Source organism: Carassius carassius, chromosome 16, assembly GCF_963082965.1.
Source record: "Carassius carassius chromosome 16, fCarCar2.1, whole genome shotgun sequence".
In the NCBI taxonomy this organism is placed as follows: Eukaryota; Metazoa; Chordata; class Actinopteri; order Cypriniformes; family Cyprinidae; genus Carassius; species Carassius carassius.
Genome location: NC_081770.1, coordinates 33,674,205 through 33,746,293, shown reverse-complemented (window position 1 = coordinate 33,746,293; position 72,089 = coordinate 33,674,205). Strand labels below are relative to the sequence as shown.

At 37.3% G+C, this 72,089-nt stretch overlaps 2 protein-coding genes across 3 annotated transcripts in view; one reads left to right on the top strand and one right to left on the bottom strand.

Annotated features, from left to right (window-relative positions):
- Positions 1-37,746, bottom strand: part of anos1b (anosmin 1b) — a 65,962-nt gene extending 28,216 nt beyond the window's left edge. For both annotated transcript variants that reach the window (XM_059569922.1, XM_059569923.1), the window contains exons 1-2: positions 37,434-37,746; positions 28,004-28,051 (exon numbers count right to left, since the gene is read on the bottom strand). In XM_059569922.1, the coding sequence (XP_059425905.1) occupies positions 28,004-28,051; positions 37,434-37,607 (222 nt within the window). In that variant the 5' untranslated portion in view covers positions 37,608-37,746. The remainder of the gene's footprint in view (positions 1-28,003; positions 28,052-37,433) is intronic.
- A 1,803-nt stretch (positions 37,747-39,549) lies between these two features.
- si:ch211-262h13.5 (uncharacterized protein LOC571127 homolog) lies at positions 39,550-66,697 on the top strand. The gene is made up of 7 exons (XM_059569921.1): positions 39,550-39,801; positions 39,937-40,047; positions 40,561-40,648; positions 41,367-41,533; positions 48,475-48,576; positions 48,772-48,852; positions 66,074-66,697. Exons 1-7 carry the CDS (start codon positions 39,607-39,609, stop codon positions 66,497-66,499), a joined length of 1,170 nt encoding a protein of 389 aa, XP_059425904.1. The 5' UTR covers positions 39,550-39,606; the 3' UTR covers positions 66,500-66,697.
- The last annotated feature ends 5,392 nt before the right edge of the window (positions 66,698-72,089 follow it).

Genomic DNA, 72,089 nt, shown 5'->3' with positions numbered 1-72,089 from the left:
TCCTCTTAAAGTGAACTATGCTGCATTAAGGCCCTGGCAAAGTGAAATCACATAACAAATGTGTCACATAATTTCAAAATCCAGAAAAAAGGTGAATTTGAGTTCACTTTGGTGGATTGAAAATGCTTGCTTTACCTTCTAAATTACATTAGCCCTTGATAGGTGGGTGTAACTTGGGCCTCTACTGGCTTTGATGAAAATATATTTTCTGTTTCACTTCTTCAGTCAGGCCCTCACACCAGCTTAGCACAGATGTATGCAGTGAATTAGTGAGGTGTTTTCATTTCTGCTATTACGGGTGCTGAAGTGAAAACTTGCTGCCAACTACCCATGCAACTGGTAGTGCAATCCAACGTACATGGTAAATGTAAAAAGGCCGCAGGGTTCAAAATCAGATGCTTGTTGAATGGTTGAGGTCAGGGGAGTGAGTTTTACCTGTACAGCTCTTAATATATGCCCTCCATTTTACTTACCCCCTTTATCCTCACTCTAACCCGGGTCACGGCACCAATACCACTGGTCCAACTCACACCACTCTGAATGGGATGCAAACCGGCATCTTATATGAGAGGTTAGTGCACCTCTTGATGTCAGGCGAGTGAGGTTTAACTGTACAGCTGTTAGTATCTGGCCTCTGTTTACTCATGCCTCTAAGTCTCACTACTATCCGGGTCATGGCACCAAAGTAACTGGTAAAACTTGTGCCACTCTGAGAGAGATTTGAATTAGCATCAAGTGGCATGTTAGTCAGATGTACTAACAAGAAAAGACCACATCCTTTGGCATCAGCAACTTGAGGTCAGGGAAGTGAGGTATACCTGTACAACACTTATATCTCCTCCATTACACTTTCCCCCTAAACCTCACCACTTTCTGGGTCACAGCGAAAATGTAAGAGGTCTAACTTGCACCAATCTGATTCAAACCAACTTCCAATATGACACTTAAGACCATAGCCTCCAGTATTAGCTGCTAGTGCATTTCTTTAGGTCAGGGGAGTGAGGTTTACCTGTACAGCTCTTAGTATGTGGCCTCTGTGTAGTCTAGAGATCGACCGATATGGGTTTTTCTATAGCCGATGCCGATGCCGATGTTTAGAGGTATGGGTCAGCCGATGGCCGATATGTGCTGCCGATTTTTAGGGCCGATATCTTGAAGTTTTCCCCTTCATTTGCATGCAAAAATGTCACACTAATAACATTTCTAAACTTATCATCATTTATTGAGCACTGACTTGAACCATCTCTCAAATCTTAATTTTGTGCACTGCATGGTATTAAAATAAAAAATATATCCAAATTTAACCAAACAAAATCAATAAACTGACCAAGTATTAAATATATAAAACAGGTAATATATATATATATATTATATATATTTACATAAAAGTTTTAGAGCATTTATCAAGTAGAATTTTTCAAGTTTGTTGGAACATAAATGTAAACTTAAATATACATTTAAATAAATACAATTTTAAAAATAAAAATCTGAAAAATATTAAAAAAATAAATATATAAAAAATAAATAACAGTAGTGCTGCAAACACACTAGCAACCAGCAACATTTGTGTTTGGTATAAATAACACAGAACATCTAAAGTGCATTCTAATTTCAAACTTACATCGCAGTCTGTTCATTATTAAAATAAAGTACAGTCAACCAAACATTTAAAAGGTTACACTGGTCAGTTTAAATAGACCGTAGTATACCGGTCCACTCTGTTGTTATGCCAAGGTTTTTGCTCATGTGAAGAGGATCTTTATCGTCTAGTTTACATTAAATAAATAAAAAATATTATAGTTTAACATTCAAATACATTGCGAATATGGGAACATTTGGATATGTGCAGAATGAGACGTGAGCAATAATCTCCAAATACATCTAGTCAAACCCGCGCTCGCTCGTCCTCGTAGGCTATGGATCGGATCATTTTTCGGATCAGCAAAAAAAAAAAAAAGGCCAAGACAAATAAACATACGTTTTGTCTTTTTTTATTAACATTAAATTATTAAATTAAAATATATGAAATCAACTTAAAGTGCACATAATATCTTCTTTTTAACATAATAGCCTGACTTCTCATCTCCCAGTGTGCTGTGATGAAGTGAGCAGTTATCATCACAGAGCTCTCCGTCCCCCTGGACGTCCACCCTTCTGTCGTGAGTGCAACAGAGGATGCTCGGGATAGTTCATCCACAACTGTTTTCTTCTCCTGTTCATAAAGATCTGGCACAATATTTTCACTCTAACCTCTTTCCTCATCATTATATCTGACAGGGAATCCAAAATGAACCGGCCGTTCAAGCTCCTCCGTTCCTCCGCTCGCCATTACCACTGAGTGTGGACTAAACATGCGCAACTTTTTTTTTTTCATAAATCAATCCGCGGGTCACGTGTGTGCCGAACCGAAGATATTGATCCGAACGGATCACGGATCAATGATGATCCGTTGCACCACTACTATAGTGTGTTATGTAGTAACACGCATTGCAGATGCGTTTTAAAATACAACAACGAGCACCACGAAAGAATTAAAAGAGGCGCATGCAGCGGTCTCCTTGACGGGAAACAGTCAACAAAGTAAAATGATCTCCAACGTATGTAGCGCTCTCTTCATTTTATCAAATGATCATAATCACATCTATTCATTTTACAGTCCTGCTACTAGCATTTTATTCAGACTAAAACCCCTTTAATCCGGATGAGAAAGCTTTTTTTCCAAGTGGCTTTTGCACATAATAATAATACCGCTGCAGACGCATTTTGCAGCATTAAGGTAATTAATTGATCATTAATTTAAACGACGATCGATCATGGAAATTATCGAATATTGACATCCCTAAATACAAATGAGTTGGATGGAAAACTGGTTATTGTCTGCATCAAACCATGCTTCCGAACAAATGTGATTCACCGTTCTGGGCAGCTCCAGGACAGCTGTCTCTCCGAGCGCGGTGCTGTCTGTGAGCGGGGCGGAGTAACGTCAGAGACAGTTTACTTTGGTAACGTCATGCTGCAGTGTTTGTTAGAGCTGTCAACTTCTCCACCCCATTTACAGAGTGAAATTCTCTGACTACCTTTATCTCCCAGGACTGCTGTTGAATCTTCCAAAAGTTTTGGCTTGGGGTGCTTCACATGCTGCTGCAGCAGCACTTTCCACCGCACCAATAACACGGGGCTGCCCGCCAACGTGCCTGACTTTAAATCAGCGCTACTAAACACGGATATCGGCCGATATATAAAAAAAATAACAAATATCGGCCCGATATATCGGTCGACCTCTAGTGTAGTCATGCCCCTAAGCCTCACTACTATCCAGGTCACAGCACCATTGTAATTGGTCTGACTTGCACCACTCTGTGAGGGATTTGAACCAGCATCAACCAGCATGGTAGGCAGGTGCATTAACAAATATACTAAAGACCACAACCTTTGGCATTGGTAACGTGTATGCCTCTTGAGGTCAGGGGAGTGAGGTATACCTGCAAACTCTTATATGGCCTCTATCTCACTCTCCCCCCTAAACGTTACCACTTTTCGGGTCACGACACCAATGTACTATCTGTACACTATCTGTTGCACCTGCTCACACAGTATTCATGAATCCAGCATTGTGGGATTTAAATATAACAAACAGCATACTATAAATTTCTGTAAGTAAAGAATGATGTAGAACTTTGTTGTCAGTACACCAAAGTCTATAACCACAAAGTGAATGATTAATGAATGAACGAATCAGTTTCCTTATTGGAGAGTAAAATACAGAAAAACCTTTGTTGCTTATGCTCATGCAGCTCATAATTTAAGCCATGGTGAAGATATAATTTCCAGTTTTCCGCCCTTTCTTTCCAATGACAACTGCTTTAAGTTGTTGTAAAAGTAAATCACTTGGCTTTGTGATGATGCTTTAATGATAACAATGGAAAACGATTTAGGTATACTGGGTATTGTATGCACTGTCTGCATGAACAGATTTGGTTTCATTGTTTACAAAATGTGGTCAATCCTAATGATCAGATTTATGTGAATAAAGCCCTAGATGTACAAGCATTCAAACATCTGATACAAAGGATGAACACATTTGTTCCATTCAGAATCGAGTGTGTTTTTTCCCCTCTAATCTAAGTGATCCGTTCCCTGTGAGACGTGCTCCTGGTTGAACCCCTGCTGGCCGGGCCTACAGTCGATCATGTGCTGGAACACTTGAACACATCTGTTGTGTGTTATGTGATGGATTATTCTGACATCTGCCCCCATCTATCCCCCACCTGAACAGACAGCTTTCATTTGGCTGGACTCAAAGTCAAGACCACGTTCAAAAAAGAAGAAAATGGATGGAAAATAAGAAAGCAGAGAGACATGGAGTGAAACTGGTTTCATCTTACTGCAAAGATAATCTTATTATCAAGAAAATCAAAGTCTAAATCTGTCATTCAGAGCGACGTTGATTAAAAAGGGTACAGGGATTCTTTAAAAAATATGTTCTTCTTAAATAAGATTTGTTTTTCTTCTGGTGATACCAGTGTCTAGCCAATGCCCATATCACTACAGACTGACAGTCTGCAGAAAGGAAAGCAACCACACTTATCCAATACTAATACTGTCAAAAGTACAAAATATACAAAAATAAATTCTTCAACAAAAACACGGGTCTGTTTTTAAGGTGAAGTGTGTTTTTATGTTAAAATGTAGAAATGTGGAAAGATATGTAGAGTCGACTTTGAGTACTTTTTGTAGCAGGTTTATTACCCTGAAAATATGACTTATTTGTTTGAGGAGGCCAGAATACCAAGACTGGTGTAAAAACAAAAAGCACACTTTTTATTATAGAAATAACGAACTTTAAAATAATATACTTAAGTGTGAACTGGCTGTAACGTTTACTTAACTGCATGTTCACTGTAATTAAATGAAAAGGTATGATAATTTATATTTAAATTAAATTAAATTAGCTGAGAGTAAGTAGGACTTAAAATTTTTAAATGTACTATTGTCTCTGAAATATGGTTAAAGTGTACTGCTGAATGTACTGACAAACATAAATGCTCTCCATACTTTAATGTAACATGAATTTAAGTCATGTATTATAATATATTTGTAATTGTTATAAGTTGCTGTTTAGTATGTTTAAAATATATTAACTTTAAATATAATTTTGGAATAACAAACAGCAGTTTAAATTCTAATCAAATACTAAAAGACTAGTAAAGCAATGATTCAAAATGTACTTTCAAACCTTTAAATTGACAAAGTGCATTATTCTAAAGTGCATTTTTAGAAGTGTACTTAAGATACACTTAAGTGGCCTTTTATTTAATTCATATTACATTATCTGCAATAACAGCTTTTTAAAAGTAAACTTGTAAGATTTGATGTACCCTACAAATGCACACTGAATGCAATCCAAGTCCCTACATATATGGACAAGAAACATTTGTTTATATGGCAATATAAGTTCATTGACTGTCAGTTATGATGTCCCTATGGAGTGTTTTCATGTTTCTGTATATTCAGTTGAGCTCAGTATAGCTCCTGTGTGTTCGACCTCCATCTAATGACTGCTGACGGCCCTCGACACAACACACACACACACACACACACACACACACACACACACACACACACACACACACACACACACACAGCTTGGCAAACACACTGTCTGTGAGTCATCAATATGACAACACACTCCCGAGAGGAAGGGGTGATGGGGAGAGAGCCAGAGATCTGGACTGCATTAGTGCATTTGTGAGCAGCAGATCTACCACAAACACTGCAGCAGGGGGTCAGCGCACGGAGACCAGTAGCTGTGACACAGGTTATCACTGACTAATTTTCCTCAGACAAAAGGCTCTGGCAATGACAAACACGTGGGACAGTGGGATATCTTGATGGATGAACGAGTGGAGAAGCATCTGCTGCTTGTTTTTTACAAAAGATCTCAATGTAACAGTGAAGAAGTAAAACCGTGATGCAGCTTCTCCTCTCAATGAGGTGATTTGAAGTTAAGGCCGATTAAAGAGGTCAGCTAAGTGACTTTATCTTCTGAGTGGTGCTAAAATGCATATGAATGAAGTGACTCTTGCTGGATTTCAGTGTACTGACAGCATGTGGGCTTTCCTAACAGTGCCTGCTACACTGACTACATTCACATGCATGGCAGAAAACGGCTTATTGTGAGAAAGCTGTGTAAAATAAGAAAGCGTAAGAATGCTGTTTATGTGGTTACATGGTCACATAAAACCCCCGGGTGTGTTGAATCGCTTTCTCTTACCTTAAAATAGAGTTCACGTATACATTTTTATTCAGACCATGCTGTTTTCTGCATTATTTTCATTTTAACAGTAAAAGTCTGCCAAAGGTTAGAGTAAAAACCTGTTTATTGATTAACAGTAAATTGCCTTACTATATACACTATATCCACATACAGGTTTTTTTATTGGCAGCTGTGGTTCATTCAAGAACAATTAACATCCATTGAAACTTCATTTTTAAGAGTGTAGGTACAGTGAAAAAGTGCAATAGATCTATTGTGACATTTTAGTAATTTTCAATAAACTACTATTAAAATAAAAAATATTTGGAAGTAAAAAAGTACATCTTATAGTTATATCATATAGCTTATAGAACATTTTACATTCCCTTGGTATTTTTTTTGCATATTGCATATGAATACTATTTCAGTTAATGAAATACAAGTTTTTAGGTAAAGGTGTGATAATATCTGCTCTATGAAGTTGTGTGTCTAAATGAATCCCCTTTACAGCATTTCTGTGGTGGCTTAAACAATAAATGAATTACTTCTATTGTAATTAATTGTAATTATTTACAATAGAAGAAGTTTTACCACCTAACGTTATTTAGGGAAGCATCCATTTCACTGTGACTGGCTGAATAATGGAATAATATCCACATATCAACATATCAACATAATGAAATATCACCAACCAGTTTGTAAATCAACCTGAACTCAGTCAAACTGGTGGACATTACAGAGTTAACACTACTGTAGGTAACCCAACCAGAAATTGGAATTTATGTCACATTTTAATCACAATCTAGTTGAAATGATGAGTTAACGAGGTTACTAATTATGATTTTTGAAGCAATGTAAAAAATGTTTCAAAACAACTTAACTGACTTCTATGTAGTGCTGAGTAATCACAGGTGAACAGCAAACATAGTTCTGTGAGTATTCCCAATAATGCTCCATACATTCAGTCTGTGGACCAAAACCTTTCTTTAATTTAGTGTTAAAGATGAATGTTTTCTGAGAGACGCCCCACAGGGAAGAGAGCGTATTCTCTACTGCTCCTCATCATCCTCCTCCAGATCAGAAGAACCCAGACATATTTTCTTCAAGAGGAGCGCTGACTCTTTGCCCTTGTCAGGCTGCACTGACTGGTCCCTGACGGAAACGCTGCGGGAGACTTCTCTTTACACTTAATCTTCTCTGACAGTGAGAAAAAGCTGATATTTCAACACGAGATGAGGATTTATGATGAAATTTCATCAGGTGATGGGTAAAGCATCTTAATATTTTAGGCATTTCAGTTCCACTGAATCCTATTAAAACCCTGGGAATCATTTTCTTTGATACTTCTAAATGCAAAATATACATTTTTGACAAAGAACTGAATAAACAGTGATTGGTTCCTATAGACTGCGACAGTGATTGTCCACCAGCACTGGGAACTTTCCAGCCACACAATCTGATTATAATTATGTATAAAATGTGTTTACTGGAAGGACATATGCATAAACATATGCACTACTTTAAAATGTCTCTTGACTACCAAATGATTTCTTAAGGATCACGTGACGCTGAAGATCTAATGGCTGGTGGATAAATTATTTACATTATTAATACATGTTTCCATTTGCATTCATTAAAAAGGAAAACAGTTAGTTTAATGTTTTGCAATAATACTCTTTTTGGTTGTTTGAAGTTAAGAAAAGAATCTTCCTTTAAGAACGTAAAAATATTACTTATCCCACATTTTGAAAGTGTAAGCAAAGGAGCAAGCAGTTGCTGCTGAATCTCTTTTTAGGAGTAGTGTTAAAACAAAACAACTTATCTGAAAATCTTTATGAAATAAAGATCACACTGATTTGTGGCCACCACAGATGCATTTACTAAAAACAACCTTAAACCTCATACTGTTAAATCATTCATTATGCACTTAAAAGCACTAAATCCTACAAAACTACACTGTCTAAATAAATCATGTTCTGCAGTGAATGGGTGCCATCAGAATGAGAGCCCAAACAGCTGATAAAAACATCACAATGATCCTCAAGTAATCCACACCACTTCAGTCCATCAGTTAATGTCTTGAGAAGACACAAGTTGCATGTTTTCAAGAAACAAATCCATCAATTAAGGTGTTTTGACTTCATCACCATCACTTCTAGCCAAAATAACAAGTCCATAATCCTTCATAACACTTTATAATGCTTTGATAGAGGACTCATTTTGTAAGTCTAGCCAAGGCAATTTATTTTTAATGCATAATTAAACACAACATTGAGTTGACTCTACCATTGTGCAACATAAACAAAAATACAACACACAGACATCTGCTATAAAGCATTTACTTCAAACAATAATAATAAAAAAAAACTGTGAGGTTCAAATAAGAAGTCACTGAGCAACATTCTGACAAAAAAAAAAAATATATATATCAGAAGATATGAGTCTTAAATGAGTCTTAAAAGAGACTTAAATGACACCAATAGTTAGGCATTGTGCAAAGGCAAACTGTTCCAGAGCTTCAGGGCTCACAATGCAAAAGCACAGTCCCCCCACAGTTTACATCTCGAGATAGGAAAAATCAGGAGTTTCTGGTCTGAGGACCTGAGTGATCTTGATGGTGAGTAAGGTTGAAACAAATCAGAAACATAAGATGGCTCAATGCCATTTAAAGGTGGTCCTGTTTCTAAGAACCTGTCAACAATCTAGCAGCAACATTCTGGACAATCTGTAATCGTAACAGCATGAACTGATAAGCATAAACCTTACACAGAGGGAATTACAGTCGCCCAGATGTGAAGACACAAAAGCATAACCCGTTTCAAAATAAAAAAAAGGATAAAAATGGCTTGAGCTTTGCCAATGTTCTTTAAAAAATGATCTGACATCCTTAATCTGTCATCAAAAATAACACATATTATTTTTTTTCTTTTTACCATGGATTTACCATAAATAAACGCTCTAAATCAATATTAATGAACCCAGATGCATTGGAGGGTGCAAAAACAATAGGCTTAGTTTTACAATCGTTTAGGTGCAGACAATTCACAGCCAACCATGTTTTTAAGTCCTTTAAGCATGCAAGAAGAAGCACTAGGGAATTGCCTTCCTTCTTCACTGGTACATATATCTGCATGTCATTGGCTTAACAATGAAAAAATATTCTGTGTTTCCGAAAAATAGAACCAATCGGAAGCATGTACAATGAGAACAAAATGGGTCCCTAAATGGATCCTTGAGGCATCCCACATGTAAGAGAGGCCGATTATGATGTAAATTAAAACCAGTTTAAAAGGGGACAGTGCCACAAATCCCTATCAAACATTCAAGTCATGCAATAAATGTATGTCTCTGAATTTATTACAAAAACACAGCTTTTATCTTAAGATGTTAATTGATAGACTGGAGTGGTATGGATTACTTGTGGATAATTGTGATGTTTTTATTAGCTTTGGACTTATTCTCATGGTACCCATTCACTGCAGAGTATCCATATGTTATCTAAAAGTGTACTCTTAGAATATATCATATTATATATTATATGAAGGAAATATTATTATTATTATTTTTATTATTATTATTATTATTTTTATTATTATTATTTTTTTTTACAAATGTCTACTTGTATTGAGTTGTATTTTAGGGTTAAAGGAAACCTCTGTAAACTTTAATGTACTGGCTGAATTTTTTTTCCATTTTTCTCCAGATATTTTTCTTACTGTGTAGGAATAATACCAAGGGAATTAAGTAAAGGTGCAAGGAAGCCACTGGAACAAAAAATTCCAGAATATCATTTTGTCACTAATGTAACAGGAGCTGCTGTGGATGAGCTGGAAATGAAACGGGAAGCACTGAACGGCGAATCCCAAGGGTCAGATCATCACTACGCTTGTCTGCCTGCGATTTAGCCACAGCATGGCTTTGATCGCATGTTGACTTCTGGCCGCAGTGGGTGACGCTCTTTACAGGCGCTGGAATCTAAGTTATGTGCCAATCTATAAATTATGAAAAGAGAACCTAATGCATCACGTGCAGTTCAAAACTCTAAGGTGAACCGAATGCCTTTTTCACACATGTATCCCTGAAACCAGACACATAGAGAAGGCCTTCAGCAATGCATAATTTTGGTGCAGTTATAGCAGATATAAATATAAACATTGGTTGACTAATGTTTCCTCCATCCACCTGAACAGAATAAAATCTCATGAGAATTATTTACCTGTACAGAAGAGGATTAGGACCAAGCAATTATAATAATAATAAAAAATAAAAACATTTGAAAAATAAAGTTCTTATGTTTCAGGAAAAATCTCATACAATTTTGAGAAAAAAAGTTTAAACAAAATGTTGAGAACTCATTAAATTAATAGAAACAAAGTTGTTAAACTGAGAAAAAAAAGTTGAGATAAAATGTTGAAAATAAACAATAAATTTAGATAAAAAAGTCATTATATTTAAAGAAAAAACTTCTTAAATTTTAAGAACAAAGACAAGAATTAACACTTGTGACGTTCATTTAATCTTGTTGGACAGTGTTATTTAGTGCAATTGCACACATACGAATCTCATGTAATAAGATCTCATCGTTTCACTGTTCAAACTTACCATCCGTTCCCCGTTCCTTTGCCACCACAAACCAAGCCGCTTCTCTTTTATGTGATTTTTTTTTAACATCTTTTAAAGTTGTTTTAAACAGGATGATGCGACACTCTTAAAATAAGCGATCCGTATCATATGCGTATGAATGGAAGTCAATGGAACAAAAGTCTAGTGTGACTGCGGCATTATTCTCCAACCCCCCCAACTGCAGACGCTAAAAAACTCTGTCCAATGAAATGAAATGAACATGACATGAGTCTCTTAATTCTCAACCTTTTTTCTTGTAATTTATTGAAATTATTCTCAAATTTTTATTTAGACTTTTTTCTTTAAATGTAACACTTTTTGTGCTCGAAATTTAACAACTTTTTTCTAGTAATTTAAATGTAATGATTTTAATCTCAATATTTTATCTCAAATTTTTTCTTGAAGTTTAAAAAGTTTGTTCTCTAAATTTAAGGACTTTAATCTCGAGATGGTTAGAGAGTCAGACTCGTAATCCACAGGTTGTGAGTTCGAGTCTCGGGCCGGCAGGAATTGTGGGTGGGGGGAGTGCATGTACAGTGCTCTCTCCACCTTCAATACCATGACTGAGGTGCCCTTGAGCAAGGCATCGAACCCCCAACTGCTCCCTGGGTTCCACAGCATAAAAATGGCTGCCCACTGCTCCGTGTGTGTTCACTGCTGTGTGTGTGCACTTTGGATGGGTTAAATCAAAGTCCTTTCAGGCAAGTCGTGCCACTCGGCCGCCATCTTGGCAACGCCTCTGGGCAGCTATTTAAGAATAACAAGACCAGCTCCTATCTAAATGAATGGGCAGAGAGTCAGAACTGAAAAATTTTGATGACTTTGCCCCAAAATAAGGTTTAAAACGCCTTTTTCCCCACAGGTTATACTTTTACTAAGCATGCGCAAGGGTTCCTCAACTGTGTGCATATGTCAGTGAAACCAGACGATAGACTTAAATGTTTCCTGGCTTGACTGTTTAAAGCAGATGATTGGCTTTCCAGCGGGAGGGGCGGGACATGTGCACACAACCGCCATCTTTGCCGTTACGGGTCTTCCTTAAATAATTGTATTGAGGATTGAGGAAGTGGCATGTCTCTTATAAACTGTCTCTGGTTAAATGCAGAGCACGAATTCTGAGTATGTCACCATACTTGGCTCTATATCATGTCACTTTTCAATAGCAATTGCATGGTTTAAAGAGAATATTAGGCTGATAGCTTGAGAAATGCACTGACCCAGACTGAACTAATTTAGCTACTTCAATGGTGCACAAGTGCTTGAACAAGCATCTATTCTGAACTCAGACGTCTGTATGGTGGCAACCTCAGAACCTGTAAAGAGTTTCACTCTCCAGCTGTCCTGCTGTTTTACTGTCTCTTCCCTTTAAAAAAAGCAGATGACATACAGGTCTGGCTGAAAAAAAAATATGTGTGAGAAGTTGTGGCTCAAAGGCAGCATGGAAAACCTCTTCGTGAAGATAAAAGCCCATTCCTCATCATAAAAAAGACATCAGAGTCACCAGATGAATGAAGCAGTAAGGAGGGCTTTCATCCAGTCAAATCCATTCCTGCTACCTGACCTCATTTCCCTCATAAGAGCACCTCATTGTGCTCTTCAATTTAGCATTAGTACAGGTTGAAAAAATGCACTGGAAATTTGTAAGGGCATTTTTATATTGGTGTATTGGTGTATTTAGAAAATTGTGTAATACCTGATATGAATGTTTCTATCTTTCAGAAAAGGGATGTTTAATATGAAATAAAAATGTACGGTATGAACCAAACCATAAATTATAATTTGAGAAAAACGTTTATGGATGTAACAAATTAAAGATTTTTTTCGTATGATTGGTGCAAGATATCTTTTTTTCAGTGTGTCAAGATCAAAAAGGACATAAAAGCACCATAAAAACATCAGGAAATGAGTCCATATGACTTCAGTTGTTATACAGCACCGCTTGAAACAACAAGAAAGAAACGCTCAGCATATTCACATTAAGACAAATAAAAACAGATTCACGTTTACAGAAACATCAGATTGAAGTTGACACACTTTGAGTTCAAAATCTCTTAAATGTTTTCCCATAGCTGCAAACATCTGCGAGTGAGTTTCAAACATCTGTTGTGGAGGTGATATCAATATCTTGCTTGCTTATGAAGTAGTTTCCCCTCAGTAGCCAATGCTTTAATCGCTTTCAAATGGATCTTTTGTAATGTACAATCAAATCAGTCAGGATTAGGAACTCGAACTGGCCATGAACCTCATCAGTGTGTGTATTTATCTGGCCTGCGCTTATGTTTATACAGTGACAGAAAAAAACACTTACTGTCAGACTTTTGGACTTGTTTTGCCCCCATAGTCCTTCCCGTGTTTCCTTATTTGGTCTTGTTCCTGTCCTCGTTCTGTCTTATTATTTTGATTAGTCATCTCATGCACCTGTGTTTCCCCAATCATCCCCTGTGTTTAAGTCCAAGTCTGTGCAGTCTGTCTCTGTCGTGTGTACTTGTTGTCTACGTGTGTTGCTCAAGCTCCTGTAATGCTGTGGATTATCCCCAGTGTTTCCTTGACTGTTAAATGCTTATTGTGACTCCAGCGTGTTCCCTGAACAGAGTGACATGACAGAAGACCTGGTCAGAAAAGTAACCTCCATTTGTCTATCTTCTGTTTTGTTTCCTGTTTTTTTCCCATTGTGTACCCTTATGGATCCCCTCATCCGCCCTGAGTTCCTCCTCGATCGCTTGTGGACCATACTAGACTGTTTCAGCTGCTACAAATAAAGTAAAGACAATATAATAACAAGGCAACAGAGCAAACTTATCATCCATAGTGGTTCTCACGTGGTCCTTCTCTTAAAGACTGATCACTTAACTTATAAAACACACTATGTGGTGATGACGTAGAAGGACTACGTGAGAACCACTATGGATGATAAATTCGCTCTGCCGCCTTGTTATTATTTTCATGCACTCCCCACTATAATGTGATGCATGCAAAATACATAGTTTTAGCTGTTACAAAGTCTCCGTCCACAAACAGACGTACATCGTCTGTAGATATAAGGTGTTTCATTGCACTTTAACAAGTAATCTGAACAGCCTAAATATGTGCAATATTTTATACAAGCCCTCACTAACTGAGTTTAATGCCACAGTTATGTTAGAGTGCATCTCATTCTTGTTTCTGGCGGTGCATCGGTCTCGTTATGAGGTGCACGGTCCCGAGCGCTGTATAATTGATGCATCAGTTCAATTGAACTTTACTACAAATATATTTAACATGTTCGTTTATGTCCAATATTAGTATTACACTGTTGGACTTTAAAAGAAATCTAATATTGATTTTCACCGTTGAAAAAATTCGATATGGACTCGCGATATGATAGTTTCGTCCAACTTTATATGAACTAGCTGTTTTAAATACAGTATTTTAATATGTAACGTTAGTTTATCAGTATCAGTAAAGTATATTTTTTCGATTATTGGTGACTCCATAGGCTCTCTCTCGCGCACCTGCGTGTTTTAAACACTAAACAGTTATGCCATGACCAGAACAAAGAGTCTCTCTCTTGCTCCACCCATGCACGATAATATCGTGTTTCGTCGATCTCACGGGCTGACGATTTGACGATCTGAAAAATGACCATATTGCCCAACACTACCATGTGCAGCGCGCCTGTCATTCGAATCCAAATGCCCATCCACCCTAGTGGTCGACCGACATGTTTTTTGAAAGCCGATGCCGATATAAAGCCAATAGGATTTTTTTTTATTATTATTATTAATATTTAAGAAATTTTAAATAATTTGACAGTGGATTAAAAAACAAATGTGTAAAAGAAACATGCTTATACTTTAGATGACAGTATTTTTCACAAATAAATAAATATTTAATAAAAACATAATTAAAAGGAAAGTAAACACAGTAACCAACAGGGCACTCAGTATTCTGGGAAGTTTGTGTGCACTGGGAATCATATGACATGACAGTGGGCAAATGCATAAAGCATAAATGTTCTTGAAAAAGGAAATAAGAAATGAACAGAATGTAAGCAACAACTAATGAAGGTGTTTTGGACTGTCTCCTGACTCAAATACCAAGAGAAACAAGCATGAGGTGTGATGGAAATGAATGAGACCACACGGGACTGAGAAAATGAAATGAGTCACTGGCGTCAGTGAGAAACATGATGCTGAATGCTCAATAATAACTGCAATAGACAACTGGAAACAAGCACCCAGAAGGCACTTCTAAGGTCAGAGCACAATTAAAATTGTGCTCAGATGTTGTGCATGAACACTAATTAAATCAAATAGTTTGATGATATAGTGCCAAAAAAACAAGTCAAGGAACAATTTTTTCCAAGAACTTCTTACAAGTTCTATAAATAAATAATCTGTAACACATTACAATAAGGTAAGCATTAACTTATATTAACTATGAGTAATACACTTGTTGAAGAATTTAGTAAGAATTTATCATTTTTTAACGTTAGACAAGGTTACACTTAATTTTTAAATTCTGTTAACTACATGTTAACTACCAGTCATTAGTATTAGTAGACAGTTAGGTTGGTGTTAGAAGAATAAGTTAACTTGCAACGTTATTTATAGTCAGTTGAATGTCTGTTGGTGTAGCATCAAAAAAATGTGTTGGCAGATATTAAGCAGACAGACTACTAATACTCTAATGACTGCTAGTTGACATGCAGTTACAAAATTTCTTATAGTTTCTTATCCAACCAAATGTCTAAAGGACACAATCAAAATAAAATGTTAGGGTCTTTTCGTCAGAAATTTTCTCAAAAAATAAATACAACCTCATGTTGAGTCAATCACGTAAAAAAAAAAGAAAGAAAATGGACCAGTTTTCTGCGTATTTGCATCTGTAGCAAGCATTTAGACTGGAAAGACTGACAAATATATATATATATATATATATATATATATATATATATATATATATGCAAGGACCTTTACTGTTATTAAAATACAACCGTTCATTGTTAGTGCATATCAGATCAGGTTCATTAAATAATATTAATACTTAAAGGGACAGTTCATCCAAAATGTAAACTTCTGTCATCATTCACTCACCCTCAAGGCATTGCAAACCTGTTTGAGTTTCTTTTTTCTGCTAACAAAAAGGAACACATTTTTGAAAACGTCATGATGACGTAATATTTATGAGTGAACTATCTCTTTAATAATAAATAAGTACATGTCGAAATCAACTGCATATGTAAAAAATAAAGCTCCCAAATGGGTGTTTTACAGCAATGCCATAGAAGAACCATTTTGTTTACCTCAAAGAACCTTTCAGTGAACACTTCTTAAAAGAACTACTTTTTTCTTAATGTGATGAATATTTTATTACACTAAAAAACTTTTCTTTTTCACTATAAAGAACCTTTTGTGCAATAAAAAAGTTTCCACAAATGTTTAAGGTTCTTCATTGAATGCCTGATTCAAACAAAGCTTTTTTAACAGTGTAAGATCCATAAAGTATTCGTCATTGTTAATGAATGTCAACTAATCAGTTAATTAGCATTAACCTTATTGTAAGGAGTTATCAGATTATCATCTGATAAGAAAAGCATTTTTTCTGAACGTATGTCACCATAAACCAGAGGAGCTTTAAAGAGGACTGTCACGTGGTGGAACAAATTCAGAAAATCTTTCTGTGGAGCGGCGCAGCCCCTCCGAGACCTTTTGAAAGCCATGCAGAACAAGATGGCAACAAATAGGAGAAAGCTGTGCTCGCTGCAAGAGACCAAAGGAAAATGGAACAGTTGTCCTGTGTTCCCGACCTCACCTCCGATGAACCTTCAAATGCCAGACGTGAAAAACTGAAACATTAGGAGACACAGTGTAGCCCGAGAAAGAGTGGTAGTCCATTCATCTCTCGATGTCAAGAATAACTCAAATGACTTATCCATATGGAAGCTGATGACAAACGTCCATACCCCGCCCCCTAATGAAACACAAATCATCTCAGACTTGATTTTGAAGGTTTCTTCTTGACCTCTCAGCGTTCTCATTTTGCCTGTCCATGATTCTAAAGGAAGGCTGCATGTTCTGATTTAGTGTACATTCTCATGGGCTCCAGACGCGCTATGACAAAAACCATATGTGAAGAAACATCTTTAATTCAGTGTTTCTGAATCCCGGGAGTTCTCTAGTAAAACGGGCAAACGCCTTCCCAGCGAAACATCAGCCTTTTTGATGACTGCAGGACTGGCTGGTCATTAAAGGTGTCACACGGGGCAGCAAATGAACTGGAAAGCATCCGTTGCTTGATGTAGTTTAAAAAAGCACACAATTTGCACTGGTGCATTATGGGAACAACCTGGGTGTTCCGAATGTCTGCAATCCATTGACTTGCCATTGCAGTTCAGGTGTCTGCAGGCCACACGCAACACGCTCACAGCAAACATGCTGCTAAAGGTGAAGGAGAAACTACGAAACAGGGCCACAGAGTTCACCAGCCTGCAGAAACTCTCAGCGACGGCGAGGAGGAGTTGTCTACGCCACTCATATGGTTCGAATAAATCGTTCATCGTAAACTATTTCACATGCCGTTAAAGGTAACAGAGCATATTTCAGATATGTAAATGGTAACCAACCATGGTTTACTTTAGGAACTGTAATGTTGGCTTTGAGGCTGTCTGTGGTTTTTAAGCTAAATGTATTGCTTTAGGTGGAAACCACAGTTGATTTCATGCTGTTGCGATTATTTGGTGCTTTGAATAAGAATGTGTAGAGAGCTTTAAGCGTGGAGCTGTTTGAACTGGGGTTTAACGTTACACAATTGATGTATTTAAGCTTCTGGAAAAAATCATCGGCAGTAAAGCTGTCACAATACTTCAATCACATCTTGCAAGCCATGTACTGTAACAGTACAATACTTTATCACTGTTAAAAGCCCAAATACATGTCAGACAATCGTTTCTGGATGATGAAAACATTATGAAAAATTAAGTCAACTTTTAGGCCATTTTAGTATGAACAACTTAGCATATGATGTCACACCCAGCAGGCTGTTTAACATGCTTAGTTTGATCAGTAATTATGAATTAGATGTCATATCTCTTATGTAGTGTTTTTGTTCATATTTTATATGTCACCACTGAGATTAGTGTTCCCCTTGAAGTTTCTTCCATTTCAACTAGTCTGTGCCTTGTTTTGGTGTTTAGAATTAAAACTATATAACCTTTTTTTAGTTTGTTTAGGAAACTGATACACAAGTTAGATCAACTGAGAATGATTTAGATCATAAAAATGTAATTTTAATGCTCAGTTTACCCTAAAATTCAAGCCATAAGTTTCCATATGTTTAGTATACTCAAAAAGATCCTACAGATCGTTGCCTCGTGTGCTTGAGTTTTCTCAACTTCTGATTATTTTTTATGTATTTTAATTAGGGCTGGTAAGTGATTAAACATTTTAATCTCTGTAGAAATTACCCCCCAAAGATAATTAAAGTCATTGTTGTGTAAAGCATCAAACAGAGATTATAAAAAATATGTTCAGCAAGAAATATGTTGTTTGATAAAATTTATTACATATAGCCTACTATTTTGGACACTTTTGTGAGTAAATGATGACAGAATTGTCATTTTTGATTGGGTGAACTATAACTTTAATAATTTATTTTCTTAATTTTATTATTATTACTATGAAAATATGAAATTATTTCTTTAATAAAATACTATAAATAATAAACTAAAACTGCCAGTAGGTGGTGGTAAATGTCTTAATGAGTAAGTCATCGAGTCATTTCTTCATTCATTTGATTCGTTCAAATGGCTGATTGATTCAGGAGTGAAGTAAATGGTTCTTTATGAATGATTAATTGAATCATTAGGCTTGTTGGACTTGAAGCGGGTCATCACCATCAGGCCGATCGGTGTGTGACATCAAAGTACTGCAAGAGCTTAGAAAGCAGACAACTCCATCATACACCGATCAGTCTGTGCAGCGCCACTTCAAAGCCAACACATATGCAAGTGGTTCAATGTGCCAAATGGTTCACCAAATTCATTCAAAACGTGGATTAAGAAATTAAATGCTGCTGTGGGTTGCTCAGAGATGAACAGTTCTGCTTTGTCTTTATCTTCTGGTTGGAAAAATTTAGCAAAACAGGCAACATTGTGTCTAAGATAACACAACATTAACTTCTTAATGAATTGTTTTATAAGATGAGTATCACATTTGCACAAGTGTGATATTGCACTTTGATATAGCCTACTTCTGTGATATTTCTTAACTATGTGATGTAAATATGAGACACAATCTCAAACGGGCGTTTTGCCCCATATCTTGAATTTTAGGGATATTCTCTAGGCTCCATCATGCAGTAAGTTGTTGCCCAGCCTGTTATTAGTCATCAATCGACTGTATGAAATGGCAGATGATCCACATAGGTTTGGGGCGGGGCAAGTGCATTAAATGCGTTAGTAATTTTAACACGTTATTTTTCTCCATAATTAATTAATCATTAGTTATTTTCATTAATAATATTAAATAAAGTTGGGCATAAAACTGAAAATATTTTACAAATAACAAGTATATCATTAATAAATGAGACACATCAATATATTTTTGCAAAATTCTTCACATTGTTGTCTACTTAAACACAAATTATTTTATAAGCAAGGTTTGGGAGGAGCATGATCAGATAATTAATCAATTTGGCACAGGTGGAGCTCGTTAGTCAATCACCTTAACTGGAACTACACACACATATATGTGGGCATGTTTTTGTGACATATCAGGACACAACTCTGTATAATGACATGGGTATGACACAGGTATTACAAGGAGAGGGTGACTTATGAGGTCATAACCCATGTCCCCATTTTTCAAACACTTATAAATCATACAGAATGAGTTTTTCTGAGAAAGTAAAAATGCACAAAGTTTCCTGTGAGGGTTAGGGTTAGATGTAGGGTTGGTGTAGGGCCATAGAATATACAGTTTGTACAGTATAAAAACAATTACGCCTATGGGATGAACCCACTTTTCACAAAAACAAATGTGTGTGTGGGTGTTACCCTGGACCACAAAACCAGTCTTGAGTGTCAATTGAGATCTATACATTATCTGAAAGCTAAATAATTAAGTTTTGATGTACAATCCGAATTCCAGAAAAGTTGGGACGTTTTTTAAATTTTAATAAAATGAAAACTAAAGGAATTTCAAATCACATGAGCCAATATTTTATTCACAATAGAACATAGATAACGTAGCAAATGTTTAAACTGAGAAATTTTACACTTTTATCCACTTAATTAGCTCATTTAAAATTTAATGCCTGCTACAGGTCTCAAAAAAGTTGGCACGGGGGCAACAAATGGCTAAAAAAGCAAGCAGTTTTGAAAAGATTCAGCTGGGAGAACATCTAGTGATTAATTAAGTTAATTGATATCAGGTCTGTAACATGATTAGCTATAAAAGCTTTGTCTTAGAGAAGCAGAGTCTCTCAGAAGTAAAGATGGGCAGAGGCTCTCCAATCTGTGAAAGACTGCGTAAAAAAATTGTGGAAAACTTTAAAAACAATGTTCCTCAACGTCAAATTGCAAAGGCTTTGCAAATCTCATCATCTACAGTGCATAACATCATCAAAAGATTCAGAGAAACTGGAGAAATCTCTGTGCGTAAGGGACAAGGCCGGAGACCTTTATTGGATGCCCGTGGTCTTCGGGCTCTCAGACGACACTGCATCACTCATCGGCATGATTGTGTCAATGACATTACTAAATGGGCCCAGGAATACTTTCAGAAACCACTGTCGGTAAACACAATCCGCCGTGCCATCAGCAGATGCCAACTAAAGCTCTATCATGCAAAAAGGAAGCCATATGTGAACATGGTCCAGAAGCGCCGTCGTGTCCTGTGGGCCAAGGCTCATTTAAAATGGACTATTTCAAAGTGGAATAGTGTTTTATGGTCAGACGAGTCCAAATTTGACATTCTTGTTGGAAATCCTGGACGCCGTGTCCTCCGGGCTAAAGAGGAGGGAGACCTTCAGCGTTCAGTTCAAAAGCCAGCATCTCTGATGGTATGGGGGTGCATAAGTGCATACGGTATGGGCAGCTTGCATGTTTTGGAAGGCTCTGTGAATGCTGAAAGGTATATAAAGGTTTTAGAGCAACATATGCTTCCCTCCAAACAACGTCTATTTCAGGGAAGGCCTTGTTTATTTCAGCAGGACAATGCAAAACCACATACTGCAGCTATAACAACAGCATGGCTTCGTCGTAGAAGAGTCCGGGTGCTAACCTGGCCTGCCTGCAGTCCAGATCTTTCACCTATAGAGAACATTTGGCGCATCATTAAACGAAAAATACGTCAAAGACGACCACGAACTCTTCAGCAGCTGGAAATCTATATAAGGCAAGAATGGGACCAAATTCCAACAGCAAAACTCCAGCAACTCATAGCCTCAATGCCCAGATGTCTTCAAACTGTTTTGAAAAGAAAAGGAGATGCTACACCATGGTAAACATGCCCCGTCCCAACTATTTTGAGACCTGTAGCAGAAATCAAAATTGAAATGAGCTCATTTTGTGCATAAAATTGTAAACTTTCTCAGTTTAAACATTTGCTATGTTATCTATGTTCTATTGTGAATAAAATATTGGCTCATGTGATTTGAAAGTCTTTTAGTTTTCATTTTATTAAAATTTAAAAAACGTCCCAACTTTTCCGGAATTCGGGTTGTACTTTGACCTGGCTCAAACCAAATGATTATATTGGTCTCAATGAGTCTACTCCACCAAACTACTGTTTAAAGCACGAGCCCCGTCAGACTGGTCGTGGCGGAGGTGTTGCAAAAATATATAGTGATATTCTCAATGTTACCCATAAACAGGAAACAGGTTTAACTCATTCGAAATACTTCTGCTTATTTTTACACTGTCTACTTATTTTGGCTCTGGCTATTGTGAATAGACCACCAGGGCCGTATACAGAATTCCTAAAATAATTAGCAGATTTCCACTCAGACCTATTGGTTACCATTGATAAAGCACTAATTGTCATTGACTTTAACATTCACATTGATAATACAAATGATGCATTAGGACTTGCATCACAAACTCATTAAAAATAACCAAAACAATCCAAGGTTTTTATTTAGCACAGTGGCTAGATAAACAAATAACCAGACGCCACCCAATCTAAATATTTCCTCACAGTTAAACAGTAATGAATTTATGAATTTCTTCACTGATAAATTAGATAACATCAGAAATACAATATCAAATGTAGATCCTATAGCATCTAATACTTCAGCTTCATTCATCGCACTCAAAGATAAACTGTAGTGCTTTACAGGACAGGAAGAGCTAAATAAACTTATCACTTCATCTAAATCAACAACATGTTTATTCGATCCTGTAACACCATAGTTCATGACATACTCGTAGATCGATTACAAAACTATACAGGTATTCAAGGGCAGGCTCTAAGATGGTTTAGAGCTTACCTGTATAATCGCTACCACTTTGTTTATTTAAATGGGGAGTCATTTCATTTATTTATGGAGTGCCACAAGGATCTGTCCTAGGTCCTCTGCTATTTTCAATATACATGTTGCCCCTAATATAATTAGAAAATACAGAATTAGCTTCCACTGTTATGCTGATGATACTCAGCTATATATATAGTCTTCTACCACGTTACAATCCATCACGCTCCCTAAGGTCACAAAACGCTGGACTTTTGGTAGTTCCTAGGATAGCAAAGTCCACTAATGGAGGTAGAGCTTTTTTGCATTTGGCTCCCAAACTCTGAAATAGCCTTCCTGATAATGTTTGGGGTTCAGACACACTCTCTCATCTAGATTAAAAACACATCTCTTTGGCCAATCACTCAAATAATACATCTCATAATCTTGGACTGTAGTTATATCTGATCAATTGTGCATTATTATTCTTTAGCTTGGGTTAAATACATTAATTTGACTTTGTTGGAACAGCAGCTATGCTAATGATGTCTCTATTTGTTTCTCTGTTCAGTCTGGATCCAGAACACCTGAGAAGAGATGATGCCAACTCCTCAGACGACCTGTTCACCGAAAACTGCCACCTCTGTGGCACTCATATACCACATGCAATTCATATGATAAACAAAAACTGTAACAATTGAAACAACTAAAAACTATTTGTTTCAAGATAATTTGAGGAAAAAGTGTTACTTGCCGTTTCTTTGTAATTATTTGTGAAACCAATTACTGTGTGAAAACAACACACAAAAAGTTTTGTGATATACCACAGATTTTTTTTGCCAGAAACACATATTGTGTTATGCTAAGAAAAACTTACACCTTAAAACATTTTTGTATACATTTAAGCATATACATATAAACATTTTAAGGTTTGTAAATGTTAACCTTAATAAAAGATGATTTATGATAAACTGTTTATGATAATTACTATTCAGTGAGTTGAAATTGTGTGTAATGCATAACAGTGACTATAAAATATGTATTTTAGGTATGGGAGTGGCATAGTTTTATTTGGGTTAACATTTGTGTTATTAAATGGTAATTGGACTAGTTTTTGGGTAGATTTGAATGACAACAGGCTAGTTTTGCTACACAGATCTGGCAACCCTGACAAGAGTACTGTGGAGCCACCAGTATTTTGAGGCTTGGTTACCATGATAAGAGCACTACTAGGCTGATTTATCAGCATGAGCAACAACATACAATATTACTGCTTTCAGATACCTAATGCGACTCATTTTAAAACTCCAAAATGACCAGTTGCCAAACAAAGCTGGAATAAGCTCTCCTGTGAAACTTCCAGGAACTGTTAAATGTAATGAGCTCCCAAAATCTCAAAACAATATGCCCCTTAAAGCGGGAAGCTGCTGAGTCAACAGTGCCCTCATGGCTTCAGCATGAGCTCAGATGGCCACACACAGAGTGACCCTTGTGTGCTGCCCCTCATGACCCTCCAGGCGTTCGGCTCACCCGCTGATCTGGGTCCAAAGCTTGCGCCCCAGCCCAGACCGGGTCAACCCCAGCAGGGCATAGGCCTCCATCTGCTTCTAAGCTTTACTTAAGAGAAGAGATTGGCTTCGTTGAGGGTAATCCCTTTCCAGAGGGATAGTAAAGTGTGTGTGTTGCCACAGTGAAACATCTGACAGCTTCTCCTTCACCCAGGGTCAAGCCTGATGGATAAGACTGGACAAGTGCTGGGGTGACGCCCTGATCAAGCTCCTAACACTGGCCACTGATCATTATAGATGCTGTAGCTTGTGCATTTGGGGAAAAGTATACTTCAAGTTCTTTGTTTTAAGTAAAACTGAAATACCACAGGTGAATAATTAAAAAAGTTTTCCCACTTTTTTAGTTTATGAAAAAAAGTTGTACTTAAAGTTTAGTATATGGTAAGATATATAAAATATAAATAGTATATGTGACCCTGGACCACAAAACCAGTCTTAAGTCGCTGGGGTATATTTTAATCAATGGCCAAAAAAACTTTTTAAGGGTCAAAATTATAAATTTTTCTTTTATGGCAAAAATCATTAGGATATTAAATAAAGATCATGTTCCATGAAGATATTTTCTAAATCTCCTATCGTAAACATATCAAAACTTAATTTTTGATTAGTAATATGCATAGTTAAAAATTCTTTTGGATAAATTTAAAGGTGATTTTCTCAGTACCGGTATTTAGATTTTTTTGCCCCCTCAAATTCCCGATTTTAGTTGTATCTATAAGTCGATCCTAATAAACCATACATCAATGGAAAGCTTATTTATTCAGCTTTCAGATGATGTATAAATCTCGATTTCGGTTGAGTGTTATGACCGGTTTTATGGCCCAGGGTCACATATATAGAATACTACATTATAATTTTTCTTATGAAGTACAAGTATAGGCCAAATATTCTTAGACTGTTCTGTATACATGTCAGTGTAAAACAAGTATACTTAAGTATGATTTTGTATGAAGTTTATATACAAGTAGACAAGCACTGTTAACACATAAACAGTAGACCAAATGTAGAGTATACTCTTATTTATTTTTTTTTGTTTTGTTTAAGTATAATAAGAGCACACTCGAGTAAAAAATATTTTTTTGAAAGGGATAGGAGGGGATTTGTGATAACCATGCACTCAAAATATACAGAAAAAAACATTTAGACGTAGAAAGCCCTTCACAAGCAAACAAGAAATTACAAGAAAAAGAAAAAAACAGCGTCTTCCTGGCCTGGGCTTTAAACGAATAAACAGGAGCTAATTTCAAGTGCACTTTTAGAGACGCAGCTCAGCCCAGGAGGATGTGAACACAGCTTATTTTCATAAGAAACACAACATTTACTTTACCTGTTATTGGAAGGGCTGACGGTGGATTGCTTCCATCTGAAGGCAATTAGAATGGCTTAAATGCTTGGTGTGAGAAATACAGCTTTCACGAGGAATGTTTTTGCTCTTTTTCATTCAGCGATTTTAAAGCTCTGACCCTCAGGGTGAGTGGTGGTTGGTGATTGGCAGACGGCAGCCAGAGATGTCTGGGTTTAGGCAATTACCATTAATGAGCTACCCATGTTTACTAGCTTATCGAAGGGCAATTACGGTTGCATATCACTATACTGAAAAAAAAAACAGTCCTTGGTGTTCTTCATGGTCCACTTCAGTCTCAGTGCCTCTGATTAACACTGTGTTTGGGAGATATAGTAAACCACAGCATTTCGGCAAAATATTATATAGCTTTTTGCACATTTTGCATTTCAAGGAGAAATCTCCATTGAGAGGCACTAAAGAGTGTTTAATTTTATTCAGAATAGATTAACTTAAATCTAGTAGAGCTCTATTGCATTTGATAATAACATAGCATCTACACTAAACCCAACCTTACACTTAAAGGGTTATTCATCCAAAAATGAAAATTATGTCATTAATAACTCACCCTCATGTTGTTTCAAACCCGTAAGACCTCCATTTATCTTTGGAACACAGTTTAAGATATTTTAGATTTAGTCCGAGAGCTCTCAGTCCCTCCATTGAAGCTGTGTGTACGGTCTTCTGTCCACGTCCAGAAAGGTAAGAAAAACATCATCAAAGTAGTCCATGTGACATCAGAGGACTCAGTTAGAATTTGTTGAAGCATTGAAAATATATTTTGGTCTAACAATTACAAAAAATATGACTTTATTTAGCATTGTCTTCTCTTCCGGGTGTTTTGTGAGTGCGTTTACGGCGCTGTTGACATATGATGTGTTTTCTGGTGCGCCCAATAACAAAAATAACATGTCAGCAACGTCGTACATCAACAGTCACAGCAGTCGCGCTCACAACAGACCCGGAAGAGAAGACAATGCCGAATAAAGTCGTAGTTTTTGCTATTTTTGGACCAACATGTATTTTCAATGCTTCAACAAATTCTAACTGACCCTCTGATGTCACATGGACTACTTTGATGATGTTTTTCTTACCTTTCTGGACATGGACAGTATACCGTACACACAGCTTCAATGGAGGGACTGAGAGCTCTCGGGCTAAATCTAAAATATCTTAAACTGTGTTCCCAAGATGGGTTTGGAACAACATGAGGGTGAGTTATTAATGACATAATTTTAATTTGTGGATGAAGTCGTCACTTTTATTGTCACATGTTACACAGCACATGTGCTTTGGTGAGTGAAAGTTGTTGGGAGCTTACTCCAGAAATTGCAGATACAGTTAACATATAACAAACAGACTTCAACAGGTGAAAGTGTGCAATATGCACATACATATGGAGAGTACATACAGTGTACTATTAGACAAACTTACAGTTAAAACTACACATTATACGCAATATGTACATACATACAGTTAGCACTACAGATTAAACACTATACACTATACTATACACGGAATGTACACTATATGCTACACTGTACAATGTACTATATGTACTATACAATGTACACTATACACAGAATGTACACGTTCTGCATTCTGTAAACATATACACGCATAAAAATATACTAAGGTGCAAAACTTAGCAACACTTAGCAACAGTGTACGTGAACTGGATACAGAAATGTCATGGATGGTATCCGGTGGTTACCGTTAGGTTATTGTATTAAATGCAGTGTGTATGTATAGTCCAGTGATGAGCTGTAAACGTTAAAGTGCAGTGTGTGGCATACCATATTGCCATATTACCATATTGGATGAACTAACCCTTTAACTGATAGTGTTAAAAAAAGCAAATGTGATTGAAAAAAATCTTTTGGAGAAGCATCTGTGCTTATCGTGGCCCATGTTTAACTTGACTCATACTCAAGCAAATGCAATGCTGTACCAGGTGAGCTACTGAGCAAGTTTACTGCCAGAAAAGCCATGCATATGAAGCTGTTTAAGTGATGCAAACATAGAAATGTATTAGTTAACCAATAATGCGCTGAGGCAAAATTGTTAGGAGCTCATGGCATAGTGTTATATTATTTAGTGATAATCTGGCTCATGTAAGTATAATTTGTGTAAAAAAGTCCAGGGAGCTTTTGTGATAAATGCGTCAATGCAAATGAACTCTGAGTGAAGGAGAGGTGTGCTGTAAATGGCATTACCCCTAACCTATCCTTATTTATTTTCCATGGGGAAAACCAGTGAGGAAAAACAAACTTGGTCTAAAGTCAACATGAAACATGTTCACAACCTATTACTGCTGTAATGTGACAGTAATTTTATCCACCAGGAACTTGGATAAAATCAGTGATTGCTATATGGAATAATATGCACAGGTGACATCCATTCTGATTGTCTGTCTGGAAAAAATAAGTCTAGGGAACACCAAGATATTAAAATACTATCTCTGTTTGTATAAAGTACTCCAACCTAAAATGACCATAATCTGGTGGAAGGAAAGAGCTTTAATAAGGCAAAAGAATTGCCCTGGGTACAACAGCGGCTCTAAGTGCTGTTTATGTTGGGTTTCCAGAAGCCATTAGACATGAGTGAGGTTTAGTGTAGGTACAGGGTATGTGGTTTGTATAAAGGAATTAACCTTTGGCCATTTCCTTGTAATAAAAGGAAATTACATTTGAACAGAGTTTTATTTAGCAGTGCTGAGGCAGTGTGAAAAGCTGTGAGCTCAATGAATACCGTCAAGCTCATTAATCTGAAAACACATCTTACCTGTGAACATCTCCTGTGGTCCTCACACCAGTCCAACACACGGTCATTCTGAAAGAGACCGAGAAACACATACAAATGATTACAATGACATCACAAAGTTTCAGAGTACTGAGTATGAAATAGAGGGTTCATCTTTAAAGGTTGCTCAAACACTAGAGAAAGCTTTTACCAATGGCAATGTATAAGAAGTACTGTATTTTAAGGATTGCTTTGGAAGATTGCGGTCAGTTTGACATTGAGCAGGAATACAGCAAACAGGATTTCTGAAGGTAGAATCACGTATCATACTGCAGGCATGGATCTAATTACTGTGTAAACATTTATTCAATAAAAATAAGAAGACAATCTCAGAAGTTTTTGAAGCACTGTTCTTTGAAGCTTTGAAACCATTGCAAATCACTTTGAACCAGTTATATGGAGTGATGCGGGAGTGAAGTCACATGATTCAGTAAATAAGGCTTTGCTACATCAAAGCCATTTCAAAATGTCTACGAATCCATCAACCACTGTATACGTTTTTTTTTTTTAGTTTTAAGAAAAATAGGAAAAATAAAGACAGATACAATGGAACCAACAATGGAATCTCTTTTAAATTCTAATTGATTAACTGCATTAAGTTGCGTTAAAGTTAAAATTTTGAAACGACTGTCTGTTGAGTCATTTCTTTGCCATATTTCTACAAAAGTTTCATCTGTTTAATACAAGAGCACCAGTCTCCTGTCATGTATGTCTGTTAGATGACTATGATATATATTTGCCTTGGGTCTACAGTGGCATTTAAAGCCTGAGGTCAGAATTCCTTCCAGCGTAGGGCGACATAGGCAAGAATGAATCATGTATGAGGAAGTAAACACACCATGACCACAGCCTCAAGCATACGTCAACACCTAACCAAACCTTGTTTCGGGAAAGTGATGATGATGATTTAACCATAGCTAATGAATGACGGTCCAGAGTGTCTGTGTTTAGACTTCTATTATGTCACAGTGTCTTTGGGAACGAGGGGACAGCAGACACCACAAACACAAAGACTTCTCTGTAACCTCATTTAAAATGCCATCTGAATGCTGCTCTGAAATGATGGCAAAGGCAAACACATATACGAGTGAGCATCATGCAGGCGAACGCCACAGCAATCCTCCAGAAACTCCCTCTGGGTAACCATTATTTATCCTCAGCAAACGTGAGTCACGCCTCCTCTGAGGTCCCACAAGTCTTTTGTGAGGTTTTAATTAGGACTTTAGGGACAGAGAGAGCCCACTGTGTGTCATTGAGTCTCCAGTAGTGATCTCCAAAGGAATGCTAAAGCGTAACATCATCTCAAGAGATCACATCAAGGCTAAATCCTTCTTGATGAGCTTCCCAGACTAAAGCTCTCACTCCACACCTTCAAACTAAACCAACTAAACCCATAACACTTACAGGTCTGTTTCACAAACGTTCATGAAGAGATAAAAAAGAAATCCTCTTAAGTTTGTTTCAGATGTTTTTTTCTTTAAACACAGAAAACAAGAAGATTATATTAAAGTGAAATCCTTTTTCTTTGGGGCTGAAGACATGTTCGTCCCACTTAAGAGAGAACAGAGCCTTTTCCCTTAATGAGAGATTTAGATTAAACCATAAAACCATTTATCCAACCGATAAAAACCTTCTACCAAAATAAACCGACTGTAAGCTGCTATATATCACTGTCAAGGTATATTAAACAACCACGAGTAATCACCAATGCGGTTCATGAACTGTTATGTGTTTGCTTAGACAGATGAGGATAAATAGATGACGGAGCTAAAGCTCAGCTCAAAGGTCTGTCTGTGTCTTCTGAAGTCCAGCCAAAACTAACAGACACTTACCATCTTACTGATTTATATCTTAAGTGTTATTTCATCAGCTATCAAAAATGCATTGTTAAAGGAATAGTGTAGCAACAAATTACAAGTCATTTTCTCATCCTCATGTCGTTCCAAAGCTATATTACTGTCTTTTGACCATCAGAACACATGAGAAGTATTTTGACAAGTGTTTCGGCTGTTTTTATCCATTTTATGAAAGGCAATGGAACTCAAAACTTTCAAGCTGCAAAAAAAGACATTAAGGTATAAATCTTTCTTAATTCACTCTCAAATCAAACTTGAGTCACCCAAAGAGAACAAACCTCATTGGTTCTCACTCATGAAACAAGCATGTTCCAATATGTGCTGAACTCTATATAAGTGTTGATCAGGGTTTATTTATCTGTAAAAGCCCAAATATCTCTTATATACACTTTGAATGAAATCTGAGACAACCGAAGTTTTGACTCTTCAAAAAGACATTATAAAATTAATCCACGAGTGCTTTTATCCAAGTCTTCTGAAGAAACATTTAGGATTTTATATAAATAAAACCTATTCAAAGCACATGCACAGAGATCATCAAATTGGGCAAACATGCTTGCTTCATGAGGGTTTGTTCTTGCATATCAAGCAAGTATGGCTGATCTTCAGTGTTTTCCGTATTTAATGTATCTCAATGCAAGATTTTTGTGAATTTGATCAATTTTCATGGCTCTGTTTTGGTGTCAATTTTGAACATTCAAATACTCGCCTCCTAAAACTATATTTGCTGTTTCCAAAATGTAGGACTTGTATCAATATCCTAAAACCCTGTTCTCCCTTTTTATCAGTTCACTAGTTCACACTTACATATAATAAACAGAGTAAAGGTTATGCATATTTGGCGTGCTGTCTGAGGGGAGGGATCCGAGCTTGGAGAACCCAGAGTACCACCCTACAGGTTAGGACAGGTATAGTTATATGTGCGGAGAAGACAGAGTGAAGGGATGCTGCAAAACTGTCAAGGAACAAAGGTAAGTCTTCTGTGTGTATATACACACCTCTTATCTTGTTAATTGGATTGATTACTGATTGTGCTTCTATCTTGTTAATTAGGTTAATTATATATAAAACATATTTCCCCCCCTCACTTACCTTTGCATTGCTTCCAGGCCCTCTAGTATGAGCTACAACAGAGATGAAGACCGGTATTTCACTCAGGACCACTATTTTAATGGGTAGTGGTGTGGAAGGCTACTTTCCATATGGTATTTTAAGGTTGGATAATGTTTAGTAAACATATCTAAATTATGGGAGACCAGTTTGTGCCCTATTTGTACATGCTACCTACTTCAGAAACAAGCTATTTACAACAAAATAAAGTATTACAATCAACCACAACAATGAAATATTTAAACTTTAAAAGAATCAATCATTGGAGTTCCTCTCATTCATTCCTGTCATTTTTACAGTTTAAATGATCATTCATCTCATGTGAGTTTTGATACAGTACCTTTCTTTCACGATCCCACCATAGACCACCACCAGAGATTTATGCCACATTGCTTCTATTTCAGTTCTTTGGAAAATAACCGTTCCGTGCCATAAACCCATCTTATTTCTACACAGCTCAGTGTCCCATAATCACGTGTTGTTCTCTCGGACCTCAGTCTTCACCACATGCCCCATGGTGACAAAGGGTGCCTACCGACCTGACGGCATTTCCCTGAACCGCCTTTACAGCCTCACCAACTCTTGCCTGTTTTTCTTTAAGCTCGCCTTTCCAGTATTGTTTCAAGTAAAGAGCTAAAGAGAAACAGATTAGCACTGCTCTCTGTGGTGTGGCCTCTTCCTGTAAACAGCGTTTCAATAAAGTTTTTCTGCTGGATTTTTATAGTGTCTGTGACTAACCAGCCCTTATATTTTAACACAGATTACCAGAATCTGTTGTGGTTTTGACCGTAACACATCACCATGCACATAATAACTGAAATTAGTTATTTCAGTAAAGCCATATAACATCACAAATGAGAAACACAAATGTACAACTGCTCCTCTTCAATTAAAGAACATTTGCAGACTACCAAGTTGGAAAAATTTGTTTAGTGCAATCTCAAAATTTAGTCTAAAGCATTACCTGTCTTTGATAAATAAGAACGCACAAGGTGATAACATAGTTATGTTAGTTTTGAACTAGATCTACCAACAGTGAGTTGCAGGAGGTTATGAAACTATGGATCATCTTCAGCATCTTTAAAGTACATGAAGAGTGTAAATCAGCTATTTTACAGATGAAAAAAGGATTTAGCAAGCTGGATGATACTGACTTCAAAACACAGTGTAGGTTAAAAATAGAATTCCCAAGTTTCATAAATGGGTGCCGGCCTAACCTGCACAACATCAATGTCAATGGCAAGGTCTTGAGGGAAATATTTCAGACCAAGTAACACAATTTCAGTCAGTGTTTCATTTTAAAGAGTTTACTGCCTTCCAGATTTAAAGATGATGAAGACACACAGTAATTGATGCTTGCACTTAGAAATTACATATATTTTTGTGTCATCAGCATAACTTTGAAATCCTGTTCAGATGAGTACTTTAAAATTTGGCGCTTTAAGCAGAAATACAGCAGCTACTCTAGTTATTAAAATACATGAAGCATTGTGCGCAAATTTCTGTTTCTACTCACTTGTCACTAACTAAGTCCTTACTTCCTTGTATTAAAAGATTTTTCATACAGATTTTTGCATTCGTTGTGGTGTTTATCAAACAACATCAAATACAAGAATACAGAGAACAGATTCTAGATTCTTCCTCTGATATTCACTGTTTCTTAGCAAATAAACATCTGTTTGTGAGCACCACCAAGTCATAACTTTAAGTAACAGCTGCATTCTGAGCATGTGACAAAAAAGTGCAAATGTTATTGGTTAGCCAGTTTTCTTCTCAGTGAGATGGAAAAGAGATTAGAACACCTCTGTGTAAAAAAATCTGTCACAGTGACCGAGTGCTAATGATGGTGTTGGTCTGAATAGACACATTAACAGGCATTCATTCAGATGTACACTTAATTTTTGCACCAACCATTCAACTTGGTATGAAAGGCCTTAAAACTACTCTGGCAAAGTGGAGGCATATAAATTTGAAAAACAAGCGGTCCAAGAACTGATCCCTGTGGTACACCTTGTGAAGCAGCAACTGAGTGAGATTTGTGTTTATTCATTCTGAGAAATGACACATAGATATGCTGGCCACAGATGGCCAGTAACACTAATAGCAGACTAGCGAGTGAGTGAGGACTACAGAAGGGGGAACTAAGGTCTAAGAAGGCTACGAAAATGATGAAAGGAAGAGGTTGCTTAGCATACTTAACCCGTGTATGGTTTTCGGGTCCATGGGACATGTTTTCACTTTTTATCAAAATAAAAATATACTATTAATATTTTTTTCAAACTCAAAATCATTGGTCTTGGCTCATTTTCTGTGAAGCGCATTTATCAGAAAAAAAATTCAATGACCACTCACTGTACACACTTATATCACATGCAGAATGTTAGTTAGCCGGGGATAATAAAAGAGTGGAAATTTTAGCTCCTGTGTACCTTTAATCTGTCCTCCTATTGTCTGGGCCTTCTATTAGTATGTGTATGTGTGTGTGTGTGTGTGTGTGTGTGTGTGTGTGTGTGTGTGTGTGTGAGAGAGAGAGTCTGTTAGAGTGTGAGTGTGGGTTTTGTGTTTCTGCCCCTGCCATTCCCACACAAGATTATAGCACTTTAATTCATAAATTTGATCTAACAAAGGCAAAGGGCAAATTTATATGCATATATGCTATTTATATTGCTTGTAATTGGGATTAAGTATTTAATTGTGGTGAATTAAAAATACCAAACTGCTGTGGGTCCACCAGAAATGATTGATGAACATTGGCTGAGTAACGGCCAGGGGTTAAGAGGACATCTCTGTGTGATGTAAGGGTAGAAACCTTAATAATTTTTTTTGTCTACACATTTTTGCATTTTTTTTCTACAAAAGCAATTGAGCGGTGACCACCTTTTCCATTATCACGCTGGATAAAGCAGATTTGATATGGGCTAAAAGTTACTTAAACTGTATTTTCAAGACTTGGTTTCTTTAATATTGGAAAGATAGAAGCAATCAGAGACCTCTTAGTCACGTGGGTAACAGGAAAATTGGCAGAAGACAATGAGCTTTAAGGGGATATGCTAGTAATGGAACAAGTTGGCAGGAGGAAAGGTTTGTTTTTTTTCCAATCCATTTTGTTTATATGAAAGTTGTGTAAAGTAAGTATGGTAAATTTAAAGCTCAAGACTGAGCTGAATAATTCTTAATCATTATTTATTTTGAAACAAAGTTCGGATAAAAATTTTACGCAAATATCACTGTTTATACCCCCTGATGTGAACCTACCTTGAGAAAAAATAACCTTGTTTGTCATAAAGGTCACATCATTTTACACTTTTAAGTCATTGGTGGACATTTTTTATATTAATGTTATTAAATAAAATTATTATTATTTCTCAATTTTTCGTTTTAAAAAACTTTGAAATAATAATAATAATAGGCCAAACTACTCATTAAAAATCATTTTACCCATATAGTGATATGTTCATTAAGATCTCAGGATGGTCACCTTGACATTTATGCCCCATAAAGATTTTAAAATAAATTCTGATTGTAAGAAACTCTTTTCTTTTGTCTTTCATGTCATAAGACAGAGAGTTGAGTGTGCATGTAGTGATTTATTTTCTAATGAGAGTTACATGATGCCAGTTTTGCCCATGGCAACTCAGTTTTGAAATCTAAGCTCAATCACTTGGATATGAGGAAATTTAGTTTGGAGCCAAAGAAAACTATTTCATGACAGGAATGTGTACAGCACATGGGCTGTGACATCAAAGGAAAATATCCAAGTACATTTCATGCTTTTAATAGCCTTCTGTTTTTAAAATACTATGGAAGTCAATGCTAGTGTCAACCGTTTCATTACCATGCTTCTGTGTTCAAGAGAAGAAAGAAACTCATCTTACATTCAGGCCTAATTATTTCTGTCACCAGATTGGTGTAGCCCACAATAATCAGCCAAATCTTGACCTTATGGACTGGGAAACCTCCAGTGTCCGTGTGAACAGCACTTTACGGTCAGCAGAACAAAGAACGAGTGTAATTCTACCTAAATGAAAACTTTGCCTACATTTGTTTGATGTTCGTCACTCTACACCTGTCATGTGCGATAAGTTGCATTTTTACCACAGTATAACCATTTGCTCTGACACTGGATATGCGCGCCATTAACACAACAAACACCATTGTCTGGAGACGTCGTAAATCGTGCACCTGCAGTCAGAGCAGCTGCTGCAACAAAGGACGAGCTCGAGAGATGATGACTTATCAAACATTCCTTTTCTTGAAGTGGTTTGTGTAAGCTGGTGCATGTAAGGACACTAAACTGTCTTTGGTTTTTGACTTTTAAAAGACTGAGGAAAAATGGGAGGACACCTTCTTCAAAACCCCCAGCTACGCTTTGAGCGGTAACGTGAAACCTGCACAACGTCCCGTCTTACAAACAGAAATTATGGCTGGAATTCTGCTCAGAATAAAGAAACTCCCTGAGAAGAATTCAGTCTGCAGTGAGTCATCTCATCCTGATTTAATTACAGTGATTGTAGGAGTAATTTATGAGGCTGTTATAATATGTTTTTCAGAAGCCTTCTTACCAAAGCTCACACAAGAATGTGTTAGTGAGTCCTTTACAAGGCAGTCCCTCATGTTACTTCCCAGAGTTCCCACAATAAAAAAAGCAACAGTTATCCGACACTCAGTCATATATGAGTGTCAATGGTCTCATTCTTAAACATGTTGCTATTTAATGGGTAATAAGCAGACCTACATGGCATCTGCACCCACAGAACTTGTAAAAAGCACAGTAGAATAAAACAAATTGTCATTCACAATGTTCTACAAATCTCCCTTTTGCTCGTTAATTAAATATTTAAAGGTTTCAGGTACCAATGAGAGTCAATACTCTCTGTACTTCTTCACATACTGAAAAAATGCTAAGCTAAAAATGGTAAAATCTAAATTAACTGGTTTTATTCAAGTAAAAAAAACAACAACTGTACCTAAATACATTTATACCAACAAAATTATTTTTAATGTGTGAAATCAGATAGAAATATCTCTTTACGCCAACAATGGCAAGTTATCGCTGTTTAAATCCGCATCATATACGTGGATAAAATATTAAGCAAAATTAATATTTAAATGCAAACATGCAAATGCAAGATGCATGCTGCAAAAAGGCTTCTGGTATCCAGATTAAATTTTATGATGAAATCATAGATTTTAAAGTCAAATCAAGATTTACAGACAGGAACTGGAGGAGAAAATTAGATTAGAAGTAGATCAGAGAGAAAGTTTAATGTCTGGAACTACTAAAGTGGATAGTTTTTCATAATATGCCTCTAATTATGACTCAATTATGGCTGGGTTGAGATGCCACAAACATAAGCTCAAGAGATACACAGCAAACAGAACTGAAAGACAGATATATAGGACAGAGTCATGCTGCATGGTGGGATGTCAGACCATATGCTTTCATGATTCAAGCTCCAAATACCACACAATTAACTACAACTGCACTAAAGCTGATCTCCAGTCAGTTAGGGGATAAACCCATGAAGAAAACAGGTGAAAACAGCCATTAAACACTTCATTCACACACACACACACACACACACACAAAAAGCAACGTGTTTCCCATCCACTAAACCGACTGCACATGCTCAGAAAAGATCCCAACTCAGCATCTGAAACTAATGGGATTGGGGCTCATTGTCACATAAGGACTCAAAAGACCATAAGTGTATGGTTTCAAAGACTTTTTTTAGTTGAACTGAGCTTAGCTATGGAAATACATAATATTCACACTTATTGAACTACATTTACCTGAATAGTTACACTATTGTATTTCTAGGGTTACATTTTATTTTAAGGTGTGCTTGTTACAGTGTAATTATACATTAATCACTGAGTAATATTAATTAGCTACATATATTTACTATGGTTAGGGTTTGGTTTAGGGTCACTTGCATGTAATTATGCATAATTTATTGTTATTATAACAGTAAGAACATGTAACGTTAAGGGCACCTTAAAATAAAGTGTTACCTCTGCTTTCCAGAAATTGTATCAAAACTGAGCAACATTTATAGGCCTACCGTTGTTTTTATTTTTTGTTTTGTTTCTGAAGCTGCTTTGAAACAATCTGTATTGTTTAAATATATTATAATTTATGTAAGTGCATTATTGTAATAGCGGTTGTAACAAACAGACACAATAAAATTACACTGGCATACGAATTGTTGTTGATTAAAACAGTTAATTGATAATTTTGAATGTTAGCTTTTATGTTTTTGCACGTATTGTGTTTGTGGCTTATTGTTTCGACCTTTAATATTTTCTATATATTACCAACAGCTATTCTTCTCAACTTCTTAAACCAGAAAGTTGCCAGTGTGAAGCTCTTCTTAAAGGCTATATATCCCATACAAAATACGGACCTACCTTCTAAACTAATATTGCCTCTTGGTGGCTCTTACCTGCAGGTGTTTGAATAACGCGGTGATCTGCGTGATGTGAAGCGTCAGGCATCGCGAGACGCAGCGCGCGCTTTCAATCTTCTCCACAGTCTCCGCTTCTTCGGTCCGGCGCGCGACGCTCGCTTCAAAAACACAGAAGAGCAAAAAGCAGCAGACCTTCCCCATAAACACCATCTTCAACGAGGACGTTCACGTGAATGTGCGCTGTCGGTGGCGCGGTTGAATGCTGTGGATGCGCGTGGCGTCAGGCTCGTGTTGAATGCACTGCGCGCTGGACACTCCCTCTCGCGCAGACCTGTCATCTGAACTCGGCCTCATTCAGAGTCTGTCAGAATTCTAGAAACGAATTTAAACCATGTTTTTAGTCAGAAAACTTCCGGCGCTTTATGGCTCTTTGCTCACCACTGGACAGTTAAATAAGTATTAAAAATGGTTTCCTGTAGTGTGTTTTTAGAACATATTCTTGAATATTGAAGACTATTCCCATTATGATTTAATGGTGTTAACAAGCCATAGAAGTAGAAGGCGACCGATTACAAGTCTAAAACATTAAAGTTTCCATTGAAACCAGTTAAATTCCCATTAAAAACAGTGCCATTACAAATTCTATGATAGTTTCTATTAGTTTTTTTTTCTTCAGCTGGTTCTAAATAAATCACTTGTGACAAATTTAGTTGAGATTAATTAATCAAGATTGAATAAAAGACATTGTTTTGTTTTAATTTCTGAGGATAACATAAAGAAAGTTAATGTTATTGTAAAATATCTAGTCATTATTATAACTCTTTTGAGATTAACATCTCAGAAATAAAGCAGAAACAGTGGTGCGTAAATGAGATAATAATAATAAATAAAAAAATACCAATGTATTTGACTGTCCTGACATTTTGTCGACCACAGATAACGTTGATCACAAAACCTGTTTCCATGCTAGATTCAACCTCAGTATCCCTGAGTCACAATATCACACTATCCTGCCGTAAATAGTACTGAAAATTACCTATATCACACTATCCTGCCATAAATAGTATTGAAAATTACTAATATCACACTATCCTGCCAAAAATATTATTGAAAATGACCAATATCACACTATCCTGCCATAAATAGTATTGAAAATGACCAATATCACACTATCCTGCCATAAATAGTATTGAAAATGACCAATATCACACTATCCTGCCATAAATAGTATTGAAAATGACCAATATCACACTATCCTGCCAAAAATAGTATTGAAAATGACCAATATCACACTATCCTGCCATAAATAGTATTGAAAATGACCAATATCACACTATCCTGCCATAAATAGTATTGAAAATGACCAATATCACACTATCCTGGCATAAATAGTATTGAAAATGACCAATATCACACTATCCTGCCATAAATAGTATTGAAAATGACCAATATCACACTATCCTGCCATAAATAGTATTGAAAATGACCAATATCACACTATCCTGCCATAAATAGTATTGAAAATGACCAATATCACACTATCCTGCCATAAATAGTATTGAAAATGACCAATATCACACTATCCTGCCATAAATAGTATTAGAAATTACCTTTATCACATATAATTTAGGGTGGATAGTATGCAAATCATTTACAAAGATCTGAATGGAATTTTTTTTTTTTCTTGTCGCATCTTTGCAATACGAGCGCCATCTTCTGATCGAATAAAGTATAACTACTGTACGAGAGAGTACAGTATATTGGCCAAAATACTCATCTCAGGACCTACCTTTCTCAGGACCTACCTTTTTTTAAGTTTAGGTCTATCTATAAACAAACACACATGAACTAGCCAATCAAGGTCTTTATTTTCACAAGAAAATTACAGCGGTTTTGTGAGGAACTTAACTCTGCTGCAGATGACTGGTCTTCACAAGGAAGATATGAGCATTCCTGGGGTAGAGTGTTTATTTGTATTTTAAATACTAATTGATTCTTCTTGTATTTTCGTTTACAAGTGTATATTGTGGATCAGTTTGGATAGGTTTGGGGTAGATTTGGAGCCTGTAGACTATGACACACATGTTGTTTACATCACAGTGAGGTCACACATTGATCATTTTGTTAATGTTTATCAAACTGATTCCAAAGTCACATTCATCTCCTGGTATAAACGGATGCTAGACTGTGTCTCTAATGAGAAAGAAACATGTTGAATCTGATTTGGATTTTTATGACCGCAAACATTTTGTGTGTCTCGGGGACAAGTTTAGTTCATGTTCCCTGTGACGACAAGACTGTGGAGAAGTTGTCCCGACTGGCCGTCACGTACATAAACGAGGACAGACAAACAGGTTACAAATTTGCCCTAAATAGAATCACAAACGTCCAGGCGCATCAACAGGTTGGTAAACGGTTCTGTCATTTTCACCAGTGGAAAAGCATAGATCTTCTCATATTATTCATTAAATGTTTTTACAGATTCAAAGCCAGACTGTATATGTATTTTTCATCATTGGTTCACTTTCCTGTGCTGCAGGGTCCAGCTGGAACGGTCTATTATCTTGATTTAGATGTCCTTGAGACCAAGTGCCATGTCCTTAGTCCCAAATCATGGAAGAAATGTGTTATTAGACCTTTCATGGAAACAGTAAGGCTTCAGCGTCTTGATTATTTGCTGCTACTGTACATCGTAAAGTTTGGATTGAATATATGACCTCTGGTTGACAGTGTAGTAGTGTTATTTACCTCTGTTTAAAATACAATTTGGTAAATTCACAAATATTGACCGTGGGTTTAAGATTAACTGCATGCAGCTCTATTATCAGCATTTAACGGATGCAAATCTGGATCTCAGACTAAGATCTCTAGCTTTGTTTAATCTATTATTTCACTCTAAAACCTATGCTTTGCATTGTGAAAAAGAGGTAAGTAATAGTGCTGAAAAGTAACAGCAGCATTACTTTTTTAAAATCAGAAACATGAGAAAAGCTCACTTGAATAGTAATATATTATGACTTATCCCATTTCTAACTCATATTAATCCATGAAGTAAATCAGTGCAGATGTTTCACAGAATCTAGTTTTAATGTCTAGAAAATAGTAAGAAAAAAGGGTGTTTTTGTTTGGTTTATGGACAATTTATGTGTTTCCTGTGTTGTAGCAAATCTCTGGAAACTGTAACACCACAGTGCTCCACACATCTGGGGGCTTCTCTTACCTCTACAGCTATGACTGCACACTCGTACCAGGTCAACCAGTTACTTCCATTTCTTTTCCATTTCTGAGTTCCCTGCAAAATAGAAATCTCAAAATGTGAACCTTTAAGCATATGTAAAACTAGAATAGAGCTGCAACTAACAATTAATTTGATATATATTTTTTAATAACATTAATAAAATAAATAAATGTGCATTTCATGTATCTCAAATCCAGTAAACATCACATAGATGCATCATGACCGAGCAGGATAGGTTAAACTATGCTTTTGTCTGAAGTGCTTAACATAAAAGATTCTCAGCATGTGTTTTGTCCATAGACGTGTCATTTACTTCTGGGAAGTGACATGACTCAAGTGCACAAACAGGATTGATCCTCAAATCCATTGTCCATTTTTTTAAAAATTATCTTTTATTATAGATTTTATGGATTAGTTGGTGCAGTCCTCAAGTGAAGACTCTAAACTCTTTACTAACAGTAAAACCATATTTTTGATTGTAAGGTGTTTATAGTTATCTAATCATATTAAAAAAAGGACCACATTAATAAAATGCAGGTATGTCTCAGAAGTAATTTAGAATAGAAATAAGCCTTTGAATTTATTGACAAACAAGGTTTGAGGTCTTGCTTTTGTCAAATTATCTAATTAAACTACTGCAATGCTTCACTGCTGTTTATCAAATGCAACTTCCAATTTATCTTTTATCTCATATACTTAAAGAACAAATCTCTCTACTTTCCCTCCCCAAGACCCTCCAGAGAAGTTACACTTGACGTGTCCGGAGTGTCCTCTGCTGCTCTCCGTAGACAGTAATGAAGCCATCGCTGCAGCTCGGACATCCCTCCTTAAATACAATCGACAGAGCACATTTCCTGTTAGCCTGACTGTGAACACCATCAACAGAGCCTCCCATCAGGTTACAAAAGATGACAATTCATCAGTTTTACCCAATTTATTAAACTGTGTTGTCATTGAGGTTTGCCATAATACTGGGATATATTGTGAAATTTTACAGGTGGAAACATTATGAATGAAACTTACTTGACAACAGTAATTCCTATATAAGTATCCTAGCCTTAAATATTTGTAAAACATAGTTGCACGAAGGGCATCTTTGATGGCATGTAGTTACTTTCTTTCATTTTCTTTCACCTTTATTTATATAACGCTTTTATACAGTAAAAACATATTGTGTGTATGCAACTTCAGAATTAAATAGGACAGTAATGCTCAATTTGCAGTTAAAGGCAGTTCATCATTGAATTCAGTGATGTCATCCCCCAGCTCAGTTCAGATTAAGTAATATCTGCAGGTTAGGTTGACGATATGTAATGAGAAAGTTGATTTTGATATTCTAGGTACTATCAAATTGAGTTTTGAAAATGCAGCGGCGATGGAGGACTATAATGCATTAAGAGCTTGTTCAAATACTGAGGTGCTAAACCATTCAGGGCTTTACAAGTAATAAGCAAGATTTTAAAATCTATAAAATGTTTAATAGGGAGCCAGTGCAGTGTTGACAGAACCCGGCTAATATGGTCATACTTCCTGGTTCTCTACCCTAACCCTAACCCTAACCCTAAGCCCCTTTCACACTGCGATTCTGGAAAATACACGGTAATGTGTCCCAGCAATTGTTCCCGGGTCGCTAGATTTTGCACTTTCACACACATTACCCGGAATATGTACATGCGTTCACACACAAACCGTGAAGGTCCCGTAAAGAGATGTGACATCAGGATGTGACATATAATGTACGAGTCGAAAACACTAGGCACGTTAACTTTCCGTGAAGCTGGCTAACGATCTCAGCATCAGCGCAGAAAGTGAGGAACTAACTGATCTCTGCTTCGTTACAGTTTGCACATATTTGTTTCGTCGCCGACATTGATCTACCTCCAAAACACCCGCTAAAAGAGTCACGTGATAACATGCGTCATCACTACGACACAGCCTTTACGGCATCAGTTCTGGCTTTTGTTCACACAGCGCTTGTTTGCGGGACTGAACCCGGCAATGTTACTAGGTCCCCGACCCAGGATCAATCCCAGGACGTGTTTGCATTCACATAGAAGGCGATCCGGCAATATTCCGGCAATTTTCCAGGTCCAACGTGCAGTGTGAAAGGGGCTCTATATAAGTATCTTAGTCTTAAATAAATGTAAAACATAGTTGCAGAAAGGGCATGTTAGATGGCATACAGCAAGCTTTTTTGTGATCTCTTACATGAACATGCATGCCTACTTTTCATATAGTTGCCAAGAGGGGTGTAGCCATAATTTCAGAAGGGAAGGGGATATAAAAAAAGCAGTCCTTGTTAAGGTGTCCTTGTTACACATTACATGTACTTACTATTACGATAACAATAAATTATGTATAGTTGCATACAAATAACCCTAAACGTAAGCATAATTACACTCTCGACTCACATGCTTTAGGGTCTAAGTGGATTTAACCTGGAACTGGCCCACACCCTAAACCTGCACCTTACAGATGTGCGGAAGGAGTGGGATCGAACCCTAACTGATCACGCCCTGAACTTACCCCTTACAGCTCTAAAGGTGGTGGAGTTTAGGGGCAGGCTTAGGTCCTAGCCCTATCTCTCACAGACCTAGGAATAATAAGATAGTCTTATCTCTATTCCTGAGTTGCAATGCTATGATAGATCAGGATTATTGGGCTGTGACCTTTTTGTATTGCGGTTTTTTAATTCAGAAACTTTGCATTCCCACGGCTGGTTGGGTCTAAATCTAGCCTTGAACCGACCCTAACCCTAAGACTAACCTTTGTACACAGATGGCTTGAAACCTGGCCTTTCCAACCCTTGTGCCAATGCCCAGATGGGCTAATTTCTTTCATTTTCTTTCACCTTTATTTATATAGTGCTTTTAACAATACATATTGTGTCATCAGCATTAAATAGGAAAAAAAAAATGTCAGTAATGCTACATTTTCATTTAAAGACAGTTCATAATTCAGTGATGTCATCATCCAGCTCAGTTCAGTTTAAGTAATATTTTGATATTCTAGGTAGTATCAAATTGCCAGAGTTTTGAGAATGCAGCGGACGTGCAAGACTATAATGCAATAAGAGTTTTTTTTTTTAAATATTGAGGTGCTAAACCATTCAGGGCTTTATAAGTAATAAGCAAGATTTTAAAATCTATACAATGTTTAATAGGGAGCCAGTGCTGTGTTGACAGAACCAGACTAATATGGTCATACTTCCTGGTTCTCTAGCTGCTGCATTTTAGACCAGCTGGAGTTTGTTTATTAAGCTTGCAGAACAACCACTCAATAAAGCATTGCAATAATCTAATCTTGAGGTCATGAATGCATGAATTAAAACTTCTGCATTTGACATTGAGAGCATAGGTCATAATTAAGATATATTTTTGAGATGGAAAAATGCTGATTTACAAATGCTAGAAATGTGTCTTTCAGAGCAAAGATTGCTATCAAATAGCACACCTAGGCTCTTAGCTAATGATGAAGAATTGACAGAGCAGCCCTCAAGTCTTAGACAGCATTCTAGGTTATTACATGCAGAGGTTTTAGGTTCGACAGTTAACACCTCTGTTATTTTCTTCAGAATTTAGCAGTAAGAAATTACTCATCATCCAGTTTTTTTATACAGGCCGCAAAGAAATATAGAGCTGAGTATCTTCAGCATAACAGTGAAAGCTAACACCATGTTTCCTGATGATATCTCCCAAGGGTTACATGTAAAGCGTGAAGAGTAACAGCCCTAGTACTGAGCCTTGAGGTATTCCATACTGCACTTGTGATCGATATGATACATCTTCATTCAAGTGAAGTGAAAGTGAAAGTGAAGTGACATTCAGCCAAGTATGGTGACCCATACTCAGAATTTGTGCTCTGCATTTAACCCATCCGAAATGCACACACACAGAGCAGTGAACACACACACACACACACTGTGAGCACACACCCGGAGCAGTGGGCAGCCATTTATGCTGCGGCGCCCGGGGAGCAGTTGGGGGTTCGATGCCTTGCTCAAGGGCACCTAAGTCGTGGTATTGAAGGTGGAGAGAGAACTGTACATGCACTCCCCCCACCCACAATTCCTGCCGGCCCGGGACTCGAACTCACAACCTTTCGATTGGGAGTCCGACTCTCTAACCATTAGGCCACGACTTCACTGCAACAAACTGATGGCGGTCATATAAAATTTAAACCATGGTAATGCACTTCCATTAATGCCGACAAAGTGTTCTAGTCTATGCAAAAGAATGTTGTGGTCAATAGCGTCGAACGCAGCACTAAGATCCAATAGCACTAATAGAGAGATACAACCACGATTAGACGATAAGAGCAGGCCATTTGTAACTCTAAGGAGAGCAGTCTCAGTACTATGATACGGTTTAAATCCTGACTGGAAATCCTCACAGATACCATTTTTCTCTAAGAAGGAATATAATTGTGAGGATACTACCTTTTCTAGTATCTTGGACAGAAAAGGGAGATTCGAGATCGGTTTATCCCTAAAATTATCGATTTTAGAAGTAAAGTAGTGTTGGGAAATGTCAACACTTGTTGATGCTTTATTTTTCATTAATTTAGACACTGTTTTGAATAAATAACTGGGGTTATGTTTGTTTTCTTCTAAAAGAGAAGAAAAGTAATCCGATCTAGCAGTTTTTAATGCTTTTCTGTAGGATAGGTTACTTTCCCACCAAGCAATATGAAATACCTCTAGTTTTGTTTTCCTCCAGCTGCGCTCCATTTTTCGGGCTGCTCTCTTTAGGGTGCGAGTATGCTCATTATACCATGGTGTCATACTGGTTTCCTTAACCTTCCTTAAGCGTAAAGGAGCAACTGTATTACAAATGCTAGAAAAGAGAGAGTCCATAGTTTCTGTTACATCATCAAGTTGTTCTGAGGTTTTGGATATGCTAAGGAATTTGGATACATCAGGAAGATAACTTAAAAAGTCTTTTGTGTTAGAAGTGATGGTTCTTCCATACTTGTAACAAGAAGCAGAATTTACAGTTTTGGCTATATGAAGTTTGCACAAAACTAAATAATGATCTAAGATACCATCGCTTGGCTGAATAATTTCAACACTATCAACATCAATTCCATGTGACAGTATTAAATCTAGAGTATGATTTCAACAATGAGTAGGTCCTGAAACGTGTTGTCTAACACCAATAGAGTTCAGAATGTCTATAAATGCTGATCCCAATGCACCTTTTTCATTATCAACATGGATATTAAAATCACCAACTATTAAAACTTTATCTGCAGCCAGAACTAACTCAGATGTAAAATCAGCAAACTCTTTAATAAAGTCTGTATGGTGCCCTGGTGGCCTGTATACAGTAGCCAGTACAAACATAGCAGGAAATTTATCATTAACATTTGTTTCTTTGGATAATGTTATATGAAGTACCATTACTTCAAACGAGTTATACTTGTAGCCTGCCCTTAAATAAATTGAAGCAACATGTCCCCTTTACCTTTTGGACATGGCTCATGTTTATAACAGTGATCTTGGGTGGTAGACCACATTATGATGAGTGATTATATTATTTACAAAAAGCTAATATTTAATAAGCCAAGCTTTATCATTAGTTTATCCGTATTACATCTGTTTTTTATTTGTTGAATCTCAATTAAATTGTTACTCTTAAATTGGTTTGGATATTTTTTGTTTTTTCCAGTTCAGGGAACAGACACAGTCTCTATAGTGTGATATCTAGGTGAAAAAGTCTCTATGTGCTGAGAATTAACTGACCTTTGTGACGGGAGGCAGCTAGCAGACGGTCGGTTTAGCCAGTCTGTCTGCTTCCTGACCTGGGCCCCAGTTAGTCAAGTATAAACTCTAAGACTATTTGCCATATTTCTAGAGAGAAGAGTGGCGCCACCCCAGGAGGGATGAAGACCATCTCTTTTAAACAGGTCAGGTCTGCCCCAAAAGCTTGTCCAATTGTCTATGAAACCTATGTTATTATGCGGGCACCACTTAGACATCCAGCCATTGAGAGATGACAATCTGCTATGCATCTCGTCACCACGGTAAGCAGGGAGGGGACCCGAGCATATTACAGTGTCTGACATCGTGCTTCCAAGTTCACACACCTCTTTATGTTATTTTTAGTGATCTCCGACTGGCGAAGTCGAACATCATTAGCGCCGGCATGAATAACAATCTTACTGTATTAAAATGTAGCATTAGCCAGCACTTTGCCAGTGCAAATAACAATAGCAGGAGAAGCCATTACTCACCGTGCTTGATGAGAGATTCTTACCACAGTTGTTTGATGAACTTGTGAAAAACCGGAGAGAGAGAGTAGCGAGAGAGAGCAGGGGAGAAAAGAAAACAGCGATAAGTTCGAATGAAAACGCTAATGACAAGATGCACTGCACTCACGGATTAAAATAAAAGTGAACGATCAAAATTAATCTGATAAGACTGATTGATAATATCAGAGATATGGTGGGAATTAAGTTATATTTTATCACTTTAAACAACGAGTGATAGTAATATAAAATTCTAGAGAAAAACAAAGATACATAGAACTACGATCACAAAACAGCAGCAAGGCCAGCAGGAAGCAGGAATAACACTGTCCAACCCCACACAGCAACAGTACAATTCAGAATCACACTTTTTGTTAATGTTGCACATTAGTACAATTTCAGGGAAATTTAGTGGGAAAAATATCCCTTGTCTGTTGTCAGTAACATAACGATGTGTAAGGCCCGTTTACACCAATAATGTTCTAAAAATCATTTAAAATTTAAAAGACTATTGAAGTTCACACAATAACTATGATGATAATGATACAGAGAATCCAAGTGCTAGGATGATGTGGGTATAGGATGTACTCAGTGATGTACAATAAAACACCCCTTACGAAAACTAACCATGGTTTTACTACAAATAAATAAATAAGTAATTCCTATAGTTAAACCATTGTAACCAATAATTAACCATGGCTTTGCTACACCAATCATGCTTTAACCATTGTATATGTAGTAAAATTGTGGGTTTACAAATGGTAATCAATATGCCAAAAACCATGGTTATTACACTTTTACTATAATAAACCTTGGTTAATTTCCATAAGGGACTGATAACTAATCATAATTCATTACAATTTAAATGGCTTGTGCATTTAAATAGCAGACAAAACGCAGACAAGCTCTGCACAGAAATCAGACTAACATAATTACCTCAAGTATCCAGCTTTAGGTTTGACAATATTGTCTTGCCTTTATTGAACAATATGTTGTTTTTATTCCACTACATTAACTGTTCACTGTTAAATTAGATGACACTAGCTAGACTCACCATTTAAGATGCACTCAAAATGTTGCATGCTGAGAACTGCTGTTTGCATCTGCTGTTTGAATCAGTGTAAATGCAACTAGAACAGGAAAAAATAAAATTGATACTTACTAAAACTTGAGTCTGAAAAAAACTTGTCTTCAAAGCTTATTGTCCCAGGCAGCTCTTCTGGTGGGTCACTTTCTGCGCCGGAAACTTTTTCACTAATTTTTAGATCACACAGATTCCTATTGATATGACTGGATTTCATCTGCAAAAATTTGCCAGACAACAGTAAATTTGACCTTTTATCTCTAAGCACCACCTTCTGTCTATTTAGCCTTAATACCACATAATCGGTTTGAATGCAGATACCTAACCATTACTGGGGAATTATTCTTGCTTTACTTTTTGTTTGTGAAACAAAACCTAGTAGTCATTTAATAAAAATGCAGTTTGTAATGACAAAATACTTTTTTTGGATGAATCAACCCTTCAATATGGTGACACTGACTTCTGCCCTGGCCAGATTTAATAAATCTTTTTATTTAATTTCTTAGAGCTCCCCTGTTCCCGCTAGTTTTGTGGAGTACACTGTTCGGGAATGCTCAGCCGCTTCATTTCCTGAGGTTGTGTGTGAGCCAGGACATGAAGGTAAAGAGGTGAGTTGCTGCCAACAGCCATTACGTTCATGTAAATTGGATCCCATGTGAATGACGTAACATCCACCACTATTAACATTTTCTATGTTATTTTTTTCACATCATAAAATGCTCTATGTGATTAGGTGTTCCCTAATTTTCCAAACTCTCTGATTTCTCTAGTGTGGTTATTCTGTGTGTCTGTTTTCATTTCAGCCCGTTGGTTTCTGTGTCGGGGAGGTTTTTGGCCATGGCCAGCAAGATGTGAAGGTGTCCTGTGAAATATTTCGCCCACAGGTACCCTAAATATCATTTTTTTTTTGGTCAGGTTTTTTTCTCCAGGTCACACTCTGGAAAGTGAGAACTTTCCAGTTCTAAAAGCCAGATGACTGAGGTAAATCAACACCTCAATGTAACAGAAGGAAACTGAGCCAAACCTAGTAGAGCTGATCTGAATCTGCCTGTGCACTTACTGTATTATCCTCTCACTACAGAAAAGTCTAAAGGAAAAGACTAAAATGGACTGTTGTAATTCCTTTCTTTCTGCTTTTGTCCTTATCATCTCATGTTGATTTATTCAGATCATGTCAGCATCAGTTAAACACCACCTGCACATCCCTTTGCTCTTGATCAACATTTTTGTTGCATCAATGCTTAAAAAAAAACACTTCCTGTCTTGTGTCTAGTAAAACAGTTTTTTTCCCCTGTTTAACAAGTTATTTTGACAGGAATATTATACTGTAGGAACTTTCAAGGAGGACTTGAAGGCAATGTCATATTTTATTGCTCCATCTGTTTATTCTTAGCGATAGGAAAAAAAGATTTGATCAATCCCCAATTTAAAGCAGGAAATGTGAAGTTTCAGTGCTACTAACAGCAAGCAAATGGTGAAATAATCATTCCACTGTTTTTCTGAAACAGTTTTTATGAGTCATTCTATAATTGGGGTATACATGTCATGTCCATGCACTCTATTATATATTTTACTAGTTTTTCCAATAACTTTTCACTTTAAACAATGATCACTTTTATATCAGGGGACATTTCTAATTCATTTAATACAAAAATCCAACAGATATCCATCTTTTATCTTGCAAAAATGGCATATTCTATACTGGAATTAGCTGTTTCTGTGCTGTTAGTAAATGTGAGGTTTTGCAATTCAGATTAGCTCAAATACATGTTTCTGTATATATTTCTCCTAAATATTTGTCCAAAATAACTATTAAATTACAACAAAGACGTGTAAAAAAAATCTTGCTAATCCATTTTGTGTGTGTCCGAGAAATCAGTATCAACTGTGTTACTCCATATGCAACCCCCTATAAATGGTTTGTCAAAGGCAATGGTTTGTTCCAAAGTCACATGTCCAAAGTCATGTGATGCATCCAGAATTCCTCATGAACCTATATAATATTATAGATTTGGCATATATCTATTTCTGCTTAGTAGTCAAGTCAAGTCAAGTCAAGTCACCTTTATTTATATAGCGCTTTAAACAAAAGACATTGCGTCAAAGCAACTGAACAACATTCATTAGGAAAACAGTGTGTCAATAATGCAAAATGATAGTTAAAGGCAGTTCATCATTGAATTCAGTGATATCATCTCTGTTCATTTAAATAGTGTCTGTGCATTTATTTGCAATCAAGTCAACGATATCGCTGTAGATGAAGTGACCTCAACTAAGCAAGCCAGAGGCGACAGCGGCAAGGAACCGAAACTCCATCGGTGACAGAATGGAGAAAAAAACCTTGGGAGAAACCAGGCTCAGTTGGGGGGCCAGTTCTCCTCTGACCAGACGAAACCAGTAGTTCAATTCCAGGCTGCAGCAAAGTCAGATTGTGCAGAAGAATCATCTGTTTCCTGTGGTCTTGTCCTGGTGGTCCTCTGAGACAAGGTCTTTACAGGGGATCTGTATCTGGGGCTCTAGTTGTCCTGGTCTCCGCTGTCTTTCAGGGATGTAGATGTCCTTTCTAGGTGCTGATCCAGCATCTGGTCTGGATACGTACTGGATCCGGGTGACTGCAGTGACCCTCTGATCTGGACAAAGACTGGATCTGGTGGCTACGGTGACCTCGGAATAAGAGAGAAACAGACAAATATTAGCGTAGATGCCATTCTTCTAATGATGTAGCAAGTACATCGGGTGTTATGGGAAGTGTTTCCGGTTCCGGTTTACCTAATTAATGCAGCCTAAAAATCCTTTAACGGATTTGGATATTAAAAGCATATTAGTATGTTATGTGTAAGCCAGGTTAAAGAGATGGGTCTTTAATCTAGATTTAAACTGCAAGAGTGTGTCTGCCTCCCGAACAATGTTAGGTAGGTTATTCCAGAGTTTAGGCACCAAATAGGAAAATGATCTGCCACCCGCAGTTGATTTTGATATTCTAGGTATTATCAAATTGCCTGAGTTTTGAGAACGTAGCGGATGTAGAGGATTATAATGTAAAAGGAGCTCATTCAAATACTGAGGTACAAAACCATTCAGGGCTTTATAAGTAATAAGCAATATTTTAAAATCTATACGATGTTTGATAGGGAGCCAGTGCAGTGTTGACAGCACCTGGCTAATATGGTCATACTTCCTGGTTCTAGTAAGAACTCTTGCTGCTGCATTTTGGACTTGCTGTAGTTTGTTTACTAAGCGTGCAGAATAACCATTACAATTAAGCATTACAATTAATAATCTATCCTTGAGGTCATAAATGCATGGATTAACATTTCTGCATTTCACATTGAGAGCATAGGCCATAATTTAGATATATTTTTGAGATGGAAAAATGCAGTTTTACAAATGCTAGAAACGTGGCTTTCTAAGGAAAGATTGCGATCAAATAGCACACCTAGGTTCCTAACAGATGACGAAGAATTGACTGAGCAACCATCAAGTCTTAGACAGTGTTCTAGGTTATTACAAGCAGAGGTTTTAGGTCCTATAATTAACACCTCTGTTTTTTCAGAATTTAACAGTAAGAAATTACTCGTCATCCAGTTTTTTATATCGACTATGCATTCCATTCGTTTTTCAAATTGGTGTGTTTCACCGGGCCGCGAAGATATATAGAGCTGAATATCATCAGCATAACAGTGAAAGCTAACACCATGTTTCCTGATGATATCTCCCAAAGGTAACATTTAAAGCGTGAAGAGTAGCGGCCCTAGTACTGAACCTTGAGGTACTCCATACTGCACTTGTGATCGATATGATACATCTTCATTCACTGCTACGAACTGATGGCGGTCATATAAGTACGATTTAAACCATGCTAATGCACTTCCATTGATGCCAACAAAGTGTTCAAGTCTATGCAAAAGAATGTTGTGGTCAATTGTGTCAAACGCAGCACTAAGATCCAATAAAACTAATAGAGAGATACACCCACGATCAGATGATAAGAGCAGATCATTTGTAACTCTAAGGAGAGCAGTCTCAGTACTATGAAACGGTCTAAATCCTGACTGGAAATCCTCACATATACAATTTTTCTCTAAGAAGGAATATAATTGTGAGGATACTACCTTTTCTAGTATCTTGGAGAGAAAAGGGAGATTCGAGATTGGTCTATAATTAACTAGTTCTTTGGGGTCAAGTTGAGTTTTTTTGATGAGAGGCTTAATAACAGCCAGTTTGAAGGTTTTGGGGACATATCCTAATGACAATGAGGAATTAATAATAGTCAGAAGAGGATCTATGATTTCTGGAAGCACCTCTTTTAGGAGCTTAGATGGTATAGGGTCTAACATACATGTTGTTAGTTTAGATGATTTAACAAGTTTATACAATTCTTCCTCTCCTATAGTAGAGAATGAGTGGAACTGTTCCTCAGGGGGTCTATAGTGCACTGTCTGATGTGATACTGTAGCTGACGGCTGAATGGTTGCAATTTTATCTCTAATAGTATCGATTTTAGAAGTAAAGTAGTTCATTAATTCATTACTGCTGTGGTGTTGGGAAATGTCAACACTTGTTGAGGCTTTATTTTTCATTAATTTAGCCACTGTATTGAATAAATACATGGGGTTATGTTCGTTTTCTTCTAAAAGAGAAGAAAAGTAATCGGATCTAGCAGTTTTTAATGCTTTTCTGTAGGATAGGTTACTTTCCCGCCAAGCAATACGAAATCCTCCAGCTGCGCTCCATTTTTCGGGCTGCTCTCTTTAGGGTGCCAGTATGCTCATTATACCATGGTGTCAACTGTTTTCCTTAACCTTCCTTAAGCGTAAAGGAGTAACTGTATTTAAAGTGCTAGAAAAGAGAGAGTCCATAGTTTCTGTTACATCATCAAGTTGTTCTGAGGTTTTGGATATGCTAAGGAGTTTGGATACATCAGGAAGATAACTTACAAAACAGTCTTTTGTGGTAGAAGTGATGGTTCTTCCATACTTGTTACAAGAAGTAGAATTTACAATTTTGGCTACATGAAGTTTGCACAGAACTAAATAATGATCTAAGATACCATCGCTTGGCTGAATAATTTCAACACTATCAACATCAATTCCATGTGACAGTATTAAATCTAGAGTATCATTTCGACAATAAATAGGTCCTGAAACGTGTTGTCTAACCCCAACAGAGTTCAGAATGTCTATAAATGCTGATCCCGATGCATCTTTTTCATTATCAACATGGATATTAAAATCACCAACTATTAAAACTTTATCTGCAGCTAGAACTAACTTGGATGTAAAATCACCAAACTCTTTAATAAAGTCTGTATGGTGCCCTGATGGCCTGTATACAGTAGACAGTACAAACATAACAGGGGATTTATCATTAACATTTGTTTCTCTGGATAATGTTATATGAAGAACCATTACTTCAAACGAGTTATACTTAAAGCATGCCCTTTGAGAAATCCTGAAAACGTTGTTATAAATTGAAGCAACACCTCCCCGTTTGCCTTTTAGACGCGGCTCATGTTTATAACAGTAATCTTGGGGGGTGGACTCATTTAAAATAATGTAATCATCAGGTTTTAGCCAGGTTTCTGTCAAACAGAGTACATCTATATTATGATCAGTGATCATATTATTTACAAAAAGTGTTTTCGTAGAAAGGGATCTGATATTCAATAAGCCAAGCTTTATCATTTGTTTATCCATATTGCATCTGTTTTTTATTTGTTGAACCTCAATTTAATTGTTAATCTTAACTTGGTTTGGACATTTTTTGTATTTTCTAGTTCGGGGAACAGACACAGTCTCTATAGTGTGATATCTAGGTGAAAGAGTCTCTATGTGCTGAGAATTAACTGACCTGTGACGGGAGGCAGCTAGCAGACGGTCGGTTTAGCCAGTCTGTCTGCTTCCTGACCTGGGCCCCAGTTAGTCAAGTATAAACTCTAAGACTATTTGCCATATTTCTAGAGAGAAGAGTGGCGCCACCCCAGGAGGGATGAAAACCATCTCTTTTCAACAGGTCAGGTCTGCCCCAAAAGCTCGTCCAATTGTCTATGAAACCTATGTTATTCTGTGGGCACCTGTTGCCTGAACCAAACAATGTACAGGAATCCCTGAGCTAGACGCATTCTTACTGTCCTCAATTAAAGTTTGGATGCGTGTCTCTAATTCTGAAATCTTCTCTGTCAGCCTAACTATTTCCCTGCATTTATCACATGTGAATCCCTCATCTGCGACAGAGATAGATAAACTGTACATGTGGCAAGAGGTGCAAATAACAATAGCAGGAGAAGCCATTACTCACCGTGCTTGATGAAATATTCTTACTGCGGTTGTTTGATGAACTTGTGAAAAACTGGAGCGAGAGAGAGAGAGGAGAGGAGAAAAGAAAACAGCGATAGGTTTGAATGAAAACGTTAATGACAAGCTAACGAGTGCTAATACTTTGCAGGTGTACTGCTCTCACGGATATAAAATAAAAGTGAACATCAAAGTTAATCTGATAAGATTGATCGATAATATCAGAAATATGGTGTGAATTAAGTTATATTTTATCACTTTAAAAAACAGAGAGTGATAGTAAGATAAAGAGAAAAAATAAAATAAAAACAGCTACACGGAGCTACGATTAGCTACAGAAGGCCAACAGGAAGTAGAGAAAACATGCCACATGTAGTTACTTCGTTTACCGTTATAATAATAAAATATATATTTATTAACTTTAAAATATAAATAATAATGTGTGTTTAAAATACTTCATGGATATGAAGTTCATTCTTACTTGCCAACGGTGTTATTTTGTCAAGTTTGTTATGTGTGGTTTTTATGTTTATGTCTCAAATTGAGCTGTTTTTCTGCAAAATTATTTTAAATGTGAACTAAACTGTCAGAAAAAAAAGGGGATATCTCTGGTGAGGATGGTGAATAACACTAAATACAGCATACTGTGTCAGGGATCTGCAAGAAATGAGACCCAAATGCAGAATGAGCAGACAAGGGTATTTTATTAACAAAACGTAGACTGGAACAGCTGGGGGAATTTGCAGTGAAACGGTTCAAACAGATGGCAGGGCAGACAATACGGGCAGGAGGGATGACCACAGAGACAGTCCAAGATGATCACGGGCTCGAGCACAGAGGAGGCAGCTCCAAAGGAAGGGCCAGGCAGACACAGGAAACCCGTAGCTTCAAGTGAAACTCAAATGTCACCAGTCTAGTCGCCAGGTAGAGACTCACGAGACTTGACACGTGAGAGAGGTGAGCTGCTTCCAGGCAGTGGGGTTCAGTGGCCAGGAAATCTGAGTGGGGGCAAGACAGGACAATACACGAAAACAAGACTAGACTCAAAACGACACAAAGACAATAGAAAACAAAGAGTGAACAAAAGGCAAAATAACCAAAACTATCCAGAGAAATAAATCAGTTTAAAGACAAAAAGCCAGGATCCAAAAAGGAACTGCACTCTCAAACTGAGTAAATGAAACCCTAAATCAAAAAGAAAAAATAGATTAGGATGTGCACAATCAAAAAACAAGAACTAAATAGAACTAAAAGGCCAAAAAGGAACCAAGGATATAGAAGAACTACACAAGAGATCAAAAACAACTTGAGCAAGATCAAAAGGATAAATTCTGGCCCAAGAAACAGGTAAACACCAAAAATGAACCAGCAGAGACACAAGGAAAGAGAACCCGATATATAGAGCAGTACACATGAGGATCAGGTGAAAACAATCAAGCAGACAAGGGCTAAACAAGGGGGTGTGACCAGGGGTAACAAGGAGGTGGGACAAGGGGAGCACGTGGCAGACACGAACAAAGACAGAACCATGTGCTTAGACACAAAACAAACAAAGAAACATGGAACAGAGACAAGATGGAAAGGACTGTCAGGGCAGGATCCTGACATACTGTGGATTTTTGTTAAAGAAAAGTATCATCCTTCATGATAGCATCCCACAATACACCCATTATGAAGCCCTAAATTCATATTTTCAAATCAGTTAGACATTTAACCTTAAAAAACTCTGGTGAATAGACTCATTCAAACCTTCAAACAAATCTTTAATCATGTGGGACTTCATTCACGTTTCATTTGACACAACATTTGTCCATAACACAGTTGAAAAATAATGAATCAAATGTTCATTTTCATTAACAGTTAAAATTGTCATTAGAGCTTACGCTTGCCAAACAATTAGTTTAGCACATTAAGGGTATATATTATTCAACAACCTAATTTATTTATAAAAATGAATACTGATTTTCTGAATTTTTGGCTGACACGAAATGAAACCCCTAAATATAGAATGACTTACATGCTGAGAAAACATTAGAGTTATTTATATTTGATCATTATCATTAGAAAAATATGTTGAAAAAACACCTTAAAATAATAATAATAAAAATGTGAGCCAACATCCACTCTTTACAAACTTCTCACAAGGTTCAGTTGTTTCATAATCAGACTACATTGCTTGTGATATATGTTTGCTTTTTGCATGAAGTCAGTCAGAAAAAAATACAAATTTTCCCCCCATTATTTTGTGGTACAATACAATCTCTACATAGTCTACATTTCTGCAGTAATACCAAATCTATAAAATGAAATGCTATGAAGCTGTCAGATGTAGCCGAACACAGGTGTAAGTTATTCAGTTTCATTAAATCTTTACAACAGGGGATACTTGCAGGAGGTACGTTTGTGCTGGACTGTACAAAGCTGTCATTCTTGTTTTGTAAAGACATTTTACCAAATAAAATAATTTTTAACTTTACCTGCACAGCAAAATCCTCAGTGTTAAATTAACACTGCTCATGTTTACATAATCCACTCTCAGTGTTAAAAAAGTAATGTTACAAACACAGGAGATGCAGAGCTTCTGGTGGCAAATATTTTTTTTATTGCAGAAACACTCTGTAAAACACATAAACAGTGCAAGAAGTTAGTTATCATTCTTCTTAACCTTTATTTAAACAGGAAAGTCACATTGAGGTTAAAACCTCTTTTACAAGTGAGACCTGGTCAAGACAGGGTCGAATAGCAGAATTAAACATATAACAAGCCACAATAAAAACAAAACAACATCATCATTTGATACAACAGAAAACTCAACAAACAAGTCTCCACAACAAAATATATTTAGTATAATATACATTTAGATATTACACAATACCTTACATAATACTGATCACAGACACGACATTATTAATTCATAAGTTCAAAAAAAGGAGTTAAGTGGTAGTAGAATTGGCAAAACAACTGCAATTAGCAGTGACCATCTCCTTTATTCTATGTTTAAAATCATTTAAAGAGATGAGGGATTGTAGTTTGACCCTTTCAGTCCGTCACGTTCTACGTTACATCAGAAAGAGACTGAAGAATGGGGGATCTCGCCCGAGAGCCCAATCAACTTCGAGTGGTGCTGAAGGACAAGCACATTCTGGTCCGTACGGACAATACTGCGACCGTAGCGTACATCAACCGTTAGGGTGGTCTACACTCCCGCCGCATGTCGCAACTCGCTCGCCATCTCCTCTTGTGGAGTCAGAAGCATCTGAGGTCGCTTCTTGCCATTCACATCCTGGGCAGGCTCAATTGTGCAGCCGATGAGCTCTCACGGCAGCAGTCTCACCCCGGGGAATGGAGACTCCACCCCCAGTCAGTTCAGCTGATTTGGGAATGCTTCGGAGATGCTCAGGTAGACCTGTTTGCCTCTCCAGAAAACTCCCACTGCCAGTTGTTTTACTCCCTGATCGAGAGCACCCTTGGCATGGATGCTCTGGCACACAGCTGGCCGCTGGGCCTGTGCAAGTATGCGTTTCACCGAGTGAGCCTTCTTGCACAGATATTGTGCAAGATCAGGGAGGACGAGGAGCAGGTCCTCATGGTTGCGCCTTTTACTCCCTGACCGAGGGCACCCTTGGCACGGACGCTCTGGCATACTGCTGGCCGCTGGGCCTGTGCAAGTATGCGTTTCCCCCATTGAGCCTTCTTGCACAGATGTTGCGCAAGATGAGGGAGGATGAGGAGCAGGTCCTCATGGTTGCGCCTTTTTGGCCCAGCCGGACCTGGTTCCCCAAACTTTCCCCAAACCCTTTCTGGCCTATTCCTCTGAGGAAAGACCTTTTTTCTCAGAGACGGGGCAACCTCTGGCACCCACGTCCCAATCTTTGGAACCTACATGTGTGGGTTCTGGACGGGTCACGGAAGGTTTAGGTACCTTGAGACCTCAGGTGGTAGCTACCATCACTTCAGCTAGAGCCGTGTCTACCAGACACGCCTATGCTTTGAAGTGGAACCTCTTCATCACTTGGTGTTTTTCACGGCGTGAGGACCCCTGGAAATGGCCGATCGGGTCAGTGCTTTCCTTTCTTCAGGAGGGGTTGGAACGAAGGCTGTCTCCTTCCACCCTCAAGGTCTATGTGGCTGCCATTCCGGCTCACCATGACCCTGTTGAAGGTAAGTCTCTTGGGAAGCACGATCTGATCATCAGTTTCCTGAGAGGAGCAAGGAGGCTCAATCCGCCTCGCCCTCAGCAAGTCCCCTCTTGGGACCTTGCAGTAATTCTATCGGAACTGCAGAGGGCTCCCTTCGAACCCTTGCTCTCAGTAGAGCAAAAGTTTCTATCTTTTGGAAACTGCGCTCCTGGCGGCTTTGGCTTCGGTGAAGAGGGTTGGGGACCTGGAGGCATTTTCAGTTGATGAAGCGTGCCTGGAATTCGGGCTGGCTAACTCTCACGTTATCTTGAGACCCCAGCCTGGGTACGTGCCCAAAGTTCCCACCACTCCTTTTAGGGATCAGGTGGTGAGCTTGCAAGTACTGCCCCTGGAGGTGGTAGACCCAGCCCTGGCACTGCTCTGTCCAGTACGTAGACAGAACTCAGTGCCTTAAGACCTCAGACCAGCTCTTTGTCTGTTACGTAGGCCAGCAGAAGGGAAAGGCTGTCTCCAAGCAGAGGTTATCCCACTGGATAGTGGATGCTATTGTCCTGGCTAATCAGGCTCAAGACCTGCCATGCCCCCTAGGGGTGAGAGCTCACTCATCTAGGAGTGTAGTTTCCTCCTGGGAGCATGGCACCTCGCTAACAGACATCTGTAGAGCTTCGGGCTGGGCCACACCTAACACATTCACAAGATTTTATAATCTCCGTGTAGAGCCCGTGTCCTCCCGGGTACTCGCCCCTTTGGGCCAGTAAGGACCTGCTCGGTGTCAATCTGCTTGCTGCGCCATTCCACTCCACGGACTGGATGCGTGCGCTATTCCCCTCAGGTGAGTTCCTCAGTTCAGAACCCTGGGTTCCTCCAGCACTGTTGATGTCCAGCACATGCGTACATGCCCCTTCGGTCAGCTCTGTGTGGGACTAGGTGCCTCCATGTGTTGTGATTCCCCTTTCCGGGCAATCCCACATGTGTATGTCCACAGTAAGTCTCTTCGCAGCATGTGTCTTTCCCTTGGCAAGCCCCTTGCCAGCTCTGTCGTTAAAACTTCCACCCTCTGGATACCTCAGAGTTCATGCATATCACTACCTTTGGTTGATACCTGCCTTTTTGCATGTCCTCCTACGAGCAGGCAGCCTGCTAGCATACGTCCAGCTGGAATATGCTACCCAGTGCATTCTGTGTAAGCTATAGGCCCTCACTTGTGCTGGCCTCACGACAGGGTTCTACCACTCACACGGGTCACTGGAAGACAGCAATGTGGTGTTTTGGAAGGGACCCCATTCGTCAGTTTCTTTCTGACGTAATGTAGAACGTGACCAACTGAAAGGGAACGTCTTGGTTACGTACTTCCCCTTGCCACATCGCTGTTTCACTGAACGGCAGGGTCACTGGCTCGGCTTCTCAGCAAAGACTGAATGCGAGTTGCTCGCGCTGCTCCTTATATATCCGCTCTGCGGGTCAGAGCTTGCAATGCAAATTCCGCAGACCAAGGTACTCGGCGTACCATTGGCTCGTCTTGTTACCACTCGAAGGTGATTGGGCTCTCGGGCAGGCAGCCTGCTAGCATACATCCAGCTGGAATATGCTACCCAGTGCATTCTGTGTAAGCTATAGGCCCTCACTTGTGCTGGCCTCACGACAGGGTTCTACCACTCACACGGGTCACTGGAAGACAGCAATGTGGTGTTTTGTAAGGGACCCCAATCGTCAGTCTCTTTCTGATGTAATGTCTCCGCTCCCTCCTTCAGGGAACGAAGGTTACATATGTCAGGTCAAGTCAAGTCACCTTTATTTATATAGCGCTTTAAACAAAATACATTGCGTCAAAGCAACTGAACAACATTCATTAGGAAAACAGTGTGTCAATAATGCAAAATGACAGTTAAAGGCAGTTCATCATTGAATTCAGTGGAGTCATCTCTGTTCAGTTTAAATAGTGTCTGTGCATTAATTTGCAATCAAGTCAATGATATCGCTGTAGATGAAGAGACCCCAACTATGCGAGCCAGAGGTGACAGCGGCAAGGAACCGAAACTCCATCGGTGACAGAATGGAGAAAAAAAACCTTGGGAGAAACCAGGCTCAGTTGGGGGGCCGAGACGTTTGGTCTTCACATCATTCCAAGACCAAGGGCCATTATAAAACAGGCTTAGCTTTCCAGCCTCTGATCTAATAGCTGGCACTTTTAACTGCAGCCAGTTATGTGACATGAGATTATGACAGCTTTGAAATGATAAAAATTTCCTATTTAAATAATTTGGAAGTTTTCCTAAAATAACTTTGTAAATTAAAATATACCAATGTTCAAGCCTGTGCAAATGAAGGGATAACCATCCTACCATACTGTACAATGTACAATGATGTGTCCTAAAACTAGAGTTAGTGACATATCTGAGAGCAGAGTGATAAAGGGGGTCAAGTTTGGACAGAGAGGCAAATCTGTAGATCAGTGGTTCCCAACCTTTTTCAACTCGCGGCCCACACAACCAAACACATATGTTTGCGCGGCCCACTTCAAAAAAATTAACTGACCCCGCTATTAAACAAAAAAAACAAAAAAAAACTATCGGGATTTCTTTGATCAATTTTGCGATTGTGACACACACCGATATGCTTTTACAGTCATAAATGCATTCTGGATTTATTTGAAACATATTTCCAAAAGAAAACCAATTAGAGCTTTATCAAAAAGTTGTAACGTCTCTAGAACAGACATAAGTAAAAATTATCACTATAGTAAAGATGTAACAAAATGTATAGACTTATGGCAAAAAAAAAAATCCCATGTACAGGGACTTTTTTTTCTTTTTTGCCATGCATTGTTCATAGAGCTCATTAATTGTAGCGGTGCCTCAGGTGTTTGCAGTGTGTATACAGTATGTGTATGCGGTCAGCAGCGAAAGCGCATAAAAATTACGTGAAAGCACATTAAAATAATGCACGAGTGCGAATCTCTCTGTTCGCACGAAGATTTCCTTTGCTCTGTCACAAAACCAGACGTGCTTGCTCAGATACACGCTGCTCTGCGCGGAGAGAGTGTGCACTTAAAACGTGTCTCTTCTCACTTAAACTGCGTCCTGTGCACTCACAATTCTCTCTTTGCTCATGTGTTAGATATTAATTATTTTCGCACGTTTTCATTTCTAGCCTTTTACCGCGTGCAGTGTGAACGCTCTGATCCGTTTACATGGGCTCGGAAAAAAGGCGCATCACAGACAGTGTGTGAACCTGGAAATAGGCATATGCCCAGTCTGTTCTCGCGCTAGGCGCAATGCATTCTGATTGGATCGGATAGCATACTACGGGAGGTCAGGGCCGTGGAAAATTGTGCTATAAAGCGATTTAGAAATCGCGCACGCTCAAATCGTGATTTTATGAGATTTCTTTTAATCGCACAGCCCTAAAATGGACTGGAAATTAACAGAAAATAATTGGCGGCCCACCTGCAATACCACCGCGGCCCACTAGGGGGCTGCGGACCACAGGTTGAAAACGACTGATGTAGATAGTATCCCCTTAATCAATCTGTGACAGAAAAAGGCTAGCAACTAAGCGTTTTCGTGAAGCCGAGGAAAAACAGGATTTTAGCCTATACAAAAAACGCAATGTGAATTTTAATTTCGTTGCAAGATAATCAACATGGTATTTAAAGTTTAGGTTTTTATCCATCCAAAATCCCAGATATTTGTAATTATTTACAGACTGGATACAAACTCCATCCAGTGACATGATAAAGACGGATGGAAGCTTTGTTTGCCGAGTAGTAAAAGCCATAACTTTAGTTTTATGAGAGTTTGACAACAGCTTCAATTGCAGGGTATCAAAATCTGCCTCCAAATTTGAAAAGGCTAACTCAGCTGTGGGAGCACAGGAATACAAAACTGTATCATCTGCATACAGATGATACTTACAAAATTTAAACTTATCACAAATATAATTAATATAAACTAGGAAGAGCAAGGGTCCCAAAACTGAACCTTGTGGAACACCCTTCATAACAAGAACTGGGTTTGACATGTCGTTGCCATATTTAACCATTTGTGAACGATTGGTCAAGTAGCTATGGAACCATTTGATCGCATTACATCCAATGCCGGCTCTCAGCAGGGTATTAACCAGTAATGGATGGTCCACAGTATCAAACGCCTTTGTGAGGTCTATAAACAAAGAAACACAGGTACATTTTTTGTCTATAGCCTCTTTGATGTCATCCATGACTTTTAAAGTAGCGGATATTGTACTGTGCCCTGATCGGAAACTGGATTGCATTTCATTTAAAAAAGTATGCGAGTGCAAATATGATTCAAGTTGGGTAGCAACTAAAGATTCCATTATTTTTGAAAGAACAGGGAGATTAGAAATTGGTCTGTAGTTGTTCATGTCATATCGATCGCCAGCTTTAAATAGGGGTGTAATGTAAGCGTGCTTCCAGATAGCTGGAAGCTGATTAGAACTTATTGACATATTAAAAATGTAAGTAATAGTCTCAGCTATAACTGGTGCAGCCACCTTTAACAGAAAGGGTTCCAGACCATCAGGTCCAGGCGCCTTTTTGGGGTCTATAGAATTCAGCGATTACATAATATCTTGAACTTGCAGGGCTTCAAAATCAAACGAGAAAGCAGAAGTTGAAGATGTGCTAGATAGTAAAAAACAAGTTAAAGGATCAACTGAAATTGATGGAAACTGCTGATCAAATAAATCACCTGCCTTCTCAAAATGATAGTTAAAGGCATTTAATATGACATTTTTATCTGTGATAGTTATAATTTCAATATTCAGTTGGTGTGGAGAGTCTGAAGCCTTTTTATTCTGCAATACTTTAATTGTTTTCCAGAATTTAGATGGATTATCAAAATTATCATTAGTTGAGGTAAAATAATTATTTGATTTAGAGGTCCAAATGGCTGAGGTACATTGATTTCTCAAAGTTCTGAAACATTGCCAGTCTACATACCATGCCATATAGAATTATAGATTTGTATTTTTTGTAGCGTGATCAACGTTTTTTGTAAGTAGTAGCTGTGTTAGGGAAGTAACACATAACATTTTAATTACATTTAGCTAAAATGAACTAAATGAATGAGGTGACTCAAAAAATTATTTATTAATTTGCTGAAGGAGACTCAAAGGTCAGAGTCAGTAAAATGATCCGAACTTCCCATCACTAGTGACTGGCAGTGTGACTTCATATACAAATGATGCCCCCTGCCCTTTAGCTCACTATCGCCCTCTAGCGTCACTTGCCAGCATATACAGTTTAAGGTGATGTTCAAATTTGCATCATTACACAGTACTTTATGCAAAAAAACAAACAAAAACAAAATAAAAGATTAATCATTTAAAGTAAACACCATCCTATTTAATAAATTACAACTAATAATACTAATAATAAACAATACATAAATTTTACTTCTTGAGCATTATTAAATCAGTTATTCAAGCCATTATATGCTAATTATGTCTCTATTTAAACATAAACACCTGACTGCATTTTCTTTCAGCTTTTTTTTACCATAACAAACATGTCTAAATGAACACACTGCTGTGACCACCAAATAAATTCTAAAGGTTTAAAGTCAAGGGTAAAGAGCCCAACTAAAACAAACAATGACCCCAGTAATGGTAACTTCAAACAAAACTAAAACATCACCATCTAAAGTCATTGGATCTCATTCATTAAATATACATAAATATAAGAGTAAATTCTGGGTAATTTGTGCGTAAAACAGACCTTCCCGAAAACTATCCTCTGGATTCACAAACACTTTGTCTTGATGCCCTATTCTGATTTGTTGCCAACATCTGATTTTTTTTTGGCTGTCCGATTAAACGTTCTTTTATTTGTGACCCATATCCGAGTCATGTGTTAGACTTGCCATACCATCTGAAACATCTTGCATGTTGTCATTTTCCGCTTGCACATCTGCTTCCTCCTGAGAATAATGTGATCTGAGCTGACAAAACAAGTCACAATGAGCAATAAAATAATTACATTCTCCATTAAAAGACCTTCAAAATGATTCATGTTTTGTTGGAATCGGACAAAAAATTACTGAGCCACACCCGTTTGAAGTCGATAGAGTGAAGTCTTCCATCTTTTCTTATTATTCAGTGCTTCTCGCACTGACTGTCATCCAAAGTGCGTGAATAACCCCGATAAATAAACACATATACAGTATTTCAGTATTTACGCAAACATAATCTGTTCTGTCTTAAGTGAACACTTGGGGAATGGTTGGGGGAAAACTTCTGATGTGTAACATTATATTAGATCCGTGCATTACAGTATATGATGTCTAGTATCATGTATCATAATGTTAATTTAGCAAAAAAAAAAAAAAAAAATTAAAATTAATAAAATCCCACAGTAGAAAACATAGCCTAGAAACAAATAATGCATTATTTGTATCATTTTATATCTAAAGCATTCATGTATGAATGAAACTAAACAAATAATCAAATGTAAAAATAACTTACGTTATCATTACAAATAAATTGATTATTTAAACTACAACAGTTCAATGAAGTGCGGTGATTGATTCCCTCTTTTTTTTGCATATGAGTAAATAGTCACACATGCCATATGTAAGTGTATTATATCCATGTCGCACAGTGTGACATGCAGTGATCTTATAGGATTGCTAAAATCATGCAGTGTGATTTGGGTTTTAGCGAGTGTCTTGACTCATAAGAGTTATTTGTTTTTTTTTATTCAGACTACACTGCTTGCGCTGTATGTACTGTATGTTTTTTCGAAGATAAGGACATTCTAAAACATTTAAAGGGTTAGTTCACCCAAAAAATGAAAATTAGCTTGTGTTTTACTTACCCTCGAGGGATCCTAGGTGTATATGACTTCTTTCAGACAATTCCAGTCAGAGTTATATTAAATTATATTATATGTTGCGTGATTAGTGACGAATGCGGAGAGAACAAAACAAAATGCCGGTCATGAATTAGAAGTACAAACTGAGGATTTGCTAAGAAAAATGTTAGAGGATTTCAACATAAACCAAGAGGAGACTGGTTTTCCTTTGCTAAAGTAAGGAAACTTTGCATCCTTTGCTCCTACAAACAAACTCGCAAGACTAGCATATTTCAGAGGGGCGTACGCTGCGCATAAGTGCTGCGTCATCCACCGGAATGGCTTCGTGTATGACAGATAATGGAAGTGAGAGAAAAGTGTTTATTACATTTGAAATATGGATATTTTTCTAACAAAAATGCATGCATTCACTACAAAAGGCCTTTATTCACCTACCGGAGCCGCGTGAGGCACGTTTTATTTTAGTGTAAGCTAGATATTAAGATTTATTAAGTTGTAAATCTTGATATTTTTCTTACGCAAACACATCACGTCACTTCAGAAGGCCCCCTGGAGCCATGTGGACTTCTTTTATAATGGATGGGTGCAATTTTTTGGACTTCAGATTTTGGGCTACCATCCACTCCCATTAAAGCTTGGAAGAGCCAGATGTTTTTTAATATAACTGTGATTATATTTGTCTGAAAGAAGAATGCCATATACACCTAGGAGGGCTTGAGGGTGAGTAAATCATGGGGTAATTTTCATTTTTGGGTGAACTATCCCTTTAAGCCTTTTTCACAGTTAATCATTTTTGAATGTCCCCAAGGAGGTCACTCATCACTTTGTCACTGATTCACAGGTGCATGCTGTCACACCGACACAGCAAGAAGACACATTTTCCAAAACAACAGCCCACAATGCTCATATTCCTAATGGTCATAAGCCATCAATCCAAGATGTTGGAGCTGTAACACCTCAGCTAGCCGACCCTGTTTATCAGGCCATCCCTGCAGGACCCGGATCACTCCCAGCAGTAGACTCCACCATTCCAACCTCTTCCAGCGAATCCACTGAATCTGCCGAGTCCAACTCATCCGAGGAAGCAGGCGGCTCTGTTCGTGCAGTCAAACCTCCGCTGAACTTCCGTTATGTGCCACGCCGTCAGAGGAGGCAGATACCCACAAGCACTACACCTCCTCATTCACCTGTGTTCCTGAGCATCTTTCCCAGCATCCCGTCTCCCTTCCGCTCCTGTCCGGGAGTCTCTCGCTACACCACGGTCTAAAGAGCCTTTAATCGCAACATTTACAATTCAGGTCAATGGAATACTTTGAAAAAGGTCTCAGATGTGTCATTTATAATGTTTTCAGATCAAATGTGATAATTAACAGTTCTCATATAAAGTCTTGTCAAAACCAGCAATTAAATATTTAATTCTATTTCATTTTAAACTTATTGTAAATCTTTTTAAACCTCTGACAATGTTATACAACCCGAATTCCGGAAAAGTTGGGACGTTTTTTTAATTTTAATAAAATGAAAACTAAAGGAATTTCAAATCACATGAGCCAATATTTTATTCACAATAGAACATAGATAACGTAGCAAATGTTTAAACTGAGAAATTTTACACTTTTATCCACTTAATTAGCTCATTTAAAATTTAATGCCTGCTACAGGTCTCAAAAAAGTTGGCACGGGGGCAACAAATGGCTAAAAAAGCAAGCAGTTTAGAAAAGATTCAGCTGGGAGAACATCTAGTGATTAATTAAGTTAATTTATATCAGGTCTGTAACATGATTAGCTATAAAAGCTTTGTCTTAGAGAAGCAGAGCCTCTCAGAAGTAAAGATGGGCAGAGGCTCTCCAATCTGTGAAAGACTGCGTAAAAAATTTTTGGAAAACTTTAAAAACAATGTTCCTCAACGTCAAATTGCAAAGGCTTTGCAAATCTCATCATCTACAGTGCATAACATCATCAAAAGATTCAGAGAAACTGGAGAAATCTCTGTGCGTAAGGGACAAGGCCGGAGACCTTTATTGGATGCCCGTGGTCTTCGGGCTCTCAGACGACACTGCATCACTCATCGGCATGATTGTGTCAATGACACTATTAAATGGGCCCAGGAATACTTTCAGAAACCACTGTCGGTAAACACAATCCGCCGTGCCATCAGCAGATGCCAACTAAAGCTCTATCATGCAAAAAGGAAGCCATATGTGAACATGGTCCAGAAGCGCCGTCGTGTCCTGTGGGCCAAGGCTCATTTAAAATGGACTATTTCAAAGTGGAATAGTGTTTTATGGTCAGACGAGTCCAAATTTGACATTCTTGTTGGAGATCACGGACGCCGTGTCCTCCGGGCTAAAGAGGAGGGAGACCTTCCAGCATGTTATCAGCGTTCAGTTCAAAAGCCAGCATCTCTGATGGTATGGGGGTGCATAAGTGCATACGGTATGGGCAGCTTGCATGTTTTGGAAGGCTCTGTGAATGCTGAAAGGTATATAAAGGTTTTAGAGCAACATATGCTTCCCTCCAAACAACGTCTATTTCAGGGAAGGCCTTGTTTATTTCAGCAGGACAATGCAAAACCACATACTGCAGCTATAACAACAGCATGGCTTCGTCGTAGAAGAGTCCGGGTGCTAACCTGGCCTGCCTGCAGTCCAGATCTTTCACCTATAGAGAACATTTGGCGCATCATTAAACGAAAAATACGTCAAAGACGACCACGAACTCTTCAGCAGCTGGAAATCTATATAAGGCAAGAATGGGACCAAATTCCAACAGCAAAACTCCATCAACTCATAGCCTCAATGCCCAGACGTCTTCAAACTGTTTTGAGAAGAAAAGGAGATGCTACACCATGGTAAACATGCCCCGTCCCAACTATTTTGAGACCTGTAGCAGAAATCAAAATTGAAATGAGCTCATTTTGTGCATAAAATAGTAAACTTTCTCAGTTTAAATATTTGCTATGTTATCTATGTTCTATTGTGAATAAAATATTGGATCATGTGATTTGAAAGTCTTTTAGTTTTCATTTTATTAAAATTTAAAAAACGTCCCAACTTTTCCGGAATTCGGGTTGTATATTAATATTGTGATAATGCTAATATCAGTTATTCAGAAAATACAAACATCATTAACAGGAAATGGTGATGTTTATGTACCAAATGAAACGTTATATTTGAGAACCTTTCAAATAAACCATTAATTTTATTAGTTTGTCTTTTTATCAGAATGTCAATTTACACATGCACCACTTTTACATTTTAATGTTATACAAAAATGTTATACCTGAATGTACTGTATGTGCCATTTGTTAATTATAAATTTTCTATATATATATATATATATATATTTATATATATATATATATATATTTTTTTTTTTTTTTTGGTAACTTTCTATGAAGCCTGTATTTATAATACATTATAAGGGTAATCTTAAGGCATTATAATGAATGCCTAATGCATTATAAAAAACCTTATGATATGTTGTATCATCTCATGAATATTCATAAGACCAGTTTTAATATATTATAATATTTACTTATTTATGGTTATAGCTTTTAAGAGTGTGATGATTTATAACACAAAGAACATGGTAACACTTTCTATGAAGCCTGTAAATATAATACGTTATAAGGGTATTCTTAAGGCTTTATAATGAATGCATAATGCATTATTAAAAACCTTATAATAAGTTTTATCAACTCATGAATAATCATAACAACAATTATAATACATCATAATACTTACGTAAGTTTAAGAGTATGGTTATTTATAACACAAAATGAACAACATATTAAATATACTTCATTTACAGTATAATGGACTGTATCATATCTTGACATTGTTTATTTAGGATCTGCACAGTATCTTACTACAGATTGTGAGTGGTTAGATGTTGAGTGTTATTTGAGTGTTTCCTGTGGAGCTGATGTAAATTAATTGATATGAGCTTAATACTCTGTTTTATATGGTTACAGTTTATTTTGATGGTCCCCTTAATCAATTGACTATAAGGAACTTTGCAACTACATACCAACTAACTCTCATCAGAGTATCAGTTTGCTCAAGAATGGTATAATCTAGTATGGTAGAATAAGCTGACGTACTTGCAAAGACACTTATAGTCAGTTTATCTGTTGGTTGACCATTAAAATGAAGTGTTAGCATATATTTACAGTAGCAGACATACTAATAATCTAATGAGAACTAGTTGATATGTAGTTTTAGAGTTACTTATCATCAGTTGTCTAAATGGTACCATTAAAATAATCAAACTGATATTACAATAAAAATAGTCCAATAGTCATATTTTACATTCATCTGATCTGATATCTGATCTTTTGGCTGTTTGAGAGAATTTATTATTATTATTATGATTATTATTTTTATTATTATTACTACTACTTATAAGTGGTCTTTGACCGCTTTAAGTAAAGTAGCATCAGAAAAATGGCAAGATATGATCCTTATAATACATTATAACTATGAGAAATATAATCCATTGTAAAAGTGGATGCAACATGTTCATTGTGTTATAAATCATCACACTCTTAAAAGCTATAACCACAAATAAGTAAAAATTATAATATATTAAAACTGTTCTTATGAATATTCATGAGATGTTACAACATATTATAAGGGTATTTATAATGCATTATGCATTCATTATAATGCCTTAAGAATACCCTTATAATGTATTATAAATATGGGTTTCAACTTTTACAATGGATTATACTTCCCAAAGTTATAAAGTATCATAAGTATCATGTTTTGCCATTTTTACATTTTTTATATGTTACCTTAAGAAGTAATAATAATGATAATAATAATGACATAATAATAATTTTTTAAACCCAAACAGCCATAAGATCAGATATCAGATCAGATAAATGTGTAATATGACACATTTGCTTTTAACTATTTTTATTGTAATATCAGTTTGATTATTTTGATGGTACATTTCAGACAGCTGTTAAAGGGACCATCAAAATAAAATGTAACCATATGTTACGGTAATCAGGGACAGGAGACTGGAATAACAGGTCTGGAATAACACGATGGAGACAGGAAGACGCTGGAGATCGCTGGAGAGAGATAAGCAGGGTAAATGGTTAGTCCTTTGGAGTAAGCAGGTAGGTATTGACCTAGTTGTGAACAAGACCGGACAGTGACTGAGTGTGTGACTTTTGTAGGAGGGGTTGATTGCAGGTGGATGAGGAGCAGGTGGGTGTGGTTAGTATTCCAGTGAGGGTGTGCACTGTCAGTTGGATTATTAAACTCACATTATAAAGCTCACATTTTAAGCTCGCTAATTTAACATTAGCTCCACAGGAAACACTCAAATAACACTCAACATCTAACCACTCACAAGCTGTACTAAGATACTGAGCAGATCCTAAATAAACCATGTCAAGATATGATGCAGTGCATTATACTGTAAATGAAGTAGATTTAATATGGTGTTCATTGTATGTTCTATATAATCATACTCTTAAACCTATAACCACAAATACGTAAGTATTATGATCGTTGTTATGATTATTCATGAGTTGATATAACATATCATACGTTTTTTTATAATGCATTATGCATTCATTATAATGCCTTAAGAGTACCCTTATAATGTATTATAAATACGGGCTTCATAGAAAGTGTTATCATTTTCTTTTCTTTTTTTTTCAAACAACTTTTACACTTTTAAACTTTTGGCTTGGTAACAATGGCAGAACCCCTTTTGTTGCTAAATAGAACCCTTTTATAGGCCTCCATGAAGAACCATGCTTTGACAATGCTATATAGCACCTTGATGATGTTATAAATAACCTTTTTAATGATTAGAGTTTCATTAATATTAGTATATTAATATAATTAATATTAGTATTATTAATATTATTTGTATATATTATTTATTAATATAGTTTTTTTACCCCTCTATCTGTTATTATATTGTATTGTCTATTAGGGGTTTTACATAACAAGAACAATAACAAAAACACAATGTGTCAATTAGGTACTTTTATATAATTTTTATAACATTGCAGCAAATTGTAGCAAAAATCAAGTATATAGCGTCAGTTCTTGCAGAAGCGTCAGTCAAGCTTGTGTCAGCTGATGCTGATTCACACCATCCAATAGGGTTACACTTTCGATTAGACCGTGTCTTTTAAATACACCTAAACCCATTCAGAGCTGCAAAGCCTTGCTGCTCATAAATGGATTCAAACTTCATCTAAAGCTTTGCGATGTCCGTATGATTATTACTTCTGTTGCCCTTATCACTTTCGCTCGCACTCACATTGTCCACTTTGATTTCTTCCAATGATCAGCCCCCGGTTTCTCTGAACAAAGCACCCAGATTGTGAGATGAAGCTCACATCTTGCCAGCAAAGGACCCTCGCCAACAATCAGTGATTGGCCAAATGAGAGAATCATCACGACCTTGTACAGCCATAACATTCAAGCTCCCATCTATCGCAAACATGGATGCTCGGATTTAAGCTTTGGAACTTCATCAGCCTTCTTCAAGTGCCATGTCAATCAATAAGCCAGGCCCTTCTACCGATGTAGCCACAGCTTTCCCGACAAATTCTGCAACAGACTCCAATATCATGCCACACAGGTCTCTGGCAACGGCTATTCCAGCTCCTTCTACCGGAGCGTCATTCTTCCCTACTGCTGATGCAATATCTCCTCAGCTACAAGTTAAAGTCCTTACAGGTTAATACATAAATTTAGTAAAAATCCTGCTTTACTCTGATGTTCATGACAATCGGATAGTAGAATGTGGGGACATATCTGTACTGTTATCTGTACCAATATATATCCAGACCAGATGGTGGATCAGCACCTAGAAAGGAC

Excerpts from the sequence above, each read along its gene's own strand:
- si:ch211-262h13.5 (XM_059569921.1), top strand. The coding sequence starts at position 39,607 with ATGTTGAATCTGATTTGGATTTTTATGACCGCAAACATTTTGTGTGTC. Across the intron at positions 40,649-41,366 it reads TGACTGCACACTCGTACCAG|ACCCTCCAGAGAAGTTACAC; the intron begins GTCAACCAGTTA and ends TCCCTCCCCAAG. Across the intron at positions 41,534-48,474 it reads TCAACAGAGCCTCCCATCAG|AGCTCCCCTGTTCCCGCTAG; the intron begins GTTACAAAAGAT and ends TTAATTTCTTAG.